Source organism: Gadus chalcogrammus, chromosome 14, assembly GCF_026213295.1.
Source record: "Gadus chalcogrammus isolate NIFS_2021 chromosome 14, NIFS_Gcha_1.0, whole genome shotgun sequence".
In the NCBI taxonomy this organism is placed as follows: domain Eukaryota; kingdom Metazoa; phylum Chordata; class Actinopteri; order Gadiformes; family Gadidae; genus Gadus; species Gadus chalcogrammus.
In genome coordinates, this window is record NC_079425.1 from 11,645,952 (window position 1) to 11,717,714 (window position 71,763).

The following is a 71,763-nucleotide window of genomic DNA, read 5'->3' on the forward strand; positions in this document are numbered from 1 at the left end:
ATTTCAAATTGCAGAAAAAATTGAGGTGGGAGAAAAAATCTAGATATGTTACTATAGGGATTACGTCAACGTAATCATCGTGGAAATATATTAATTTTGGCGGGATACAAAGGGAGCTGTGGTGTATTTGCCTATAGTTGATTCATGTTAACCCCATAGGTTAATATACACAAAGTATAGCAATATTAACAGAATCGCAATACATTTCCTATTGGCACTCTTGTAACTACACGAAATGTCACTATATTTAGAGAATCGCAATTCATTTCCTACTGGCACATATCTATCCTGATGTCCTGCTGTTTCCCGTCCTCACAAAATAGATGCGTCAGAATGGAAAGCAATTTGATGTTTGGACGCCGTCTGCATTTAAACCTAAACCCACCTCTACTAAAACCTCTCTACCTCACTTTCTTGGCATCAAATCTTAACCCTCATCAGATATTGTGCTATTGGCCCTATAGGGCTATAGGGCTGCCAGCTGATAATGCATTAGCTCAGTGTTTCTCAAACCATGGGTTGGGCCCGTGCTCCCTGGCCGGGGCTGCACTCCATAAATAATCACGTAAAAGGTTTGACCCATAAGAACACAGACCAATCACAGTTCACATCACGCTGAAAACCAGCAACTGATTGAAAACTGACGCCTATTGAAAACCCAACGTAATAATTCTGGGCCAGTACGTAATTATTACAGATGCAAACTCAGAGGTGAGTAAAAAATGTGTTTAATAAAGTAAACAGCTCCAAAAAAATAGAGAATTAAGATTAATTTGGCGATTAGAGTTCTGCTTATATTTCTCCTTATCATGTAACTCTCGGTGGGCCCCAGAGTCCAAGATTCAAGTCCTTTGGGCCCGGACATTTATTTCAGGTTAAAATTGAGCCATTTATGCTATCAGCTCTAGTCCTAGGGATCAAGCCACTCAGAGTGGGTACATACTCTGAGAATGAGGTCATTCACTCCTAAAAGCACGGCCCCACTCTACACTTCGATTACTGTAGCAGCTGCGGACATCCAGGTCTGTCTCTGAGCCGTGAGCATCTTTAGTTCACCCAAACCAACTCCTAGAAGTAGATTGGATAAATATGGGCCCAGAACATCTTATATATTTATAAACCAATGCTGTGTTGTCATTGATTATTCTATGACAACGGTTCACTTTTTAAAAACTGTATACCTCTGAGGAAGACGACGTCCATACAATAATCCCATTTTCGACATGGGGATGTATTGAAGCAAGTGATTGGAGGGTTGAACACAGGGTCACCACCATGGGTCCATCAGAGCGGTGTAATCCCTGGCGCTCCAGGGGCCGTACCATGTCATAGGTGTGAGGCTGTCACTCCTGTCTCTCTGAGTTGCCACCCGATAACAGCAATCCAAGCTGATTCATCCTCTATCTCTCCTGGAGAGAGTCCTGGAAGAACATTCCATAATAACTCTTGACAGAAAGAGGTACACACACACACACACACACACACACACACACACACACACACACACACACACACACACACACACACACACACACACACACACACAGACACACACAGGCAAAAAACGAAAGTACAGTCATTGAAAACTATAGTCATAGAAGCAATCACACACACACACACACACACACACACACACACACACACACACACACACACACACACACACACACACACACACACACACACACACACACACACACACACACACAGGCAAAAAACGAAAGTACAATCATTGAAAACTAGTCATAGAAGCGATCACACACAGACACATACACACACACACACACACACACACACACACACACACACACACACACACACACACACACACACACACACACACACACACACACACACACACACATGCATGATAACAAATGCATGTACTCACGCAATTCGAGCAAATGCAAAAATATGTGAGCTCAGTCCATGAATCATCTACCTACTCCCTATGAGTATGTATGTTTTTCTGTGTGTGTGTGTGTGTGTGTGTGTGTGTGTGTGTGTGTGTGTGTGTGTGTGTGTGTGTGTGTGGTGTGTGTGTGTGTGTGTGTGTGTGTGTGTGTGTGTGTGTGTGTGTGTGTGTGTGTGTGTGTGTGTGTGTGTATGTGTGTGTGTGTCTCTCTTCCGGTCCCTGTCATCTCTGCTAACTTTTTCCCATCTCCTTCATTTCCTCATCCGTTGTTTTCTTTCTCAACCAATCTTTTTCCTGTGCTGGTGTTTTCCTGTTCTGGTCCTATTCACTTTTTAGTGAATAAGACCAAAAAGTGTCAAAAGTGTGTACGATTTTAGCCTAGAGGTTGCATGGTGGTATTTAATACATTTAAAATGCACGTTTTAGATCAAATCCTAAAGGGTCAAAGTGTTGGTCAAATCCTAAGTGACATGAAGAGATTTGTGTCACAGCGCCCCCTTTCCATCACTTTGGGTTATTTCCTTTGAAATGCTTTCACAGGGACAACATACAGGGATATGCTCAAAATGTCATCATTATTTCAAAATAAACCTGCTTAATGACAAACACAATTATTAGCAAAGCAATTTAAATGGAATGGTCAATTAGGTTTTATGGCACAATGCTGTCATTGTTTGTGTTTTTACAGACCTGTATTCCATCATTAGTTTTTGATGACCAACCGAACATATACTATATTTATATAATCAATATATTATATATATTTATATATATTTATTCATATAACTGTATTATACTATCAATGAATTATAAATTGCAGATAATTCTTTATTTTCTTCATGCAGTAACATTTGTATGCACATTATCTGATTATATAAATCCCTTTGAGGTAAATATCAACAGTAAAAAGGGAAAAATAAATAAAATTTGAAGATTAAAAAAGATTACAGAACATAATAAATATTTTAAAATACTTTAAAATACAATTTTATATAAAACTTGAAACTTGAAATAAAAACAATCATGGATATCTGAATAGTATGTAACTTAGCTTTGTAAGGCAATGGGATTTACAGAGGCTGCCTATATTACCCTATACATTTATGTGCACACAGACAAATAAACACACACACACACACACACACACACACACACACACACACACACACACACACACACACACACACACACACACACACACACACACACACACACACACACACACACACACACACACAGGGGGAGGGGGGGGGGGGGTGGTTCTCAGAGTCCGGCTCGGCTGTAGCTTCCTGTTGCGGTTCTCCTCCTGGGTGTGAGGGTCATGGCGAGGTAGTGGGGGTTCTGCTCGCTCTCCACGGGCTGCTGGGACAGGTTGTTGGTCTGGGGCATGTTGGCCAGCGTCAGACCCTCGTGGGGGGACAGCGAGTAGCAGGACAGCAGCGTCACCAGGATGGACTTCATCATCACCATGGCGATGTGCTTGCCCACGCAGGAGCGCGGTCCCGAGCCAAACGGCTGGAAGTAGCGGCTTGGGACCTGGACAGGGGCAGGGGACCAAGACGGAGGCGGGGTTAAAGTGAGGGGGCGGAGGGGAGGGACGGAGCTGAAGTCAAGTTTGAGAGGATGGAGAGGAGTCACGGAGCTGAATGAGTTTAAGGATTGAGGAGAGTGACGAAGGTGAAGTTAAGTTAGACAGAATGGAGAAGAGAGACAGTGGTTGAAGTTGAGTTAGAGAGAATGGAGAAGAGTGACGAAGGTGGAGTTTAGTTACACAGAATGGAGAAGAGAGACAGAGTGACGGAGGTGAAGTTAAGTTAGACAGAATGGAGAAGGGAGAAAGAGGTTGAAGTTGAGTTAGAGAGAATGGAAAATAGTGACGAAGGTGAAGTTCAGTTAGGGAGTGAAGAAGAATGACTGAGGTCACTGCAGCTTTCTTTGTAACTAAAGTCACACAGGGTTTTTTAAACAATAAGGCAAGCACATGAAGACTATCTTAAACGTTGCAGAGGATGACATAGTGTTATGTACGACATACTAATAGCAGCAGGAGTAGCCGTTGAGGCAGTTGTCCAATGAGGTACAGCCATACTGCTGTACAGTGTGCTACTAATATAAATGTCTCCTTACGCTTTTCTCAAAGTTGTCCAGGCTGAATTCGTTGGGTTTGGGGTAGAACTCGGTGCGGTGCATGCGTCCCACGTTCAGGATGACGTTGGTGCCCTTGGGAACCCTGTATCCGTCGATGACATCGTCGGACAAGGCCCTGCGCATGGTGAAGTCCACCACGGGGTGGAAGCGTAAGGATTCGTTGATGAAGTTCTCCATGACACAGAGCTGGGGCAGATCTTCGTTCCGGAGCTTCCCTTCGCCTTTGGAGAGATCAAGAATAACAGGAACCGCCGCACGTGTTAACTTATGCTGGTGTGTAATGGTTAGGGTAGACGTGTTGTTGAAAGGTTCTGGCTTCAAATCCCAATGTCCGCAGTCTACCCGTAAGCATCCTTGATGCTCTGACCTCTACCTGCTCCTTTACAACGTTTTTCTAAATTCACTGTGAAAGTGTTTGCAAAGAAGTTGAACGAAATGCTATAAGTGTTTTTGCGAGTAGCAATCCAATTGACAACTCTTCTTTTAAATGCATACATAGTCACTCCAAAAAAAGTTCTGTGCTTCAGAACATGATCTGCACCTATATCTGTACCCAGTCTGGGACCGCTGACCCGAAGTTCTTTACCTATGACAGAGTCTATCTCTGTGAGGATCCTCAGCTCCACCTCTGGGTGCTGTTTGAGCAGCAGCAGCATGAAGAGCAGACTGACGGACAGGGTGTCTGGGGCGGCGATCACCATCTCCAGCACACACTGCCTGACGTGGTCGGCTGACAACTCCCCATGACCCTGTGGGAAGACACACACACACACAGCCACACACACACACACACAGACACACACACACACACACACACACACACACACACACACACACACACACACACACACACACACACACACACACACACACACACACACACACATGTTATTTTAAACAGATTATCTTTGTGGTTGGAGCAGGAAACAACAACATGCATTATGCTGACCATTTGTCAATGGCTGAAGGAGGAGGAAACAAGTCAAGGATTAAATCTAACCTCATGTGGTCCCGGATGGCGACCACTTAAAGAGAGTGTGTGGTTTGAGCGTTGTTGTCGGTTACCTGTGCAAATATGAGGTCCGCCGTGAAGTTGATGCGGTCCAGTTTATCGGCCTCCTGCAGTTCTCTCCTCTTCAGATCGATCAGAACCTCTATGGCGTTCTGCAGCTCCTGACTGCCAAGGCGCACGGCGACGTCCACATGCAAAGACATGAAGCTTCAAATTAACACATAAACCATAACAGTATAGTATATGGAAATAAGGCAAAGTAACATGGGCTGAGACAGAAGGTTGTTTCTGCTTTGATAAAGGAACCCACGCTGCGTCCTTCTGCCTCCGGTGAATCCAGTCCAGCTTGAAGTAAAGGTCTGGTTTAATGAGTACAGTCTGCCATGTGTCAAAGTACTTCAGGATCTTTGCGAGCAGATCTTTCTCTGAGGGGGAACATAGAGAGATTAGATACACGCAAGAAAGCTTCACTTTTTCCACAATGCAAACACTATAGAGCTTTCTTGTTGCGTCTGTCTACGCCACTATCAATTGTTAATAGAAACAAACCCGAAAGCGGCCCAAAACAATGGGGCAAGAATACAAACAAGGACGAGGTAGAAGCCGCAGACCGTAAACATACCATCGACTGGCACTCCCAGGAAGAGGGTGTTGGAGACGTCCACCACGATGCCGCGCAGCACACTCAGCACGTCCACCTGGCGCAGGTCTTCCCCGGGTCCGCTGCTGGGGTGGTCCGCCCTCAAGCTGTCCAGGTGGGACTGGGTGGAGGCGGTGCACACGTCCACCGTCTGCAGCACCCCCGGACCGGTCAGAGCTATGACACACGCACCGACGTTAGCAGGGCGGGAGTAAGGACGAAGTCGCACGCACGAGAACCGTGAAACCGACCTCGAGTTTGTTTCTTTGTCGTTCGCCGTTATCAGTTAATAAGCCGCTATAGGGCATGCGGTGAAGGAATGTCATGCAAGGAAACAGTGAGTGCACCTCTGGCGAAGTAGCTGCGTGTCTTCTTCCACAGGGCCACGTCGTTGTTGAAGATGATGCCGCACCCGTCCATCCCCAGGCAGCCCAGGCCCTGCTTGCTCCCGAAGCGCGAGGTGTACTGGGCGCTCCTCAGCACGTGACGCACTGTAGAGGAGCTGAGCGGACAACACCGTCAAACACAAGTCAAGTACACTCATTCTAATTCTGATTCTAATGAATACACTTTCTTTGTCTCATCACTTTTTTTTTTAACAAAAATACCAATAAATGCATCTAAGAAGATACATGAAAACAAAATAAATCGATGGTAGAGACCTGCTGAGGATGAGCGTCTCCTCCCCGTTGATCCATACGCGGGCCATGCTGCCGTACTTGTTGTTGTAGTAGTTACTGGCTGTCCCGATGCCCGTCCAGATGAAGCGCAGGTAGGACAGCAGCGGCCCCACGCCCAGACAGTAGTAGGGGCCTGTCAAAAGACCCAACCGCCAAGAATGAAAGATATGCAAAAGACCCAACATAAATAGAATATTAAACAGCTATTATTGCAGAGGGGTTTTTCCCATGCATGAGTATTGAGGGATGCATGAAAAATAACACAAAAAGAGCAAACACTGTCTTCCACACGGATCCCCAGGCGAAAGACAGCGTAGCCCAGCCGTGAAGGAGCTGCATGGAAGAGACAGATGCTGGGACACTGACCTGGCACGGTGGCCCTCTCTCTGTGGGTCCACGCCACGAGAAGCAGCAGCAGCAGCAGAAGCAGTTCTCTGCTGGCCACCCAGACAACCTCCGCTACTGTGTCCGCCGTGGCGTTCCGCGGCCCGAGGTCCACCATCAGCACGTCGAGACGCACCGGAGCGACGGTCCACTCGCAGACGGAAAATAGATCCATTCCAGCGGATTCGGTTGACGGTTTGCCTACAGTGTGCCCTGTGTCTCTCACCAGGGGCCCTTGGCTCTTTATAGGCGCTGGGGGCCGCCGGCCAGCCAGGTCAGGGTAATGCAAAAGTCATAACAAAGAGGGAACATCTTCAAAACAATTTCCCCACGACCTTGACGGTTGGGATGTTTGCCAGTGGCCCTGAGCAAATAGGAGGCTTTTGCACCGGGCCCGGGTACATGCTGTAACACAGTCCTCAGACTAACAGCAGGCTCCGTATCAAAGGGGGCCTCTGGGGTCCGCGGTGAAAAGAGACAGCTCTCCCTGTACTCCTTTCAGAGCATCAAAGGGACTGCAGAGGCCGTGTGGACCGTTCTGATCCCCCCCAGCCCCCCACCCCCCCAGCCCCCCCTCGACCTTGAGGGAGAGAGCACCTGCGCTTGTGTCTCTGGAGGCCCCAGTCAGAGCAGAGAGAGGAGACACGCACCACTATTGTAACACGATTGTCTGCCTCACAGAGGGGTGATTTACATTCTCTACCGAGGGGCCGGCGGAGTACACCCAGACTGCTGGGTCCTATGTGTTCCTGGGGCCTTGGAAACATGCGTTCAAAAAATGCTATTTCTACATTTACTGAGCTGTTAGTTATAGGAATCAATCAATCAATCAATCAATCAATCAATCAATCAATCAATCAATCAATCAATCAATCAATCAATCAATCAATCAATCAATCAATCAATCAATCAATCAATCAATCAATCAATCAATCAATCAATCAATCGCTCCATCCATCCATCAGGTGTATTTGTCCATGCCATTGGAAGGACACACACATGTTATATGTAGATAGATCATCACATTCAAAATATGTTTTGGATATTCTTTGAAGCTTTCTCTTTTCTCTGAGGTCTAATTAGAATGATCCAGCGTTTTTTTTTAAGGTCTTTAGTCAGAGGTGGTCGGTGGTGATGAAGGAGAATGCAGAGCTGCTCGACTTCCCCTGACCAACAGAGGGTGAAGTGGAGCAGGAGCTGGAAGGGCTCGCACGCTGACAGTTATACTGCCTACCAGCTGGGCAGTTCATGTCCACTAGGACCCCTTTTAGAAATACAAAAAAGTGAGAATGAGAAATGAGAAAATTCATCAATATGTACAAATCTCAATGATTGCATTCGTACACGCAGAACACCATATTTTATTCTATTCTATTCTATTTAATTTAATATATGTTAACTACTTCAGCCACATTTTTAAATTGGATACTTTCATTCAAAAGACCCCACAAAGCAGAGAAATCCTTGGTTTTCCAGATATTGAGTTAAAACACCCCTTTATATTTCCAATGTGAGATCTTAGATGGAACACTAGTAAGGGGATCTCAGGGTACAAACACCATGAAGGTATTCATTATGCTTGGATAATTCATCCTCCTTGCAAACAGTCACGTCATACATTAATAAATACATACATAAATAAATCCTGCACCATTAGTCAATACATTCCTCAGTCCCTCACTCCCCTCATCTGACTTGAGAGTCATTCCCAAATCAGCCATTCCATCAACAGTGTCTCCACGTCGGCCACAAAGCCCTTGTTGTGGTGGGACAGGGTTTCCTTTGGACCATTAACGTCTGCACAGAAAGGGGTCTGTGAATTCACTCAGACGCCCACACTCCTGGCCGTGGAATGTGCAGCGTTCAAACAGCTGTCTGTGCACCCAAGCCCCCTTTCCCCCCTGATAACACAACGCCCCAATGAGGAGCCGGGACCCGGCCCATCGCTGGATGAATGTATGGACTCAAGGACCACATAATGACTCCAATTGAATGAAGGAGGGGGAGGAAGAGCGGGGACCTTTTCGGGGTCTTGCATTGTTCCGACCAAAACTATCTGAGGTTTCCATGAAAGATAGATGTTAATGTAACCTTGTGTCAACTGGGCCGTCTTGCATGTTGTCAACCCTCTCAGTCTTTTCTTCCTTCCCTATAAAAAAAAAGCACGAGGCTTCGTACAGGGCCCTCAAGGGAGAAGACTGATCTCTTGTTCCACTATCTTATGGATCCTCACACCAGACAGAGGGCCATGGAAATAAGGATCTCCGTAGGGCAGGCAGTAAAGGACATGACATTAGGCAGCAGAAGGGGAGCCTGTAGGATTGCGGGAAGTAAATCCACTGATCCTTCTGCCACCTGAACAACGGTGTGAACTTCCAGCTTGCGTGTCTGACATTTACCACAGAACAGATATATTACTTGTCTATGAAGGATGATGGAAGGGTGCTGACAGCTGTAGAATAAAGAAAAGGGGGTAAATTCATGGCTGTGCGAAGTCGAGGACACACACACACACACACACACACACACACACACACACACACACACACACACACACACACACACACACACACACACACACACACACACACACACACACACACATATATATATATATATACATATATATATATTCCATCCTTATAAATCCTAACTCTGTTCAACATGGCTCTCTTCACCTAGCATGATTGAAGACCTGTTTCCATGCTGGTTGGCGTGTGTGTGTGTGTGTGTGTGTGTGTGTGTGTGTGTGTGTGTGTGTGTGTGTGTGTGTGTGTGTGTGTGTGTGTGTGTGTGTGTGTGTGTGTGTGTGTGTGTGTGTGTGTGGTGGGAGAGGTTAACAGGACATAATGAGCTGTTTGCCAAAGACAGAGATAAGTGTTAAGTTTGAAGATATGGCGTCTCAGCAGACACAGCACACCATCCCTTCAGGTCCCGTATGGCCTAGACCTGCTGCTGGACAGACGGCAGTCCCAGCCCTCTCAAAACACAATCTGGGCTGTTTTGACCTGCATCCGCCTGCTGAGGCTAATAAATGCTCACGAGAAGGAACACAGCAGCTCGGTAGGGATTGAATGTGGAGCCACAGCCACGGTGGTTCAGCACATTGAGTTTTAAAAACTAGAAGGTAGTCGTCAAGAAATCACAAAATGACTAAAACCAAGAGAAGCACCTTATAGTGCTATAGTTATAATGACAACAAAAACGATACTAATACTACTACTACTAATAATAACAATAATAACAATACAATATACTAGTGGTAATAATTCATTATCATTCAAAAAAGGATACTAATAATAATAATATTTATGATGTAATTCTAATAAAATAAGAAACCTAAAATACAATAATAGTTATTATAGTAATAATCATATTATAACAATTAGAATAATGTAGAATAATTAATAATCTAGAGCACAGACTTTGGTGTGTGACGATTATGTGAACTGTATGATCTTGGTGGGTAGTGATCATGTCTACTGTATGATCTTGGTGGGTAGTGATCATGTCTACTGTATGATCTTGGTGGGTAGTGATCATGTCTACTGTATGATCTTGGTGGGTAGAGATCATGTCTACTGTATGATCTTGGTGGGTAGTGATCATGCCTACTGTATGATATTGGTATGTAGTGTGTATGTCTTCTGTATGATATTGGTGTGTAGTATGTTTGTCTACTATATGTATACATGTAGTACAGGACTAGCAGATGTCTGGATTTGACCTACAGCCTTGGGGCTGGGACAAGAAAGCTTTCATCCTTGTGTATTTGTTTATGTGTGTTTGTGTGTGTGTGTGTGTGTGTGTGTTTGTGTGTGTGTGTGTGTGTGTGTATGTGTGTTTGCGTGTGTGTGTGTGTGGGTGTGTGTGTGTGTGTGTGTGTGTGTGTGTGTGTGTGTGTGTGTGTGTGTGTGTGTGTGTGTGTGTGTGTGTGTGTGTGTGTGTGTGTGTGTGTGTGTGTGCGCGTGTGTGTGTGGACGTGTGTGTGTGTGTGTGTGTGTGCGTGCGTGTGTGTGTGTGTTGTCATATTTGTATAATGTGTGCTCAAAAAATCAATAATCAGAATGGTGGCTGGTTTTGTTTCTGATGTGATGTCTTTGTTATTGGTGAATAAAGTGCTATTCAATTATATCCTACATAATGTAAACTATATGTAAGCTACAGGAAAGAAGAAAGTAAAGAAAAGAGAGACGATTTTTTGTAATGGTCTGTAATTTTTTTGTTGACTTGGTAACTGTTGGTGTTACTGGTGGCTATGGGATAGGGAGGAAGTGTGTGTGTGTGTGTGTGTGTGTGTGTGTGTGTGTGTGTGTGTGTGTGTGTGTGTGTGTGTGTGTGTGTGTGTGTGTGTGTGTGTGTGTGTGTGTTGTATATTTGAAGTGTGTGTTAATGTTGTGTCTGTGTGTGTGTGTGTGTGAGTATGTGTGTCAAAGTGTGTGTGTGTGTGTTTGTTTGTGTGTGTGTGTGTGTGCGTATGCACGTGTATGTGTGTGTGTGTGTGTGTGCGTATGCACGTGTATGTGTGTGCCTGTAGTCTATTGCCTGGGGGCTGGTGAGGGCAGGACACAGGGCTTGATGGCGATGGAGGAGAGAGTGGTGCAGACAGGATAAGATGAACCCTGAAGAAGACACTAACGCGTACTGAGGACGCCCGCTTATGTAATGACTTGCCTTTTGTTTGGCAGTTGTGATAAAATTGTTTTCCAATTATAACAAAAAATAGATTCAAAGTATTGTGCATATTCCCATATTCAATAAATATGTTATGACTTGCATATTATCGCAACCCATTGATAATCTTTGTGTTTGGTAAAAATCAAAGTCAAAATTCATCATATAAGTCATGAACATTAGGAGAGCCTATACTATTGATGATATTAGAATTACATTCATCAACATCATTTATTGAGGATATCTTCTTGCATCTATCAGAAGCAACGTTTCAAAACATTGTAACATGAACAATATACATAAAAACATTTGCGTTCTTATGCGTGAGCGATGTCTGCGTGCGTGTGGGTCTGTTTGTGTGTCCCTGTGTGCGTGTGTTGTCAGCTTGCCCACGGCGTGGCACTAAAATGGGCTGTGCTGAATTTAAATCAGGTGACTGAACAGACCGGGGTTTCATTCTGAGACAAGCCCAGAGTATTGTGTAATGCCCACTCCCACAACACTGACCCCCGTGCACACACATACATGATCCCAGATACACACAACCCTCTTCTCCAGCTGCATAACAACATGTACCCGGATCCTCTCCTGCCTCCACAAACGCCACTGCGGTCGCTCCAGTTTGATTCACATCTGAGTTCACATTGGGACTGAGGTGCAGCAACACCTGATTCAAGCTGAATATTTTTTTTTCCAACTGTATCAAAATAAGATCAGCTTGAGATTTATTTTATTATCCAGTGAGAGAGTTCTACCAGAAGATTCCGGGCCGGGACTTTGGGCTCGCTGCTCCGTTGGACCGTAAGTTCTGTCTGGGAGCTGAGCACGAGGCTGTCCAGCCACCGGTGAATGCAGAAGACGGACGTCACCATGTGGATCCCCACCCCCAGCATGACCGTCCCGCAGCGCGTGGTGCTGTACGCCGCGGCGGGCCTGGCGCTGGTCAACACCCTGGGCTTCCTGGTGCTGTTGGTGCAGCTGAACCAGCAAGGGGTCCGCCTGGATCGGACGGAGAGCCGGCTGGCGCTGGTGGAGCAGAGCTCCGTGGTGGAGTTCCTCCAGGAGGTGCCCAGGAGAGGTGCGTCGCTGCAGGGGGCACCGACGCGGGGGGAGCAAGCCCAGTACTCCAGGAACAAGAGGAGTCAGGAGGGGGAGAAGGAGGAGATGATGGAGACGACGGAACCCACCCAGGACGACACACTGGACCTCGGCCATCAACAGCACCACCACCACAGTCAGGAAGAGCTGCTGGTCCAGGAAGCAGGGGAGGACTTTGGGAGGAAGGTGATGAGCGAGGGCAAGGGCAAGCACAAGCAGCGTCACCATGGACACCACAAGGTGGAGGTTCAGGATGACATGATGATGATGATGACCTACTCCATGGTCCCGGTGAGAAAGCCCTTTACCCCTCTCTGTGTTCATGAAGTCATGCCACCTTTGAATGTGTCCCTCTGTCCTCTATACGATTACAACATTATACCGGTGTTGGATTCAGCGATCAATAGTAGCGTAAATGCGTGTGCAAAATGACATGGTGGCATTAATTGTATTTTATTTGCCCCCCCATCTAGATCAAACTGCTCATTGATATTTGCAACAGCACTAAGGGAGTATGCATAGCAGGTATGTCTTTAACCTAATAATTATTGAATTAATATTGCTGCATTTCTGTTGTTGTTGCTGTTGTTGTTGTGGTGGTTGTTGTTAATGTTATGATGATCACCATTGTTCATTAAGTTATTAACAGCTGCTGTTTTTTCTTATTCCTTCTTGAATTCTTATCCAATGACGTCACATTTATTTTTCAATTGCAGGACCGCCAGGGCCTCCAGGTACGCAACACACACATTGACCTAAACCCTTCAATTAAAGTGTCTAAATGTACCCAACCCCCTGTGTCCTCGGTGTACTCGATGACCCACATGCCTGGCTCCCTGCCCTGGGTGACGCTCTCTTTGTGTGGGTGTGCAGGGCTGCCCGGTCGGGACGGGCTGCCGGGCCACAATGGGACTGATGGCATCCCAGGCCTGAATGGAGTGCCCGGGGCCGACGGGAAACGTGGCAAAAGAGGTACAGCGGGAGTCGAGGTCTGCGTCTGTTGTTATCAGAGCCTGCAGGCGCCCACAGGATGCCAGAGAGATGGGTTTGGTGCAAAGGAAATCGTCCAGTGGTGGAGTGTAACCTAAGGGGTTAAATATGGCACACCAACACATAGACACATGCACACACGCAGCGCATTGTATGCGCACACGAATGCAGTCACACACGTGAACTTGTAATTACACACACACGCACAAACACACACACACACACACACACACACACACACACAAACACACACAAAACCATGACCATTTCCTCCAAAAGGTTGTCATTGTTCCAGACACATGAGTCAGAATGATGAGAAGTCTAAGAATCCAAAGGTTTTCCACCGTGGGTGCCTCCCTGCTCATGAAACATGAGTGAGCTGGAAGCTGGGGATTCTAGGCTAATGTTATTCATGGCTGTGGTTTTTGGGCGGTCGCTGAATGGGACCGGAAGAGGCTTTCTCCGCCGCATTCTCCCACTTGACTGCTGCCCAGAATGAACCTGAAAGACGGACAGCATGAATCACCATGCGGGCATTCAATCGGGACATTCACTTAGTGCTCTCAAACGGCCTCAAGTCTATTGCATTTACTGTATTTCACACCGATTCTGTCCTCACACGACAGGTGACCCAGGTGAAGCAGGCCCACCAGGGGATGCAGGCCCGCCAGGTGATGCAGGCCCGCCAGGTGATGCAGGCCCGCCAGGTGAAGCCGGGGCACCGGGTGAAGGAGGAGAGCCGGGACTGCAGGGCTCCCCTGGAGAGAAGGCCGCAGCCTCCAATGAAGTAATGCTCGAAGGCAAGTAGGAAGAAGGAAGATAAGACACTTCTTGGAAACCACAATGGTCTCTGATAATTGAATAGCAATGTTAAAGGTAGTCAAAGTGTAACTGAGAACTAAGTCTGGTCTTCCTTCATCTCCACTAGGTCCCCAAGGGCCCCCCGGTCCTCCGGGGGCCCCGGGACCCATGGGGCCCCCAGGTCCTGCCGGCCCCCAGGGGCCCCCCAGAACCAAGAGTCAGCGACCCCATCAGCACGCTTCACAGACCATGGGTGAGAACCCTGTGGTGAACCCTGAGATGTTGTTTTTTGGATTTTTAATGATCCCGGTCACTCACCGGTCACCCGATCACATCCATGTCTGCTTTCAGATCCACTGCATGCCGTGCCCAACGACGAGAACGCGCACAGAAAATTGAGTGAGACGCCAGCTCCAAAGAAGGGTATACCTCCTAGCTGTTGCATGTGAATGTTGGCTATGGGGAGGCGTTGCGAGCCGAAGGGCCCTGACTGATATCAGCGACTGACTGTGTTGGCTTTCTCTCCTCAGAGTGCCTGATCAAATCACTGATCAACCCCAGGAACGTGATCAAGATGACGAAAACGTTCGGCACGTGGATGAAAGACACGGCCCGGCCCAACGACGAGCGCATTTGGGTGGCCGAACACTTCTCAGGTAGGAGGACTTCACTGGACCGATGAGCGAGATGATGTCATAATCATGTTGTGTTTAAGACACTTTATGTGTTGATAACATGACATAAATCGAATTCCTTGTGTGTGGAGAAGGGAAGAATGATGACAGATCCATAGCTTGATCCATAACTTATTTTCATTCAAATGAATTACGACAATTCATTAACGTATATTATGACAATATATTATCCATGAGTTTATTTTATTTCTGTACCTGTGACAAAACCGATCCTTCTGCACTGGAGACTGGATGTTTCCACTGCAATGAATTCCAATCCATGTGTGTTGTCTCACAAGGCCGCGTGGTAATGGAGTATAAAACCAGCGGATCCTTCCAGAACCACAGCAGTGAGGTGATTGATTTGAAGAAGTTCTACCAGGGCTGCGGCCACATGGTCCACAACGGATCCTTGTATTTTCACATCGCCGGGACCTCAAACATCGGCAGGTAAGTCATTCCCTTCATCCGACGATGACGACAATCAAGGATGCTCTACACGCTCATTTCTGCGAGCCTCTGAATAGAGAACCTGCAGAACGTAAACGTTTACATTATCTCCACAGATTCGACCTGTTGACCAAGAAGCCAACAGGTCACCTGTCCATTAACAACGCCATGCACCACAGCCTCTCCTACCTGCTGGCCAACTCCAAGACCTACTTCAAAGTGGCGGTGGACGAGAACGGCATGTGGCTGATCTTCGCGTCGAGCGTGGACGAGAGCATCATGGTGGCTCAGCTGGACCAGAAGACCTTCTCTGTCACGTCCTACATCAACACCACCTACCCGCGCACCAAGGCCGGCAACGCCTTCATCACCTGCGGCGTCCTCTACGTCACCGACACCAAGGACACCAGGGTCAGCTTCGCCTTCGACCTGCTGAAGGGGAAGCCGGTCAACGTGACCTTTGACCTGAGGTCTCCCGGGGGCGTGCTGGCCATGCTCTCCTACAGCCCCAAAGAACGCCTCCTGTACGCGTGGGACCACAGCCACGTGCGGCTCTACGTGGTTCACTTCCTGTCTGACGACTGAGTATGTCTATGTATAATGTATGTATTTATATCGTATATACACCGCGCACAAACAGGTACTCGAACAACGATGATCACGTGTTCTTTACATGGGACGTAAGCATGTTTTTAAAAGCTTTGGCTGACTACTGCCATATCTTTTAATTGTTGTCCTATTTTGTAGGCGTCATCCGTAAGACTTAAGTATACGAGAGCTCAAATGTATGTTTTTACTAAGGTTTGCAAAACAAATAAGTTGTATAATATGGTTCGATTTTAATATTAGTTGATTGGCAATCCAAGCATTCATTCCGTATTTATTTATTGTGGTTCATTGTTAAACTGAACATTTGTGCTGTATTTATTCCCTGCTCTTGCGTTGGATAAGAAACCATGAACCACATAATATTGTGAAAGCGGTTTGTTGTCATTTATGAGAATTACAACTTACTTCCTGGTTTCAATGTAGTTTCTTGTGCACGATTTTTCCTCATCTATAAATTGCATGTGAATCAAATAGAATAGAACGTAATTCCAGAACCTTCCAATACTTTGGTTCAGACAAAATGTCCCCAGCCTTGCAGTGATGACCACAAGTAGTGACAGCAAACCAAAAGACCAAAGCAGCATAAAAATCAACCCGATGAAATCAAAATAATTTATTAACCTTACAAAGGCAGCAGTCTGACAACGGCGGTTCTCCCACAAGCCTCCAGACTCAAGTGCTCTGGGGTCTCCCTACGTTGTTGGCCTCATACTTGCATTAGGTGTAGCCTACACACATCCACACATACAGACACACACACACACACACACACACACACATGCATACATCATACAAAACCACACGCAACAGCACACACTATTTGGACCACTATTGAAACACATAGATGCATACAGTACACATGGCGGGCGATGGTGGGAGAGAAACACAAATCCTTTTAATAAATACCACACATACACTTAACAAAAGGTACATCTATTCCAGCTGGTATGTTCAAAATAAAGAAAACATTTTTATGTTTGTACAAGCTGTTGTGGTACTTCATATATATATATTTATTTATATTTATATACTTTATATTAAAACTATTTCAAACTTCTCACTACTCTGCCAAATAAAGCCAGACATTCATTTGTATACAACAGTAGTTTCTTCTTTGTTAGCCTATCCGTCTGAAATAAAGGTTTGTTTTTTATAGTGTCTCAAGAGTTGAGTGCAAATATTTATTTGTGATGAGTGGAAGAGTTTAAAACAACTAGTGAGAAAACACACACTTACGTACAGTATACCATGTTGCACTATCTCCCTGTTTGATGCAGTAACACTCCTTACATTCCTAACATAAAAGGCAATAAGTTAACATAAATAGTTGTTTTTTTTACAAGGGAATCGCCAAACAACCAAACAAACAAACAAACACAAACATAAATTACTAAATTAAAAACAAACAAGAAATTATATTTAAAAAACAACAACATCTTGTGCAAAACCAGAAAGTGAACCTTTTGTGTTTCTGCTCACAGGGGGGCAGGACTTTGGGGAAGGGGCGGGAGTTAGAGTTGTATTGGGGGGGCTGACCAGACAAATGAGACACTTAAACCACAGTCACAGAAGTTCAAACACGTCGTCACCCTAACAGGGACGAGGGCAGGCAGGCAGGCAGGCTGGGAAAGTGAGGAAGGAGAGGGGGGGGCGGGCGTGTACAGATGGCGGACACTGGAACGTGGGGTGAGTGGGTGTGGGTTTGATTGGGGGGTAGGGGGCACACACACACAGAGGAAACAAGAGACCCCCAGAAAAATGTGTCTGGAGCCTTCCAGACCAGGGCAGGTCTGAGACGGTGTGAGCGGGCAGCCAGTGGAAACACACAGGGCACGACCAGAGCAAACACAGAGTCCCCCCCTCCCTTCCACCTGGACATGGAGGAGGGGGGCAGTGAGGTTAAAAAGCATTGAAACTAAACTTTGGGTTCCAACAACTTGATTCACAACTCTAATAAACCACTTGACTTCATCACAAACCACAGTGCTGGGTAAAAGTAGATGCGAAGAGAAATGTCAGCATGTGGGCACAAAATGACGACAGTTACACACCTTTTTTTGAAAGTTTTTGCTTGAGCACTTTTACAGAGCACTACCAAGAGACCTGTGATTGCACCGCGGAACGACAACAGGACATGCATAGCTTCCCCACGGACGCACTCTACGACTAGAGATTCTGGAATTAAATGACTGTAAATCTAGCGTGTTAAAAAATCAAGTATGGCCGACCGTTTGCGTGTCGCTTCTCTGCGCTCTTGGTTGTTCGGGAGAAAAACAAAATTGATACACATATTTAAACGCTGAAGCGTTCTTCCCTTTAAGGACGTGACGCCATGATCGTCTTTTTTTTTTTTTGTCAACAGCAAACCTGCGGAACAGCGCGCGGGAACAACAGAAAAATAATCACCGAAAGCGGAGCCCTCTCTAGAGCTCCTTATTCCTTTCCTGTCCTGACAACACACACACACACACGCACGCACACACGCACGCACACGCACCAGTAACATCCATTCGAATCACTGTTACACAAGCCGTCGTGATTACTCCCTCTCTCTCTCTACCACTCCGTCTCTCTCTCTCTCTCTCTGTGTGCGAGGCCTGCAGCAAGGTGTGTGTGTGGGGTGGCGGCGGTGTGAGTGGGGAGCAGCTAGTGGGGGGTGGGGGAGGAGGGGGGGGCTGCAGAGCTACAGGCCGTCGTAGATGCTGCCGGGGAGGTTGTAGCGGTCGGGCAGCACGCGCATCTTCAGCGTGCCGTCGGCGCCGCAGGTGAAGATGCGGTTGCTCGGCCGCGTCTCCACCTGCATGACCCCGGCGCCGATGTTGCGGAAGATGGACTGCTTGGCGTGCTCGGTGCTGAAGGAGTGCATGAGCCCGTGGCCCGCCATCTTCCAAACCTGGGGGAGACACATGGGGAGAGAGATGGGGAGTAGGGGGCTGAGGGTTAGATCAAGAAGGCCTGGGAAGAAGGACTAAGGACTAAGTCTGTAGCTAGCCGGCATGGCGCTATGGATCCCCAGCCCAAACACACGATACCCCTGGAATACATTGAGAGTTTATTCCCCCCCCACCCCTCCTCACCTTCATGTTGCCCTCGGCGGAGCCGGTGACGAAAAAGTCCTCGGAGGCGTCCAGGGCCAGGGCCTTGATGGCCGAGTCGTGCGCCTGGAAGGTGTGCAGCAGCTGCCGCTGGCGGATGTCGAACACGCACACAAAGCCCTTGCGACCGCCCGTGATCAGCAGCTGGTGCTTGGACGCGTACTGCAGCACCGTGGCGCCGTTCTCGTGGCACGGGAAGGCTGGCCGACGGGACGATGGATAAAGAAATTGGAATTCAATAAATACGTCTTTATATTGGGATGTGCGTTGATGTTGTATTGATGTGTATTAATTCTACCGACACGTATTCATATTGTGGTATGTAATATAGGATGATATGTTTGCATTGTAATACGCATTCATGTTTTGATCCAAGTTCACATCGTGCTATATATTAAATCAATCAATAAAAATCCCCCCAAAAAAGAGGGATAGGCACACAGGCACACACGTCACAGCAGGTGGAGTCGCTCCCAGCCCAAAGGGGCTAGGTTCGAGTCCCTCACGCCTTCTCTGCAGCGTACCTGCGGGCATGACACCCTGCCCCTACCTACTGCTCAACAACAGGAGGTGGGACCTCCTGTTGTACAAACACAAAGGGGCGACGAGGCTTCCCTTACCGTGGACCATGGAGTTGCTGGGAGAAACCAGAGTGTCCCACAGGCACACGTTCCTGTGGGGACCAAGACACGCGTTAAATACATTAGCGTTAATGCCCGGATTTAGTTTGGCTACATGCTTTAGGTGTGGACGGTGGGCGTGGTTGCTGACTTGTTGTCGTTGGACTGGCCGGCCGTGGCGATGAGGCTTGAGGAGGTGATGAAGGCAAAGTCACCGCAGGCCTTCGTGTGGCACTGCCAACTCTGGGGTAAGGAGAGGAAAAACAGAAGGATTCGATGGGAGAACACCTTACACGGGGCTGATCTGTATTACCAGATGCGTGTACTCACCAGGTAGGGCTTGGGGTTGGAGGAAGTCTGGTTGACTTGCCAGAGACTGAGGTAGCCCTCTCCGTCTGCGACGCCACACTGCAGGAGACACACCGCAAGGATCGCCGTTTACAACTTGGTTGACGAAACACAGGCGGTGGATGTGGCAAGGAGGTCTGTGTGTGTACTCATGTTTGTGTGCATGCACACAAATATGAGTGCACACAGACGTGGCCACCTATACATACATAAACTGAACATGCCAAGTGATGATTTCGCATGAGACTAAAATGACGAACAGAATCACCCCAATGTATTGAATCATGTGGATGATATGAACATTGCAGGGGGTTGGACATCCTTAGACCTCCACAGTGTAAACTAAACTCAGAGCGTGACATAATGTGTGAAGAGCCCCAGGGGGCCTCACCTTGTTGCCCTGGGAGTTGAAGTAGAGGCGGGTGACCCTGGCGTTGCCCGCCTGCCTGAAGCAAATGAGCTGCTGGGGTCTGTTCCACTCAAACATCCTCACGCTGCCGTCCTGAGCGCCCGTCATGTCTGAGCGCGCACACACACACACACACACACACACACACACACACACACACACACACACACACACACACACACACACACACACACACACACACACACACACACACACACACACACACACACACACACACGATAATAGTTGTTGATTTCATTTGCAAAACAAAACTTTGAAACAAAGCTACAAATCAATGAATAAAAGTGAACACGTAAATAAAATGCATGACAATAACAGTCAATACAGATCATTCTAACATTACTAATGACATACGAGTCACTTACAATACTGATAAATGGGGTGTGAGGTCATTCGTTTCACGTTGTTCAAGTTCCTCTTCATGATCTGTGAAAGGAAACAGCGGGAACGTTAGGAAGACTGGACAGTCTGGCCTTGATGTTAACCTCCGCAGTACTCAAGCTTGTTCTGCATGCACGTGTAGATCAGAACATTTGACCCTAAATGAGGTGACTGCATTTATTTGATTTGCAGATTTTGTGCCGACTGCTATTCCATTTCTGTGGGTATTGTTCACTCGTTTTAATAATTACACCCATCGAGTGTCAAACATCGACAACCAAAACTATATATATATATATATATATATACATATACACACACACACTGCGTCCCTGGCTGAGCATGACGCAGATCTGTACCTTGGAGGAGTGGGGACACTCTAAACACACCAGCAGGGACGCTATCAGACTCAGCACGCAGGCTGTTTAGTCCCCACAGATCAGTTGGGCCAGACTCACTGATAACCAGTGATACAGACCATAATATAACACACACACACACACACACACACACACACACACACACACACACACACACACACACACACACACACACACACACACACACACACACACACACACACACACACACACACACACACACAAACAAACAAACAGAGAGAGAAGAAGAAGAAAGGGAGAGAAAAATGCCTACACCTTAAAAGCTGTGTGTTCAGCGTTTTGTTTTTAGGAATTATAATTCACTCTTACAGTAGATCAGGAAGGAAGTAGAAGGGATCAAACCATCTAGAATGCGTCACATATCAAACAGTGGACCAACATAACACAGGGGCCAGAAGGGTTAACAAAGAGACGGCCAGTACAGTGAACTCAGAAATCGTCCCCCTGCTGGCAACTACATGCCACTACGCACACACAACACCGTTGGCGGCTACTCTGTGCCGGACGGTGTATGCGTTTATTCTCTTACCACGCTGGCCCCCATGCTGGTCTGCCCGCTGCCCAGCCAGGGCATGGAGGCGGACACGGCAATCTGTTGGGGGGCAAAGGGGGAGCTGCTGGCCTGGGCGATGTTGGTGTGAGACGAGCGGTAGTCCACATCGTCGGAGCTGTGTTGTAGTGAAACAAACCAGTTCTGTTTACAGTGTAAATGGAGCATGGATGTCATGGATTTCACTTTTTAGCTGCAAAGAATTGCATACATTTATGTAAGGTTATGAGAATAATTGATAGATAGATAGATAGATAGATAGATAGATAGATAGATAGATAGATAGATAGATAGATAGATAGATAGATAGATAGATAGATAGATAGATAGATAGATAGATAGATAGATAGATAGATAAATACTTTAATAATCCCAGAGGGAAATTATTTTTGTCACGAACTCCAGATATACATAGACAAATAAATAAATAAATATTAAGAATGCACTTTAGTGTGGTTATTTTTTTAAGCTAAAATGTAAATTTAGGCAGAGTTGTGTTGTCATAGCCGCCAATACCAATATTATTGGCTATTTTTTCTAAGAGAGGCCTTAAAATGACAGCATATCCCAAGCAATGGCCCTTGAGCCCCGTGGGCCTGACCTGCGGGACTCTTTGTCAAAGTCCTCTCCTATCCAAGTGAATGGCTGGGCAGCCACCAGCGTGGACACATCCACCTCCTGGACGTCATGCGTGGACGCCAGCACGATCTCATTGGAGTTGGCCTGTCAAAGGACAATACCAAGGTATGGTTGATCCAATGTCATCGATCATCACAGCCTTTGATTTAAGCTGCCTGCTTCCGCTAACGAATACAAAACAACGTGAAAATCTGCTAGGACCTTCAGTCTTTGTGGATCTGGAAGTGCCAGGGTACTGAACCCGTACCTTGTTGATGGCAAAGGCCATGATGATATCGGACTCCTTGTGGATGATTTTAGCTTTGCCCCCTGGGTAGCCCAGATCAGCCTCCACCTGGTTACAAAAAAGGTATCAAAACAAAGAGAAACAGGATGGTTACTTTGATGGATTCAATTCAGATGGATGTAACTGGTCTGCCGCACACGGTGATCATGCAGGTTAGTGGGCTGGTGTGGAACAGCGTGTCCAGGGAGTGTCCTGGCCCGAAGGGGAGATTAAAGTGCTTCCCCCAACAGAATCATCCCCCAAAATGGACAGTGGAGAAAAAGGAGGGAAAACGGAGACAGAGGGCCAAATGTGAGTCGGTTAGAACGGAAACACAGAAATGGGGAAGGAGAGGCCATGGCAAGGCCATATTTATACAGGTCAGCTGAGGTTACGGAGACTTTCCCGGGCAGAAAGTGAAGGCAAGGGAACCCTCAAAGCATCTAGGTAGAGAGTAGACCTCTGCCAGAAAAGACAGAGGGAGGGATGGAGATAGCGCCAACGTTAGGCCATGCTGGAAAGTCATCATCCAATGCTAGGGGTTGGAGGAAAAGCTGAACCTGGATCTGGAACAGAAGAACTTCTTCCATTGCCTTAAATTACCTGGTTTTATTCACGCATGTGACTGTGTGATAGTGATACCCAACCCTTCCACTCACCAAAATAAGACGGACCAGAAGACAAGACGATTGGGTGTATACGACAGACAGATTGATTGGCTGATTGACAAGAGAGAGGCCCGGAGCTTGAGAGGGGAGCGATACTACCTTATGAGGACTGCTAGCTCCTGCAAGGCACTTTTTGCTTAGATGGTCCAAGTGGTTTTCTACACACTGCACAACATAACACACACACACACACCAAAAGCAAAATGGACGCCGCAACATAAAACGCACAAACCCACACACAAAGCACAGCATAGCACAACAAACATGCACAAACACACAGTTACACAAACAAACTGACAAATGAGTATAAAGTATATAGTATGTATACTGTATAGTATTTACACAGCCTTTGAATAAAAAAAACAAAAAAACGCAATGTTTGTGTCAACCAAACAACCAACATGAGTTCACAAGTCATGAGGAAGGAATCAATGCATAGATAACGACATAATAAAAGGTGAGCATTCAGACTGAACCAATGTCTTAGATACGGAAAACATCTCTGATTGTACACATTTCACTAAACTGTGGTGGAGTTGTTGATGTCTGAGGAAGTGATAGCAATAGCCATAACAATACCAGATATAAATGCCGTATCTTAAAATAAATATCGATCGAGAGAAAGTTATCAAGATAATATCAAACATTTTGGCTGCATAGATCCCTCATAACAAAACCATAAAAAATGAAAAAGAAATGAATAAAAAATACTAAACTGGTGATTGTTTTTGACTTCACAATTGAAATGTCTCAATCGTTTAAAATGATATAATGAGTTAACCAGATATTGTTCTCTGCACACCGAAGCAACAGACCTCAACGTGGGAAGTGAGGAGTTTCGCACATCAATTCAGGCATCCAAAAAATGAAAATCAAAAAAATAAATCTAACTATTCGTTGGATTTATTTTTTTGATTTTCAACCAATTATAAAGAAGTATTAGAGTCTTAACATAAAATGAATAGAGAGATGTGGAAACTGCTCTGACCTCACACTGCCTCCTCTTCTTGGTGAAGATATAACGAATCAAAGTCTCCTGGAGGACTTCCTGTTTCACCAGGAAGTGCCAGAGGCGCCGGACCGGGAAGGACGAAGTATTCTTAGTTCTGAAAAGAAATAATTGAATGATTAAAAAATCGTATTTAAATATACTAACTAATTTAAGATCGGCTAGGCATATTATTTCGGAAGTCTTTTTGGTTATATCTGTTGAAATTCTCCTCACATCATGACCGCAATCAATAAATAAAATGCTCAGACTATGAAATTAAATGAATCTTGTATCTGTGGCTGTCACCAGCCTGTAATAAGCCTGTCCAATTATTTTATTTGGCCCGAATGAAACGTTAAGATGGCCTTATTGCCTATCTACTGCACAAACTTGTGACTTCTATGAAATTACAGAATATGTAGGTTCCAAAGGGAGAATCTATTTATTTAGTGTAAAGGTTCAGATCAGGATGATCGCTGAAACTGAAAGAAAAATAATTATTTCACCTTGCAACTCATGATCTTAATGCCAACCTACCACTAAATATATTTTGAAAATGCATTATGCACAGTAGAGAGCAATTATTTCTGCCTTTCAAATAATTGAACATTGATTTTTGCTGTTGATAATTTAGCAACTGAAGAGAAATGTAATGGATTCACTGGATCAGATTATGAGGATTTACAATGTTGAAAAGTTGAAGCATTGACTTACACTCTACAGACAGCTATGACCACAAACTTATTTAGAGCTATAGGTTATGCAACTGGCCCTTATATTTGTGGAACTATTATTGAATGGTTTTGGGATTGCATAACTATATAATATACTGAACCATAATATACATGGCATATATTTTAAATACATAACTGCCAAAAGGGAAACAAATCTCTTTATAGTTTGGCTCAATTTTGTTATAATGTCTTTAAGTTGGGCATGCTAGAAGGTTGATTTAACTGCCACCCGACTTCAATCATTTCATGCGAACATTCAGCGTGCTTGAGGTTGTGGATTTTCCAGTAAAATAAGAAGTTATCTTTTTTGTTGGTGCTCCTACATTTTTAGGAGCCCTATACACACAAGTATGATGGGCCTTTCATATGTCTTTCGGGAGGCGTCCTCATAGAACCAGGGGTTTGGGCTAGGGGGAGGAATTGCTGTGGTGGCTAGGGTAGAGATTCACTACAGCAGCACCAAGCAACGGAGGTAAACAAACAGGGAGGATGCCAGCTGACAATAGGGTACTGCGATTGGACAAATACTTGGCAGTTCAACGCCAGTGCAGGCATGTGTCATTAAACATTTAACAGCTGTATATTAGAAGCACAAATTATAGGAAGGTTTTGAATACGGTTGCTCTTAGGTAAAAAAGAGTTAGTCTGGAGGGCTTGTGTGTAAAGGAACGTGTGCTCACTTGAAGGGAGTGTTATCTGGCTCCAGCATGGCCTTGTGTCGGAGAATGGCGGGCCCCCCTGCAGCACTGAGGTCAGTGGGGAAGGTGTTGATGTAGTTTGGAGGGGGGCCCTCAAACTTGTTCATCCTCTCCAGCAGCAGCTGCTCCCAGTTCTCCAACGTCTTGAGCATGGCGTTGCAGAGAGGGGATGTCACGGGCAGATCTGAAGGCGCACACCGACACACCGACACACCGACACACACACACACACACACACCGACAAACACAATATAATTTAATTTTCATGGATAAATCGAAACATTATTCTAAGGCAGTGATCAAGAAGTGAATTGTATAAAGGCATTGACAGTCATTTGTGTCTATAAAGACTCCTTAAGTTCATGCTCCCTTAAGTATTAGAATTGTTTGTGGCAGTATGTAATAGAAAGGAATTGTTTGTGCATGTGGTCAATGTATGTGTGTGTGTGTCTGTGTGTGCGTGCGAGTGTTCACGCACCTGTGAAGTCAAGGCCGGTGAGTGGGAGGAGGTTCTTGACGTTATGCAGCGACAGTTTGACCATGACCAGACGAATCAGAGACCAGCTACAAACAGACAGACGGGAGCAGGAGACAGACAGACGGACAGGTTGAAAGACAGATGGCCAGGGGATAGAGATCCTTCAATAACAACACGCCAACAGAGCAAAGTGTTGAGTGTGACCTGGGTCGTGGGCTCCTACCTATAGGAGTTGGGGTCCGAGTGTTCCGTCATCTGTGTGTCCGAGAGGAAGGCGTCATCATCGTCATCGTCGTCCTCTGCCGCGCTCTCGTCCGAGTCGTACAAAGCGCCGCTGTCCGCCAGAGGCAGGAATGGCTGGACAAAAAATTTGTATTAGTGCTGATTGTACAATCAAATGTATACCGGCATCGTTCAGGCGGCCCTGAGGTCACGAGGCAGACGGTTGGTGTTCTCCTGAGGGTAGCGTTCTCGCTACGTCCTCCGACAGCTCACCTTGGCCACGAAGAAGTCCCACATGCTGAGCTCGGGGGGGATGAACTTCTCCCTGTAGGTGGGCCTCTCCACGGGCACCGGGGGCGGGGTGGCCGGCGTCTCCTTGACGGGACGTCCCGGCACCAGCATCCGCATGTTGAACCTGCGCCTCTGTCTGTCCCCGTCCTCCACCTGGGGGGCCGGGACCGGCACCGCTGAGGGGAGGGGAGGGTTGTGGGGGGGGTTGGCGGGGTGCAGACGGGGGAGAGGTTTAAAGGTCTGTCAGGCGGCGGCGGGTTATGATAAGGGTACGTTCTTTCTGTCACACACAGCCAGTGCTGCTGTTCACATCGACTACAAACAAGAAGAGGCCAGGGGAGAGGAGCGGGTCAGCTTCATCCTCAAGCAGGAAACAGGTGAGGAAACGGATACGAGAGACGGCTTTGTTAATATGAGGCTAGCCTTGAGCTGGGTCTGATGTGCGGTGTTGGAATGGAACAGGTCTCATAACGAACCCTAACAGGTAGAGAGAAGGACTCGAGACGTATAAGGACACACACACACACACACACACACACACACACACACACACACACACACACACACACACACACACACACACACACACACACACACACACACACACACACACACACACACACACACACACAGAGAACCCGACACTGCATCCAGACAAGAAACAAACACAGAGCTGTGCACAAACCTGCACCTTTATCCTCGGGGGGTACCTCTGGCACCACTAGGATCCACCAGAACGAACCAGACAAGACACACACCAGACAGCACTATTAGACACGCACACACAGGGGCATTATGATATGGGAGTCAGTAGGCCGAGATAAATTACACATGACGCTATGAAACAAACAAAGACACATACATGGTCCACGCTGTTGGCCAAAATGCAAAATATCATGTGCATCAAGGCATGATAGGTGTAGTGGCGAACGATGTAATGTTTAAAAACTCAGCCAATGCTTGCAGACACTAGATACGTTACACATGTATGTGAATTACAATTGAAGTAGGTACACCGCTACATCTACACACCTGCATGGCTATCTTTGCATGCGTGTGTAAGTGTGCGCAACCACTGTGCTATCTGCACTTGAGAGGCTGCCCTAACATTTAAAGGCCTGATTTTTATCAGAAAATGCCTGGCATTTAAGAACCCCTACCCCCCCCCCACCCCCCCGCACCTCATGTTCTGCTCCGCTAGCAGCATTTCTCAAAAGGTCCTTAGCTTAGAAGAATTCATGAGCACCCTTCTAAGAGATACAGCCGCTTAATGCCAGCTTCTATCTGCTTCATTCACCAGCACTCTGTGTGTGAACACACGCGGGTGTATGAATGGTCTGGATAAAAATACATGCTACAAATCCAGCCCGTTAAAAGGCAGTTAGAATCACTCCACTTCCAGCGAGCAGTATTCAAATATACTTTTACCAATGGCTGCCAGTAGCACAGACGTATCGATCTGCTAAAAAGTGACCAAGGCCTTCACCACTGAAGGTATGCTGTTTACTGAAGGTCACCACTCATTATTGCTGTGATTCTGTTTAAGACTTACAGATACCAACTGTGGTCACTAACTGTAAGCGATGAACCGAGCTAAGCCCATCCCAAAACACAGAATCATCCAAGGGCTGGTAGTTGCAGCAACAGCAGCTCTGGTGTTTCTGAGTCGAGGCCTGTCATTCTGTACCTTCTCTGACCTCTGGGGGCAGCACAGCCCTGCTCTCTGAGCAGTCCAAGCTGGTGTTGGTCCTTGCTGGGAGGGAGGAGGAGGAGGAGGAGGAGGAGGAGCAGGGGAGGGAGGGGGGGGGGGACACCACCAGGTGAACAAACAAGACAAAACCACGTGGACATGCTACACACAGCAAAAACAGCAAACACAGACCCACCCGTAAAAGGCACACACACAGCCGCAAACACACAGGTGCGGACACGCGCGCACACTCGCACACACAAACGAACGCACAGCATTGATGGCTCATTATCGGTACATCGAACACAGATGCCTGCAATTCATCACAAATAGCTTCTTTTTTTTTGTCCTTCCATTGTCAGAATGGGGCAGCTGCATGAATAGATGGTTTCCGTAAAGCATCTGCAACAGTGCAAACCTCAACATATTGATATCTATATATGTATGGAAATAAAATACACATCATGCAGAGCAGTCCTGCAAACCCAGCAAGTCAACACTGTGCAGACCATCAAACCAACAGCACTGCAATCCACCAGCTCCGTTACTCACAGCTGGCCTTGGAGGCTGCCTCCCCAGCGCTAGGCCCCGGCCCCCTTGGTCTGGGGGGCGGGGGCCGCTTAGGGGGCAGGGCGACAGCAGGGGTTAGGCTGGGGCCACTCTGCTCGGGCCCTCCTGTCTCCTGAGGCTCCTCTGGCCCCGCCGCCTGAAAATCTTCCGGCACTGGGACACAGGGCACAGGGTATACTCACTACACACCAGGGGAACTGCATGTACGCACACACAGGCACTCTCCTTTACACACACACACACACACACACACACACACACGTCAGCGTAATGCGACGCAGGTCCAACCGGGAAAGAGCCTGGAAGAAACACTGGTCTATGTGAGCATGCAGACACACACACACACACACACACACACACACACACACACACACCTGGGGGAGGTTATAGAAATAAAAAATGTCTCCTCCTAGGATCAGAATGGGAGAGGGGGTGTTCAGACTGATTGCCAGGTGAAAGGAGGAGCAGGAGGAGGGGGGGGCAGGGGAATGGGAAGGGGACCCATGGGGATTGGACAACTCGTGGTCAGGAACACAAAAAGTGTGCGCGGCTGAGGTCCGAGGTCATGTCAGGGTACCAGACAGTTGTCCTAAACTGTGCACCACCACCAGTTCAGAACCCCGGAGGTCAATCCTCCTCTAGTGAGCAATCTGGTCAGCAGCTTTTAAAAAGGACAAGTGAAGTGCAAATGCCTAAGAACCACACCGAAGGGGGAGGAAAGAGTTGATGAAATAAAGAAGAGTCAATAAGGAGAGAGCTTAGGTTGGACAGTCGTACCTGGTGGCGCCTCAAGCCTCTTTGGCCTGATGAGGATTTTGGCCCCGCCCCCGAAGACGGCGGCCCACATGCGGTTGTTGAGCGGGTGTGCGGCGAGGCGGAAGAGCTCGTTGCCGTTGTGGGTGCCCAGGCCGTGGATGAGCAGGGCCAGGTACACGGCCACCACCGCCTCGCACAGCAGCACGTTGAGCTGGGGCTGGTCCTGCTCCCTGGCCGACGCCACCAGCGCGATCAGGGAGGACACGCCTGGGGAACGGACACACGCGGTGTGGGTTAATGGTTCTGGGGTTCAACCGCCAGCCAGACGGTTCTATCTGCAGGCGTCCTCCAGCAGGATGCCTTAAGCCCCAACGCCCTGCTCCTGGATGACCCGGATCTAAATTCACTGCAAATCTCTTAGGATGAGAACTGTATGCTTAATGACTTAATATTATGTAGTTAGATGCGTATGTGGACATTAGTTTGTAAATACTACTGCTGTCTAAACCCTACAATTCTTGAAGCCCACATGAAAGTGGTTTTGGTATTGTAGTCAATAAAAAAAAATACTGCAAGTGCAATCAAGTAATTTCCATCAAGCTAATGCTATCATGGATGTAATGCCCCAGTGTACATGCACACAACCACAGAGTACATTAAGGGCAACGCCAACGTCAACTTGATGAAAACATTTCCCCTGCTGAACATGGAGAGAGTCTGCCTCTGAAAGCACTGAATGCATTTTCGGAGCATAATCACGATGGCCTGATAAGCCTCTGTGTTTCCATTTCCTTCCCAGAGGCTGCGCTGCTCCCATTTTAGAATGCCATCTGCCCCTCCCAGTAAACACAGACTGAATGCTTCCCTCGCTGCCATTTCACAGTCCTCCTATGCAGTCTGGCTTTGATGCTCACACACCAAAGCCAGAATTCTTGCCTTATCTCTCTTGCTACGGAATACAATGTAGATAGGATGGATTTTAGTGTCAAATTTGTGTGTAATGACGTTATAGATAAACATTTGAACAGCAGTGGGAGCCGCTATTGCCATGTTTTGTGTGTTCTTGAGTCATTTACAAGTGGATGTCTCCCTTCAGCCTCTTCTGCTTTGCAACAATCGGACCATAATAGGAGGGCACACTTCTCACTGTAATGATCCCATGGCTTGAATTACTATTAACTTTACTTTACAAAGTTTACAGCCATTATAATGTCGGCCAACAGCATCCGATTAACTGAGTAGGGACCTCTGATTCATGGCCACCAATATTCAATCTAAAAAGTTTCAAATGCATACGGCTCTGTAAGTGAATACGCATTCAACAGCCATGAATGGTCATCGGGAACCAGCAGTGGAGTGTAGGTTGGGACAGTGAGTAGCAGAGCTGCGGGGTTTGGGGGGGCGGGGAGTGGATGTCGTTACCTGGCCACTGTGCGGGAAGAGAGCTGGGGGTGAGGTGCTCCTCGATGCTCTCTGTACGGAGTCTCCTTCGCTCACTGAGCAGTAGGCCCTGGTACACCATGCCGGTGAACTGGTTGGCCTCAGCCTGGCTGCTGCAACACAGCACACAGCAGGTGGAGCGGTGAGTCATCCCCAGCGCTTTACAGAAGGAGAGCTCTCCTCCGGGTCTCTCTGCCTTGTAGCGACGCAGAGAAATGAGCATGGTGGCACACGACTCTTGCCATGCGTCGGCTTCCCCTTTTTGCACAGACTATAAGCAAGCCTGGAGGTGGATTGTATTTTAGTTTGCTCAACCCATGTATGTCAAGTATTTCTGTTTGTATTCCGCGGCAGCTTGCTTCCATTTGACTGCACTGCAGAATGAGAGGCCAGCAGAGTGACTCACATGAGACTAAAACACGGCATCAAATGCAGGGCCATTACGAACAACAGCAAGTCATAAACAGAGACAAACCAGGAAGAGATAGGGATAGGGAGGGCAATAGAGAGAGAGAGAGAGCGTACCTGTAACTGTGGCTGTCACAGAGGGCTTGGTAGATGCATGCAGACAGAGATGCTGCCAGCGTGTGCAGAGCAATCACCTGAAACAGCACATTCTTTAAATTTCTACTCGAAAGAGGGCCTACATTGCAATGGCTAAGTTCGAGGATGCACTGCAGGACAATCAAATATCAGTAAAAATGTCCATTTCAAAATAAAATAAAATAAGAGAAAGAGAGCTAAAGAGCAAGAGGACGATAGGACGATAGAGAAGAGAGAGCGAGAGGGCCAGATAGCGAGAGAGGCAGAGAGTGAGAGGGCTGACCCGGTCGTCCCCGGCGCTGGGGTGTGGCGGGGTGTCCATGTGGGTGATGGTGTGGAGGATGTCGTGGATGTGGTTGCTGAGGTGGAGCACGGGGTTAGCGATGACCGTCTTGGTGGGGGCGATGCTGGCTGAAAGCAGGGGCAGCGTGGTGGGCAGAGGCAGCGGGGACTGCAGCTGTTTCACCGTTGTCTCCTGCAAGAAGGCATGTCACCGTCCATTACCCTCGACCACCCAGCCAGGTAACTGGCGGCCTTGGTTTGCATGTATACACTGCTAACAGTCAATACATTCAATTCAGGTTTTTGACTCATGATAGACACTACATAGATACTACATGATACTAATATAACTGTTCAAAGCAAATAATGAAAGATGGTGACGTCAATACAATGACTTCGTCTCCGGATACTTTCTTTGTGCATCCTATTGTGTATGAAATACTGGTATGATTATAGATTCACGTTCCATATTTGAGCAAGCATATAAGAGATAATTAAAGAGACAGAGATTGAGGGAGTGAGTGAGTGAGTGAGTGAGTGAGTGAGTGAGTGAGTGAGTGAGTGAGTGAGTGAGTGAGTGTGCGAGTGTGTGCCCTAACCTGCTGGCTCTCCTGCAGCAGGAAGATGAGCTCCATGCGTACGGAGGTGACGCCCCCGCCCTTGGCCCCGTGCAGGCTGCAGTAGGAGAGGAAGACGCGGAGCAGGGCCTGGTTCTTCCTCAGCCAGGCCTTGCGGCGCTCCGAGTGATGCTGCTTGGCCTGCAGCCGCCGCCGCTCCGTCTGTAGACGCTCATAGGCGCCCGCCTCCGTGCCGTCGGGGGCGTCGTCCGGGAGGTCCAGGGACGCGCTGCGCTCCCATTGCTCTGGCTCCTGCCTCTCCTCCTTCCCCTCCACCTGGAGACGGGACAACGGCAACCGCGGTGAGGGAAGGGTTCCAGGTGGGATGCGGCGCACGGGCTCTTCATTTGACCGAGGCGTTTATTTTGGAAGCGACGGTACGGACCTTGTAGTTGCAGATCTTGTGCATGGCGCCGATCTCCTTCTCCAGCCAGTTGTAGAGCTGGAAGCGGAGTTTGCCTCCGTCCACCTCGTAGCCCGTGGCCAGCGTGCGCAGCTCCGTCATCAGGATCTTCAGGCAGGCTCGGAACTTCAGCTGCTCCGCGATGACGTCCACCTCGGACTCCCCCTGAAAGGACGTAGAAAGACGGCTTAATCCCTGTCGGACCCTACATTCAGATCATATCAGGGCTTTGGCATTCCTGGAGGGAAATGAGGTATCAGTAGCAACAAAAAATGTATGAATATCAGATGCAGAATACAATAAACATACAGTATATATATAATACAATATTTTTCAACTGAACTATAATGTAATATACATAAACATTGATCATAAATGACAAGCATCAGAGTTGGAAATGTCTTTCTGTATATTGATCGCCATACCTGGGACTCCTCCTTCAGCGTCTGAGAGATAGGCTCCGCCTTGGTCTCTGCCTCTGGCTTCTTCATGGTGAGTCCTCCGTCCTCGTCATCATCATCATCATCTTCATCCTCATCCTTTTCCTTGCCCCAGTCCAGCTGCAGGCCGTCATCCTCGATCTGGACCAGAGGTTGGCTCCAGTCCAGGCCGCCTGCGCCGTCCCCCGCTCCCCAGGCTGGGGCGGGGGCGCTTGGGGCGGCCCAGTCCATCAGCGCTGCCTGGGTGCCGTTCTCTACAGGCTGGCTGGAGGAGTTCACATTGGCCACGGAGGAGCCGTCGCTGAGGGGCGCGGAGCCAGACTTCTTGGTCACCTTGGGAATCTTGGACAGAACCTCCAGGGCAAGGACAGGACACCCGACCTAAAAGGCAAAGGACAGGGCAGCAGGTCAAAATACACAAAAGACAAGATGACTTTGTGACATTTGCAATGTTGGATCTTCTTTTATGTCAAACAAAGAGCAAACTATATGTTACTGTTTGTTTTTTAGTTTTTTTCTGTGTTGGTTAGGGAGTTTAACTCCCAGCCGAGTTACAATCCGTCCATCAGTGTACTTGTAGGCATCCCTGAGTTAGATGCCTAACCCTACCTGCTAATTAATGAACTCAAATAACTGGATGAAAACCAAGCTCGCCCCCCCACTGGGCAGTGGCACCCCACCTTGAAGTGTGCGTTGGCCGTGGTGAAGAAGAGTTTGCGCTCGATGAGGTTGATCTCGTCCACGCTGCTCTTCTCCACGGTTGCGGCCACGCCCTCGGGGGAGGCGAAGTGGCGGCGGATGATGAGCGGGTGTGTCCTGAGGTAGTTGTAGAAGCTGAACACCACTGGGTTGCACGACTTCACCATCACGTCTGAGGAGGGCAGCGGAGGGGACAGAGCAGGGGAGAGGTGGTGGAGAACATGTTTAAACGTGGTCGGAAGGCCTGCTTTGAATCACTTCAACGTCGCAAAGGTGCCCGAGAAGATTTGTAAAAAAAACAACTAGATAAGCTATTTAAAAAAAATCCTGCTCCCCTTTAGACATATTTCAATTGAGCCATGACATAAATAATAATAAATAGTGCACAGACACACAAGGCAACTATTTAAACTTGTATCACCATGAAAGTGGACCAGCCGATGTAAAGAAGTGAATGCCACAATAACAACATAACTATTTTTTTTTTTTTTATTGTTTTATGTTCTTTATATCTTGTTAACTGCCAGTATTTTATGAGTAAACAGGGTTACCTTATCTCAGGGAAGGCTGACCAGCTGATGTGAATCGGGGACATATTGCCCATTTGTTTAAAGCAGTGATCACACTCTAGCCGTGCTGAAATAAAAATGCCATATCACTGGCCAGGGTTGAAACCCATTTAGCAGACATATGAATAACAGTGTCTCATCTCTGTTTGGATGTTCCAGTTGGTCCTGCTGTTTTAATGGGGACTATAAGCACTACAAGCACAACCAAAAGGTCTGCGGCCGGCCAACCTTGATTCTCCTCCTCCTCTTTGGGTATGCGCTCTAGAAGCGTGTCAAGGGCCCGCGTGTAGTCCTTCATGATCCAGAAGGCGATGCTGCGCAGGAAGGGGTCCGGGTGCAGCCGGGAGCAGTGGTAGCCGCCGCCGTCGCGGTTGCATCCCAGCACCTTCTCGTAGAGCAGGCCCTGGCAGGTGGAGGAGCTCTCGAAGTCGGCCTCGTACAGCCGGGCCACGATCATGGCCAGCTGCAGGTCATCCATCTTCTCCAGCAGCACCTGGAAGGGAAAGTGGGCGGTGGGAAATGTTTGTTGATTGCAAACATTATTCATTCAGTATTCAAAACCTTATCTGCGTGTTTTGACTGTGCCACACTTCAAGGAGAACCGTGCATGCTGTTTGCATGTGAGGTTTAGACTGTGTGTGTGTATGTATCTGTGTGTGTATGTATATCTCTCTCTCTGTGTGTGTGTGTATGTATCTCTCTCTCTCTTTCTGTGTGTGTGTGTATGTATCTCTCTCTCTCTCTCTCTGTCTGTGTGTCTGTGTGTCTGTGTGTGTGTGTGTGTGTGTGTGTGCGTGCGTGCGTGCGTGCGTGTGTGTGCACACAGACACCTCTATTGCGTCTTTGAGGGAACCAGCCAGGAGGAAGAAGGCAGCAGACTGCTCAAAGCGCTGCTTGCCCAGCAGAGAGAAGGCGTTCTTCAGGGCTGCCTTCCTCCAGCGGTCCTCCGTGAAGTTATTCTTGAAAAACTTAGTCATCTTCTCGTCGTGCTGCGACCTGAGGGGAGGAGAGGGGGGGGGGGGAAATAGTCTCATATTTCCATAGCACAGATGTTATATAAGGCTTTCTGCATGAAAGTGAACTCTACTGGAGGCTCAACGCATACCTGAACAAGCCCCAGAGGACAGCTTTCTTCTTCATGGCCAGATAGAACAGAGCAGCATCCAATGGGTCATTGTTTCTCTGGAAGGCGGCTTTACCCACCTGAATAGGACACACACACGCACACATATTATCCAACATGCCGACAGTTCTAAACCTGAAGGCATTGTTACACATTGGAATTTGAAAAAATAAATTTGTTTAGGGTTTGAGATCCAAAAAAGGCTTTTACTATTTGATGAGGAAAGGCTTAACTTTCTTTTAACTTTCGCTTAACTTTAGCGCGGTACTGTGGCAAAATAAAACCTTGTGTTCTAAAAAGGTACAACCCTTGTCCTCCTGTACCTTTTCGACCATCTTGCGCAGCGTGTTGATGTTGCGTATCCACCACCCCACGCCTACGGCCCGGAGCTCCGACCACTGAGGGTTTCCACGCTGCATGGCTGGGATCATGTTCAGCATCTCCTCCTCCGCCTCCGAGTGGAAGGCCCAGGCAAAGTGGCACGTGGACAGGCCTGCACCGGCCAGGGATGGACGGACGGACGCATGGGAAGTGGATGAGAGCGACGTAGAGTGGCATGTGAGCAGTCATGGTAAAGGATCCTGAGGTAAACCCCCCCCCCCCAACACTGGGGGTCTCGTTCTACACAACGACCCAGAGGAGAGTGGGTTAACCTTGAGATGTCAAACTCCAACGAGAGTGAACCAACCATGAATCAAGTATCACCAAGGGCTTTATATTTGGCTCATTAAACACTCCCAAGTGTATCAACAATCAGTGTTTTGGTTCACCCTCTGAAGGTTACGTTGCTCAGGGACCAGTGGGTCCAGTGTGGGTGCATCGGCAGCCGTTTACCCTGGTGGAGCAGCTGCATGCGGTAGAGCGGGGGCAGGGAGGTCAGCAGGCAGGTGTGCAGACGCATGGCCAGCAGGTAGCGCAGGCCGCACTCGTCCAGGGCCTCGCCCCCTGCAGGGCGGACAGAAGGCGGGACAGAAAGAGCAGCTCTCATCGTTGTCCATCATTGCAGTTTAGCTCTGAGCCAAGGGGAACCCAGGCAAGTCATATTAACAGTGGCATATCACAAAATCCTTCATTATTTGGTGGTACTGTCGTGTGTATGCTATACACTTGCTGCCCTTGAAACCTGCTTAGGTCCTACTCTGTGCTTACTTAGCACTGGAACAACCTGTTAATGTCTAGCAATCAAAAGACTAAATAAATAGGCAGGCTGTGTTTATATACACGTCCAAGAGCATCAGGATAAACACTGCCGTTTGTGGTGGTAAAAGCAACTGAAGCACACATAATCATGAGTACAAAAAACGTTGTGATTAGCTTTTTATTTCTGTAGCCTTAACATGTGATTTATTGCACAGTAGTCTTAGTTTGTGGGCATCTGATGGTCTGACCTAACCTGACATTGGTAGACCAATTCGCAAATGCGTATTAGTCTTCAGCCCCTCAGCTCGTTTTACATTTCTCAGGATTATGGTTGCATGCACTGCTTTAGTAAATTAAACTTTCACCAAATCCTGGAAGAAAGGCGGATTCATTTCACTTATCAGCAAAAGGTTTATGCGCAGTTGTTTGATCTTCTTTTAGGGAAAATACACTGTCTATTTCGTCTTATACTGTATCGCGGGATTCAGCAGACCATTCCACATCAGACACAGCCATCTTGGTCATCTAGGCATTGTATCAAACCCACCCTACATTAGATCTACACTGGCGATCTTCCCGACCCAAGCAAGGTCGGCTGGAAATCTGCCTGAATGAGAGGGGGGGTCAGACCATCTGCCAGAGCAAATACAACACGTCCCCCGACTAGGTCCGACGTCACACATATAGACGCGTGAAAGACCCCTCAAACCTTGATTCTATTTCAAAATGTTAATTCTAAATAGCCTTCATTATTTTGTCAACAATAGCTCGTAGAAGTCCCTCCATCCTGTCTGATTATGTGAAAATCTTCCTACAGCCAGTTTGTCGGTTGTAATGTCATCGTGCACATACTGACCGGTGTACTGTTGGTTAGCAGAGCTGGTGACCTCAGCGCTGGTTGTTGCCACTGTATCGGCCAGCGCCACCAGAAACATTTGCTCCAGTCTGGTGAGGCCAGGGAGACTGGAGTGCATGAGGTGGCTTGATAACACCTGGAGGGAGGGAGAGGGGAGAGAAAGAGCGAGAGAGAGCGAAAGGGAGGAAGTGACAGAGACGGAAAGAGGGAGAGAGAGAGAGAGAGACAGAGACAGATAGAGCGAGCGTGGGAGAGAGAGCGAGAGCGAGAGAGTGATTAAGTGAGAGAAAGAGAATGTGACAATGAAAGTGGGAGAATATTAATAACATGCTGACTAATCAGAAATAAGTACATATATTCATAGAGTCTTGACTCAAAAGTCATCTCAAATATCAGAAACTAAATGTGTATACTGTTTATAGAATGTGCTGCATGAGAACAGATTGTACCTGTGCGTGTTCAGGCCCAAAGTATGTAGGGCCATACTGAGAGAGATTAATGACCCGTGACTTCTTCTCCGGTTTCTCAGTTGCAAAGCTCACAAAGTCATCAGTGGTCACTGCCTGCACCTGTGCAACACAGAAGGGTGGGTGTCAGAAAACATAGGGATGCTTCTCCAACCTTTCCAAAAAAATACATTTTGAAAAGATTTGACCGGCCAAAAATAATCAGTAGTATAGTGCCTCCTTGATGAGCGATACCTCCTATCTAATTCCATTTTTGTTTGTTGAAAAGTCAAGGTTGAGTTAAAAAATGTTCTGTACTGATTTAGCTTTGGTTGAATATCCACAAATCAACATCATTTTTGTCTAAATATATATTTTCTGGTGGAGAACGGCATTCCCTTGACCTGCTCCCTACTCCTCCACCCCCACCTACCTGAAAGAGGTCTGTATACTGGTCCTCCCCGCTCTTCTGCGCCCCCTCCCCTTCTGGCGCCTTGCCCGCCTCCTCCCCTCCCTTGTAGGAGGTGTCCAGGTCGGCCGACAGCAGGGAGTAGAGGGGCAGCGGGGGCACCGAGTTGATCTCCGTGTAGTCCCTGCCCCCGTCGCGCCCCGCCACAATGGTGTCCTTGGCCGTGCTGCCCGTGACGCTGATGGTCCTGGACAGGTGCCTCCGGGCCCCGCCCTCCCCCGCCTCCACGTCCCGCACCACCGCAACCTCCCCGGCAATGCACTTCACCAGGTGCGAAAGAATGGCCTGGTGAGAGGTAAAACATGTTGGTAAGAATTTATAATCCATCATAATGATAACGCACCTACAAGGTAGGACTGTGTAGTGGCTAGTGTGCATATGAGATATTCTGGTTTTGATTCCTAATGTAGTCAGTCAACCTGTAAGCATCCCTGGGCAAGACGCCCCGTCCCCACCTGCTAAAGCACAAGTCCCCTAAGAAAAGCAATCGGCTGATTGACTCAAGCGTAAGTAGCACCATTGTAATCGCTGACCCTTGACCCTCCTCTCCAGCCCCGTGTGTCTGAGCGGCCGGGGCGGCCTCACCTTGGCGCGGCGGACCTTCCCCAGGTCCATGAGCTCCAGCAGCTGAGTGGGGTGGTACTGCGGCAGCGTGGGGGACAGCGAGTGGGCCGCCTCGAACAGGCCGCCCTCCTGCAGGCCGGCGGGGGCGCGCAGGGCCTCGTCCACCACCGTGCTGCTCTCGAACACGCTCTTGGACCGGGACCTGCCCTCCAGCCCGGCGGCGGAGGAGGCGGTGGCGCCGAGGCCGGCGATGTTGTCGGCGGACGACAGGCTGCCGTCGCCGGCCCCCGCGTCCCGGGGCTTGCGGTCCTGGCGCCACTGGGCGTACACGTGCATCTCGCAGTCCATGCCCACCACCAGGATGCCGTCCCTCACCCAGGACAGCGACACGGGCAGGGAGGGCGTGCCGTCCACCGACGACGCCAGGTCCACGGTGCGGAGCAGGATCCAGCGCGAGCGGATGCCCTGCTTGATGCTGCCCCCTAGGGGCAGGGTGATGACCGCCACGCCGTCCTTGCTGGCCGCCTGCTCGTTGACCATGCCCGAAATGCGGCCGTACATGAGGATGTTGGAGCCCACCCCAACCGTCAGGATGTGGGAGCCGTCCTCCTTGGACAGCCAGTCCAGGTGGACGTAGTGCTTGATGTTGGGCGAGTTGTGGTCCCTGCTCATGTACAGGTCCGACCTGCATCAGAGTTCAAAAGAAGGTCATCAAAGGGAAGATGCACAGGCGAGTACAGAGATGCGCACACACACACACACACACACACACACACACACACACACACACACACACACACACACACACACACACACACACACACACACACACACACACACACACACACACACACACACACACACACTCCTTACCGGCTGTAGATGAAGAGGTTGGAGTCCACGCTGACCCTGGGGTCCAGGGTTGAGGACAGCCGGGTGAAGTCGTCCAGGTGGATGGTCTGCTCCAGCACCCATTCCGACCCCCCGGTCGACTCACACTCGTAGATAGACACGTGCATGGAGAAGTCACCGCCAGATCCCATGGGCTAGAGGAGGGACTTCCATTAGACCAAATTATCTTGCAAGACAGAAAGTGGAAGTGTGAATTACGACTGCGTGTTTGGTATCATTATTTGGTATGACAAAGAAAACAATTTGGTACGACAAAAATAGAAAACAAAATAATAAAGACATTTGAATTTAGTTGCCCACTTAAATCGATTAACCACCACCCCCACTCTCTCACACTCTCTTATTCTCCCTAGAGCCTATCGCCGCCTACGCATCCATCTGCCAAAGCATGGATGGTGGGTGTGTGTGTGTGGGGGTCTACAGATCAGCATACACTTCCGGTTCCATCCTACTCCAAAAAAAACAAGCACAAAATGCCCCGCCCACCTGCACCTGCCGCGTCTGCTTGAAGGCCACGGCCAGCCGGCCCGTGTAGGAGCAGGCCACGGCCACGGGACGTCCCGCCACGCTCACGGCGCTGTTGCTGTCCTCCTCGTCGTTGAGCAGGGCCCATGGCGCCCAGCGGTAGGCCCGCGTGCCCTGCTCGGCCTCCTCGGAGCCCTCCACCGTGCAGTGCCAGAAGCGCACGCGGGAGTCGGAGCAGGTGGTGACGATCAGGTAGGGGGCCAGGCACACCGGGTAGATGGAGGAGGAGCTCAGGTGGCCTGAGTGTGGAGAAGAGGGAGGCACATGCACAGCGAGAGAGAGAGCGGGAGAGGGAGAGGGAGGAACAGATGGCCTGATCAGATCACATGCCAACGGCAACACAGCAGATAGGAAAAGTGTCACTTTTCAGGTGATTTGAACACCCACACTCGGAGACTAATGGCATTTTATCACTGCTGCACTGCCATGTAATGGAACCTGTGCTCTTGTTTTTATTCGATTTTTTTCCACTGCTGACTAACAAACTGTCGGACATGGAACCATCGGTTGTATTCGGTGAATACAGACACAAGCCTTTCCAACTTAATGGGATATGCATCAGTGATAACTTATGCATTAGGTTTGGACAGGGGGTCCCATGTTTTTGGTCACATTTTCCTTCACACCGGTTGCCACAGCAACTGTGGCTCACCCACGGCTGCAAAAGGTGTAGAATATAAACTGTGAAAATCTTGAGAACAGAATTAAGCAGCAGCAGAGATAACTTTTCACAGACCAGTCCTGCTTACACGTAGTCTGTTTTAAAGAGAAAACATGGCACAGTGGCCAATGTTGGTAAAACCCCCCCCCCAACAAATTCTGCTGGGGGGTCTTAGATTAGGCCCCCTGTATAACGTGCAGGATGTTCTGCTTGCTCAGTTCCGTTGACCTTGTTACAGGGTAACATGTGTAGCAAAATTTAAATATCATGTGCACTGCTTACACATGGTTTGTGGATGTTCTAAGCGCAAAACAGGCATTAACAAATGTAAGAGCTTAATCCAATGTTGGACTCAGATCAACTGCTGCCTGATGTCAGAGGGGTGTGTGGATGCCTACCAGCAGAGGGCGTGGCCCGAGTCACCTCCACGCCGTGAGGCAGGTCCAGCCTCTTGCTGTAGACCAGCTTGGAGCTGAGGATCAGCTTGCTGGCTGTCAGCAGGTTGGCCGTTGAGGCCGAGCGGGGCAGGGCGGTCATGGGGGAGGTCTCTGGGGAGGAGTCTGGATTCATGGCCTGTTGGGGGACCATCAGCTGGCTCTGGAAGCTGTAGTCTGGACTGGGCTCATCTGCTCACACCAGGGGATTGACGTGTTGGATATTTGCTCACAGCGCTTATATAATCATGTATGATTACAATGTTATTGTAATCATGTGTTCTAGATATATATTAACACATGCCATTTAATTAATAATTAATACAAATATAAAAAAAAAGGTCTGATACAAGATAGGTAAATACAATAACTGATGACACCGAACAATTATCAAACCAGTTTTCTTTAAACCAACACAACAAAACAGTATTGAAAACCATAGTGGAAACCAAAAGTCCAAAAATGGTTGTTTTTAGCCACACCAGCTGTTCAACTCACCCACGCAGGCCTGGACAGACTTGAGGTGCAGGTGCCACATCTGGAGGACAGAGTTTCTGTTGAGATCCTTCTCGATCACCACCAGGAAGAACTTCTCAGAAAATGGTGGAGGGTGGTAGTCTGAGGGAAGAGGAAGACATGATATTATATACTCATCCATTGATAATTACCCTAATTTTCAGACTATAAACCACGCCTTTTTTCCCATTTTTCGATTCTGCGGTTTATATACCGGTGCGGCTAATCTATGGATATTTACAGTTAACGGCCACTAGGGGACCTCCTAAATCTATTGATTTTACAGGCTACAGTCCACCAACTTTAACTCTATGGGCTCTATGACCGGTCCGCGCGCCCCCCCACCTTTAAGCGGCGGGCTCCAGTGCGGCTTATATATGTTCAGATCATTCAATTTAGCTGCTGCGGCTTATACTCCGGTGCGCCTTATAGTGCGGAAGATACGGTAATAATACCTCATAACTGCATATAGCTTAGACCTTTGCCTTTCCTACATCCTGGGTAAAGTGTTACCCAGTAATCAACTCTTTGCTTTCTAGTATATTTATCTGTGTATGTTTTGCGTTAGTATGTTTTACCTTTCTAGAATATTTTGCCGGGAACTGAATAATTTCAGTGCCCTGTCTGACTCTTTGATTTTCAATGCATCTGACAATTAAAGACTTGAACTTAAACGACTACGATGACGATAATGATGCTAATGCTATGGAGAGGAGGATTGGTTACCCTCAGCACAGGGGAAGGCAGGCGTGTGCTCCGCCGGGTCTTCCTGTGGCTTGTAACCCAGGATGAAGTCCTCCTGGAACACGTGTAGCAGCTGGGTGTTGGAGCCACACTGGTTGAAAGAATAACAAGTATCATGAGAGCTGCTTGCTACAAGCTCGAAGCCTGGGTTGGATGTGGGGGGGCTGGGAAGGGGGCGTGTGGCCTGCTGACCTGGTTGGTGATGACGTCCAGCTCTATTATACAGCCGGGCCTGGCAGTGGACTGCTGACTCACGATGTTAAACACTTCCCCCACAAGGTTCTACACAGAGATGGATGCACACACACGCAAACTCATTATTTTGGCAATAAGTTAGGAAAAACAATTGTGCTCAATCACTTAATTTCCAAAGATTCAAACTGCAAACCATTAAGCAATATATATACGCTCTCCATGCTGGAAAAACCCTGAACATTGCCACCATACAGTAGGTCAACATCTAATTGCAAAGCCTTGTGGGGACGTAGCCAATTTGACATAACATCTGTGATTTCAGGACAGAGCAAAAGAACAGTGTTCCCCTCTAGCATCCAATGTCGAGGCCAGAATTTGACATATTGACATGCAACGAGCAGGAACATCATGTACCCGTATTTAAGTAGGATTAGGGCCACCTGGAGAGACAAAGCTTATCACTGTGTGTGTGTGTGTGTGTGTGTGTGTGTGTGTGTGTGTGTGTGTGTGTGTGTGTGTGTGTGTGTGTGTGTGTGTGTGTGTGTGTGTGTGTGTGTGTGTGTGTGTGTGTGTGTGTGTGTATTCATGTGCACACTTACAGATGTTTCAGGGTCTGAGAGCTCATCCAGTAGTTTCCGGGCATCCACCACAGCCTGATAGAGACGGAGGTTTTTGCCATCTGATGCCACAAAGCAGGCGCTGGCACTGTTACAGTAGCTTCCTGGGGAACCGAATTAGCAGCCTTAATTACACAGGCATCAGCTGCCCCCAAACACAATAATTTGCATGAGCTCCTCTGGCGTAGCACTGCTCTTCCAAAAAAGTAACCGCAATAATATTTTCCTTAGCATCTGCGCCAATTCTATTTGAGTGAGGTGAGCAGCATTCTCACATGACCCTCGCAATGTTTTGCAAAGCCAGCATTTTGAGCAACGACACCACCTACTATCACATGAAAAAAAAAGAGATATATGCTTTTGAATTTACTGCAAACTTTAGAAGGTTGTGAAGGTGCTTCTGATGTGTACCGTTGAGTTTCTTAGAAAACACATTCACTTCTTAGTAGCACCTTTGTTACTTAGTAACACATTTGCGTGTTATTATGTGTAGTTATTCAGTATACCAAATTCTTAGGTCTCAGGTGATTCAAACTTCCCTGTAAAAATGAATGGCTCGAACATTTACGAAAAAAATAAAACAAAAACACAATTCGTAATGGGGTTAAACATCAGTTACATAAGATGGGCCTATAAGGTTTCGAAGCTTGTGTGCTTGTTTGCGTGTGCTTGTGTGTGTGAGCTGACCGAGCACAGAGCTGGGCACTAGTGTGGGCAGCCAGGCCACGTTGCTGAAGGCTGAGGTGTGCAGGGAGTTGATGCGCGCCAGCTCTGAGACGCCTCCTGTGCAGGACAGGGGCCCGATGTGGTCCACCCTCCAGAGGATGAGCTCGCTGTAGATGGCGTTGGGGTCGTGGAAAGTCCTCGTGGCTGCGTTGCGAAGCTGCTTCCTGAAAATGCAGTGGGAGGAAAACGGTAAACGAACGATAAGGACTTCCTTCTCCGGCAGCAGGGAAGTTCCGCTTTCCTAAAATGGTAACCTCTCAACTGTTCCCTTTCAAAGACACATTTCTCAATGGGTTGATGTTTTTTTTCCCCCGGTTTCCCTTTAAAATGTCATACTGTCTTCAAATTAAAGAAAGCCAGTTCAACAACAACAACAACAACAACAGACAAGGGCCATTTCATTGCATGCAAAAACGTGCTGTGCTTGCAGATAACCGTTTTCAGCAAGTTATATTTTGTTATTTTATTAGCTGGTTAGATTTCAAAAGCAAAAACTAGCAACATTTTGTATACAAAGTTATAACATTAGAAAACAGTTCCATTTGCCTTATGTGGAATGGGTGATAACAGCCACTATATATACATTGACTGATTGATGCACTACACAACGGCTCTCTGAGTTAAGTCCGATCCCGGTACCTGGAGCGGCCCTTGGGCAGGGGCAGGGCTAGCGGCTGCTCCCCCTCCAGGCTGCTGGGGGCAGAGGGAGGGGTGAGCAGGGCGTTGTGGTGCGAGGAGGTCAGCAGCAGCGGCAGCACCGTGTGGCACGCCTGGTCGTTCAGGTGGAAGCGGTGGCCGCAGTAGCGGAACTTGTGCGACACGGTCAGAACGTTGGAGAAGGCCGAGCGCTCAGCGAAGGTCACGCCCCACTGTGGAGAGAGGGCAAGGGTTAAGGGTCAAGGGACAAGACCAGGGTTGAATCTAAACGAGATCGAGGTCATCACTATCTCACAGCTGCTGCCTCCTATATTGCAGGAACTTCCATTGACCATCAGACCAAGAGATGCAACAATCTCGAAAAAATGAGGGTTGTCAAGCTCTGTTCGGTTGGTCAAAAGGCACTTGTTTGACCAAATTCTCATCGGTCGGCAATCACTGTTGTTAGGTGAAGCGAGAAAGTCTTGTTGTCATGTTGTATGCAAGGCTCCGTCAACTTTTATTTTGAAATCTCAATAGGTTTGAGTGTGAACATATCCGAATTAGCCCCTTGGCACGCATTGCAACACCATCCATATGGACCCATAATACTAAGCACAGGCAATCTTCCGATATTTGTATTATTAGTTATTAATAATAATAAGTCGAAGAATTGGTTGAATTTCAGTCTCCCAAGATTTCTTTGGTTTAGAACCAAATATCCTACTAAACATGAAGTTTAAGTCTTCCATAGAATTACAACGTGGTGGAACCTTGACTTCACATTCCCTCAGCAGAACCTTTCGTCACTCACTTGGTTTAGAGATCCATCAACGTGTTTGGAGACCATCATGACGGCGGGGCCAATCCCAGGACCAGGGGCCAGGAAGGGGCCCAGGGTGGGGGAGTCCAGGGCAGCCGAGGCTGAGTGGGAGATGTGCCGGGGCCTCCTCCCTGGGTCTCCCAGGCTGATGCAGTCCCCCTCGGGAAGGGTGCAGGAGTACATCAGGATGTTCTTACTTAGCGAGTTGGCGTCTCCTGTAGGGAAGGCTACCGGGATACGTGAGGAGAAGGACACCTGATAAAAATAAATAAACAGAGACGGACAGAGACAGAGAGAAAGAGAGAGTTCCTGTGTTAAATCAGAGGAGACTTGCCTAAGTCTGAGTCATACCTATTCAACTCTGCACACACGCAGTGCGAGCCTCAGAGGGCACGGTGCCTGCATCATGTAGTACGCGACGCGGGGGGGTGAGGGAGCTAGGGTGTGCTGTGCCCGGGGCCTTCTTCTCACCTGAACCTGTCGGAAGATGCCCTGGATGAACTCGTCCAGGTACTTGACGTGCCACACCAGGAAGGAGCCGTCCGACGGGTGGATGGTGAACAGCATGTCGGGGCTCCGGTTCCACTCCAGGGTCAGCGTCTCCATCTTCCTCTCCAGCAGCATGGAGGGCAGGGGCATGCTGGAGCCCGAGCCCGGGGACGAGGCTTTGTTGCTGCCCTGCTCGCCCAGCTCCCCCTCCTCGCCTTGCTCCGAGGACGCCTTGTCCGACATGTCGTCCAGGTCTAGGGCGAGAGCGGGACGGAGGACAGGCCGTCAAAACACTGTAGAAAACACTTCAGCATCATGATTAAATACAATATGTATAACGGCTAATGGTCTGTTTATGGATCCAATATCCCATGAGCAAGAGGGGATCAAATATCTGTGTAAATTAAGGTATCCGCTGGGTTGGTAATCAATCCTCTGCTGCTATGAAACTCCCATTCACATTTGCGTTGATTCAATGCAGATAGACTATGGGCCGTACCAAAGTCAAACTTCAAGGGAGAGCCGTCGGGCGCGTCTAGCGGGTCGTCGGTGGTCTGCTCCAGCTGCTGCTCTGAGAGCTTGCGCAGCTGCAGCATGAAGAGGTCCGTGGAGGAGGTGAAGCTCAGGTCTTTGTTGTTGAGCCAGTGGACCACAAAGCCCCCGCTGCCGCTGCCGTCGTCCGGGTTGAAGACCGCCGCGTCGGCCAGCACCGCCGGAAGGTCTGGTAGGTACAAAAGACCCACGTCGGGAAAGAATGGTGAAATACACAGGAAGTGGGAAAGGCAACGCAGAAACGTTCAGGCCATTTGATTTGAGCTTGGTTATACCTGTATTCAGATTTTTTGTCATTTTTAACTCTCAAATCAGAATTCACGATTCTACGGAAAAGGATTACCGGTACACATCAAAAAATTATTAAGTTCTGAATTTATTCTCAGAATTCAGAGAAAAAAGTCAGAACTACGGGTACCTGGTAGGACCAACCTCTGTGGGAGAGACACTTTGCTTTATGCAGTAGGAGGAAGAAGCAGAAGCCATTTCATTAATGGAAGATCTAAAGGTGAGTGAAACTTGCACAAAAACAACACATGTTCCAGTTTCATTCACCTTTTGGTCTTTCATTAACGAAATGGCTTCTTCTTTTTCCTCCTACTGCATAAAGCAAAGTGTCTCTCCCACAGAGTTTGGTCCTTACAGGTACCCGTAGATCTGACTTTAAAGTCAGAATTCTGACTTTAATCTCAGAATTCTGACTTTAATCTCAGAATTCTGATTTTAAAATCAGAATTCTGAGATTAAAGTCAGAACGATTTTTTTTTCTTATGTGTGGCCCTAATCCTCTTCCGTACGATTCAAATACTTTTTAAATGAAAAACAAAATAAATACACATATAATATAATATGTTATTATATTCACTTATTTATGCCTTTGCATATTTGCCAACTGCAAATTGCGACTGGTGTTACACAGTCTTGTTCGCATGACATTTTCTAAACAAATTACACATTTCTTGATTTGGAAAGCAATACAAACTCTGCCAGGAACATTTCATAGAGATTCAATTGATTGAAATGAGTTTCTAAGGTCAAGGCGTTACGTGTGACTAAGCCATTCTATTTAGATATTAGACCGCTCCCCGGGCAGAAAATCCATTTTACCCTTCAATCACAGGTGCGTAAAAAGCAAAACATCTCAATGGCGGACAAACTTAGGGAGGCACGGGATGTTTCTTTGGTTCTATAGTTCCAAAATCGTTCTCTGCTCTCTCTCTCTTTATAACTGGGGAATATGACCTTCGGCACCTGTAGCGACAGGGAGATGTCATGTGACCACAGTCTCCCCAAAAGCACCCACCTGTGTTGGGATTAATACTGGCCGAGATGTGGAAGTGACACAAGGCGTTGGCGTGGTGGGCGATGTGTCGGTGTGTGTGCGTGTCCGGAGCGCCCATCTGGGAGGGGAGCTCCGTGTGCGCCACAAGAGCGGAGGACCTCCGCCGCCCCCGACGCAAATGCTTCAGGTGGTGGATTGACTGCAGCGACAAAGGGAAAAAAGAGAGCAGGAGGATTGATGATTTAATATTTCAGCTTTGGGCTCGGAGTCTACACCATCATCCCTCCTCTACCTCTTGATGAAGGGAGCATGTCTGTAATGTTGCATGTTCATGTTCATGTTATCTCCGATGACCGCAACGGCGGTGGAATGCCAGTGGGTACTACACCGTACTGTACCTCCAGTGCATGCTGGATCTTGTCCTTGTTGCCAGGCTGGGTGGAGCTGAAGGTGTGCGTGTTTTCAGAGATCTGCCCCCCCAGCAGAGTGTCCTCTGGCAGGAGGGTCTCTGACCACAGCCGGCACACGCCATCCTCACAGGAAGACAGCAACACGTTGCACACCGATCCCCTTCAGAACAACGAGATCAAACATGAGCGAGGAGCAGGACACAGACGATGGCTGCAGTTCACTGCTGAAACATTACAATGAATTGGCTAGTTTGGGTTTGAGGATGGGTATGTGTGTGTATGAGTATGAGTGTACATGAATGTGTGTGCGCGAGTATGAGTGAGCGGGCGAACGAGTGTGGGTGTGTGAAAGGGGGCCCTTATCCATTGAATACCAAAAAAGGATTATGTTCCAGTTGGAGAGATATATCTGTTATGTCTGACCCTCTGACCCCCTGCCTATAGTGTCACACTCACACATGAACCAACCACCTGCTGAAACCAATATAAGTGGGTGCAGGGAGACCTCTTACTTAGGCATATACTTGCTGGTCTTCCTCCAGGACATGCCGGTGACGGAGCGGGGGTGGGCCAGGTAGACGAAGGAGAAGTGAACGGACGGACCCTTCTTGTCGGGCGGGTCCTGGGCCACCACTGCCGAGCGCCAGCCCGTGGAGGCGTACCACACCTTGAGCAGGCAGTCGTCCTAGACAAAAGCACATTCGCTTTCAATGGAGGATATTTGGCCATGTTGGATTGTAATCTGCATCTTTTATATTCTCTGTGTCCTATTGTTGTATATATTGTGCACTTTTAATATACCTTGCCCACGGTTGCAAAGTACTCTCCATCAGGGGACCACTTGGCGATGTGCACGGAAGCAGCAGTCCTATAGACACAGCGTGGAACAGAGTAAAAAATAGATCAATAAATAAAAAGGATATGTTCACATCTCTGTAGGGAAAACCGTCACTTCCCCTTTCATCTCCCCATTTTGAAACTCCCAAATTGTAGAGCATCATAGCCAACCCTGAACTGAAAACACTCATTAGTCACAGGACATAAACATTGGTTGGTGTGCATGTGTGTGTAGTTCCTTAATGGTTTGTGTTTTCTGGTGTGGTCGGGAATCTTTACACTTGCACTTCCCCATTCATGCTATGGTTCAGGTTTTGTGTAAGCTCTTGCCTAAGCACTGGACAGGTTCTCTTGTCCAAGATGCAAGTTTCCCATATTACGCAACATGTGGATTTCCCAGATTGTTGAAAAAATCGTAGGTTTGGAACAGAAACAACATTTGGTACAGATTATGATAAAAAAAGAGTTGCTGCCCATGTTTCTCTTTATAAGATTACTCATTGGCAAAGTGTGCATGATAACCAACATCATTCACATATAGGCGTTCAAAGATCCTACAACAATCCCAATCCAACTCCATCTTTTAATTTAAATCTGACCATTTTACTTTATGAAACCGTTGAGACTGCAGCGAGACTTCATTTGTCATTTGAAAAAAGAAGGCTTCACAGCTGTCAAAGGTCACCCATATGACAATAAACTCATCAGGAAGACCACAGCAGTCAATATACAACTGAAAGCATGTAATTACTGCTCAACTCAAATGATCAATGTTCCAAGCTAACTCAAGCTGACCTATTCATTACCAACCCTCTCCCCTAGAAAGCATTTACCCAAGCAAATCTGAAAACCAGCCAACACAAATGTTTAAAGGGCTCTTAAGCCTAGTATTCAGAAAACATGTACAGGATGTTTTGATTTCTAAATAAAATCTTCTATATTTGTGCTATTGTTGATTTAGCACACATTAACACACTCATGGAGCTCCAGCGTACTGTCACCCTGCCGCGGTCGCACTGGATGGGATCGTTTGAGGGCACTCCGCGCCACACAGCACTGTGTGGTTTAGGTATCATAGGCTCTTGCGGTACCTGAATGCTTCACCATTATGGATTCCTTTGGTCGTTTTAGTGACCAAGTCAGCCTGTAGCTTGTTCCTTTTTATTCACACTTCTCTGACCATCCCAGAACCTGGGATAGCAATTTGAGTCTAGAGAATTAGATCTGACGTCAGCCAATCAGTGGGATGTGCTTGAGCATGAGCACCAGCCTGATATTGAAGGAGCTAAAATGGCAGCTGCCCATCACTGCGATTGAGCTAGTTCAAAAGAGACATGGCAGTTACATTTAACCATATATTAAATCTAACTGCACGCTTGTGTAAAAGCAAGCATTACATTATTAGAATCATAATTTGAAAAGGTAATTAATCGGTCTCCCGCCCCCTTCTTCGTAGTATCATGGTTACTTATAACCTCTACCTCAACATGTTATATAGCATGGTGATATACAAGTATAGGAATTGTATCTGCAATTTTTTAAAATAGAAAAATAGTTCGTTTTTTGGAACCTTCCATCTGTACTATTCAACCTGCCCCACTTAAAGCAATGGCCCAGACATCAAGCACTCTGTTGTTTAACAAAGACGGAGACGGGGGAGAGAGAGAGAGGCAGGGGTCGGTGACCTACTTGCACTGCCAGATACACTTCCAGTCATTGAGGACAGGGTGGACCTTATCGTCGGTGGTCTGTCCGTCCTCCTCCTCGATCAAGGCGTCTGCCAGGGGCGGCGCCCACAGCTGCAGACGCTCCGCGGCTGCCAGGATGCGGTTCCCTGGAGGCATCATGGAGCTCAGGTTAAGGCTACTGGTGTGACTTCCACCACTGTGACTGTAACAGCACAGAAGACTACATGCTGTTCACAATGCACGCAATTAATGATGCACTTAGGGCTTTCAGCGACACACATACACACACACACACGCAGAAATACTTTCAAACGAAGCAAATACAGATTCCAAAAAAATAAGCATTGTGAGTTGGCGCTTTGTATGTGGAGCGGATTGGCAAGTTTGACATTTAGGAGAGTCTTGATGACAAGAAGCCAGCATCTACCTTGAGGGTCCCACGCAAGGTTGTAGGTGATAGCATCTAGGAGGAACTGTCCTGTCTTTTGCCACTGATAGTTTAGTTGCTGTTAGCCACAGGACAGGAGAGACGGAAGGAGAGCAAATCAGCAAACAGACACTCGTGTCAAACCGTGCTTGTGTGCTGTGTGTGATCGACCGAGAACTGGGGCGCAGGGTGTCAGTTACAAGCAGAAAACAAGGACCCTGGATGTTAGCAGGGCTGCCATTAGAGACGGTAGAAACGCACACACATTATCAATAAATACTTTGATTCATTGGTTATCTTTTCTGGTGTTGGAATCTGAAACATTGCAGCTTATAAGGGGTGGACGATAAATCATCGTTACTATTAATCATGATCAAATCTGCCGCGATAACGATGATACGTTTTTAAATACATTTAGCATTATTTTATTTATACATTTAACAGCATCAATCACTGACTTTGCGGATCACCCTATGTAAGTACAATGCGTTTAAGCAGAACACAATAGGCAACTTCAGTGCTTGATGACGTACATGTATGCATGCTCTGCCCCAAATCCCCATATGAAAATCCAGCACTCTGAGCGCTGTCAAGATCGGCAGAATTAGTGCCCATGACCGCAACGCAAATGTGGATATAGAAGCCATCACCAGTAGTAATGAAGTCGAAAAAGTTGAAAAGGGGTCGGACCACCCCTGGTTGTGTTTACTAGCACTGCAGTACCTTAATATAAGTTGCCTTTGATAACATAAAGGTGTGCAGTTGTATCGTATACGTTACAATTATTTATTATTTTTTATACCAACCCTCTCCAAAAGAATGAATGCCAGCTTTAAGTTATCAAACAGGTAAACAAACTTAAAAACATGGATGCATTAAGGAATGCAGACCCGCTTATCATAATCCCCCCAGCCGCTACACTACATTACTGTCTGTGCAGAGGTTGATGTCCACCTCTGAGAGAGGGTTAAGCTTCGAGGACACTTATCTAACTTAACGGTCTCTTTGGATCTGTGGAGCAGCGGTTTATATCCAAGATGGTTAAGCCGTATAATGCCATGGTGCTTGGCGCATGTCATATTCAACATAAACATTGTTGGATTAATGATTATTGGCAAGTAATATAATGAGTTTTAATGGTATTATATTCAGGCTTCAGTCAGAACCCAAAAATACCACAAACACACGCTACTTTAGCGATATCGTGATAATTGTCGTTTCTACTGATGTTGTATAGTGACATAGATTTTGCCATATAGTCCAGACCCAGGCTTCTAAAAGATTTGACTTATGAAGGTAGAAGCAACTGATAATGTAATTGGTGCCCGTAATGAATTGACAAACATGTGTTATCAATGTCTTAATCCAGTGTATGAAACATGCATTCACATACACTATTGTGCACGTACGCAAACGCACACACACACACACACACACACACACACACACACACACACACACACACACACACACACACACACACACACACACACACACACACACACACACACACACACACACACACACACACACACACACACACACAGCTTGTGCTCACCTTGTGGCGTTTGTTTGGGTTGGTAGCAATAGGTTCAAAGATGCAGACCGTGTTCCCGTAAGAGGCGGCAATCTAAAAATAAAAAGCTGCCTTCATCATCACTACATTACTCACTTCATCAGGGCATCTGCACAGTCACTGCCACAAAAGAGGGAGAGAGAAACAGGGAGAGACCGAGATGGATAGACCAGAGAGAGTGGGATAAGAAAGGCAGGATGCAGGAAAGGGTTGCTGAAAGAGTAGCCAGGAGACGAGTGCACTCAGCAATTGAAATTGTTGCATTTTTACTTCCCCTGGCTCAGCGCAATGGTTGATACTAATGAACACTAAGAGGAGTGGAATGCGTGTGTATTTGTGTTTGTGTTAGAGATGAGCCGATTGAATAATTGGCCCCTGTGACCCAGCTATAACCACGGGTTGAGGCGGTTGTGGATCACAATTTTATAATAGCAGGTTGGGAAGCGGACATGTTGTTATTTCCTCCCAAACGACGGTTCGAGTAGCGGCCTGGTGCAGCAACGGCAATATGCGGATTTGGGTGAGAAAATCCCTTGAACGCTCATCAGATTCTGTGATGAGCGATGAATGTTTGAGCGGTGTGTATGTTTGTGTATGTGTATGCGTGTGCGCGAGACTCACCCGGCCAAGCTGGTGGGAGCACTCCACACAGCCCACCTGTATGTTTCCATGTTGGGCCCCCGGGATTATCTGCACACACTCAAAATCACTGGCCAAGATGACAATGTCACAGCCCGAGCCGTAAGCCTGGAGGACAGATGAAAGAATAGCCATTAGATATTATGCAATAACAAAACCATTTCCCGTTCACTTTTAACTTCTGGAGCCAGTATTTCACATCACATTGTTGTCGTTTATGATGCATAAGCACCATCATTAATTGTCCAGCATGAATGAAAGAGCATACAGTATGCCGTTTCTTGTGTTCTAACCACTGAGTTGTATTACCCTTTTGACGGGTATGAATATTGAATGAGGTAAAAACTGGAATATCAGATGACAAGAATAAGACGCGGTGATAAAATGTCACTTGCTGGCACAGGTATACCGCTCAGGAATTCTGCTTCACCGAAAGGGATTGAAACACCAGGGTGTGTACTCACCACTGCCCTATTTATAACAAATGAATGATTGAGTGATTACTTTGCACATTCATCTCACACCAAAGCGTTTGGGGATGTCAGAGCCACCATTTCAATGACGGTAATAAACAACTTAAATATAGAGAGATAAGAGATAAACTACAGTTGAAAAAGAGAAAAGACGTCAAAGGTTTCTCACGTCTGTTGTTTTGAAATAAGAACAACATTGGTGTTCTTGTTTCACCAGAGCTAAGAGAAACTACAGTTGATGCTGAGCAAAGGTTCAAGGTCCAAGGTTTCTTAGCACTGAACAACATTATCGCTGCATGATTTTCTGAGGAATAATATTTGTGGCAATATTTGTTTTCTATAAGCCAATTCCAAATGTTAAATTATAAATATCCCTTAGAAAGAGTTTAAAAAAAGTGGATTTTCGTTATCATTAAAGAATAGAAAATAACTCCTTTATTGCCTTTAGTTGGTTCAAAAGGTGAGTACACGCTATTTAAATGACATTAATTGCCCTGACATTCATGATAAACCAAGAAAAGATGATCCTCATAGCGTTTGTGAGTTATTTGAACCCAGAATATGTTGTATGCTATAAAGAGATGGACAACATGATCTAAAATATAAGTTAACCACATAGAAAATACGGATGTATCCACTACATAAATACAGAACATGTATAACAATTTTGAAAGTCAGTTTATAAACTTAGTCCTGGAAAGAATCAGGAAAGGTGTGGTCTGAATCCCCGCCCCTCCCCTTGCTGTTTTTTGTTTTTCCCCAAAATCGGAAAACCCAGTATATGCTGCACCCCCTCACTATTGATCAGTTGTCATCTACTTGGCTACGTAGCCAGGAGGAAAGATACACGCATTAAAAGCAACTCAAATGAATAGAATTGAAATTGACTGAAATGATATTCCCCTTTCAAAATATCTTACTGGATCGAAAATGTTGATCTAATGGTTTGAACATGTTCTGTATAGACCCAAAGGTGTGTGCCGCCACTGTACACACATGTGTGGGACAAGGCAGGGGTACAGAAAGAGAGGGAGAAAGAAGCGAGGTAAGATGACACAGGGATAACAGATGACACACGAGTTGTGGCTTGGCAGTGGACATGCGCGGAACATGCCGTAACGGCACCAATAAAAAGGGTGCCAAGAAGCCACAGACAAGCTCCAGTTTTTCATTATTCAGGAGAACAGGAGGAGAGACTGGGAACCACCGGGTCACAGGCTGAGCACTGAGGACTCAAACAGACAGCTTGGCTCACAAGAACACAGAGCTGGAGTTCCGCAGTAGGTTTCTATTGGCTGCGCAAAGCTGCACAGTCACGACATCGTTTGGCTATGAAAGTGATTCAATAGATTCATTTCGATATCTTTAGCATGATGCGCTATGTCTACATTGTGAAAATAAATGTTACAGAATAATATGGAAGAATGACGCAGCTCTTTGTCGAGCTGATTTATAGCTACATTTCTGTGTCTGTAAACAAATAGGAACCATCAACATTGATTATAACTACTCTTTGAAATGAAGAAAAATGAAAAGGTGGAAGAGAAGGTGAGGGGGAAGATGGGAGGGATCCTTTATGGGATGGGAGGGATCCTTTATGGGATGGGATGGGAGCGACTGCTGCAGCAGTCGCTTCAGAACATTATGGCAGAAATTAAAAGCGGTCACCGTCACGCCGAGTCCAGGCCCGTGCTGAACACCAGGCAGTAAGGTTATTTGCAACCAATTGCAGCTTGAGACCAACAGCACCATAAATCAACACATATCTGCTTTGAACGGATAGATGGGCCCCAACTACCCAACAGCACATTGTCGCTCCCATTGACAGGAAACTGTATGTTGGCTGTATTTTTTTTGGCAGCCAGACAGAAAAAAACATGTCAACTCTTTTATTTTTGACTGGTAGGACTAGTGGCTGTAGCATGCTTGCATATTATAAGCTTGCATACTATAGCCTCCATAGCTACAGTAGCTGGTGGGGACCAGCTAGCTATGGAGGCTAGATGCAGATATTTACCAGTCACTCACAAATCCTACCGGTCACTTCTGAAAGCATCACTCAGAAGATGGGCTAATTTCTGGTCCTTCAAGACAAACAAATGTTTTAGTATGTATTGGAAGTTCATACCCATATTAAGAGAATTTTTAAAAATTGTATCATGTGAATGAAATATGAATCCATTCAATCGATTCACATAGGTCTGCTGTTAAATGACACATTTGTTTTTATAGTGAATACAAAAAAATGTCATGTCTTCATTAAAAGTTTTCAGGAATAAGAACTGTCACAATCAAAACACTTGGTTTTCTTTATCATCAAGGTTAGGTTCTGCTATTTTAGACCTTTTATCGACCCCACTTACTGGAGATTAAAATTTCCATGATCTTTGAATGTACAGAGGCTTGGAACCAAACCACTATTTAAACCACTATTTAAAGCCCATAGCCGTCCATCCTTCTTTCAAAAGTGTGCACAACACAGAAAAAAAAGGAAACACTTGATTAGACAACTGTCGTCACGTGTTGTGGATAGTGACAGCAGGAGAAAGAGGAATAGAGAGCCAGACTGCTTCGGTGTGCATTTCCATCAAATGTCATGAATCCCAGAGCTTAATGCAATCACGCAAGCATGTTCTGCTGCTACAGCTGCTACCAAGTGGAACATAGGCATTGTCCATCTGTTCTTATTTGCCTTTGACTTTTGCCTTTGATGAACTGTAGCGGCAAAATGAATGGGCCGGAAAAAAAAATCCAAAATAAGTTATTGTCCAGCTTTCAATGCAAACAAATGAGAAATTTTAGAAATTAGGTAAAAGGGAGGAAATTATTTCCACATGAAAAAGCTCCAAATGAACAAGAGGTTAAATTATTGAATTCAGTATGCTATGCTGACAATATGGACTTTCAAACACTGATAATCTGGCCGGTAGTTTTGGAAACCTTCTTCCACATCCCAATGATAAATTGGAAGTTTTACTGGTCAAACATGTGCAACAACAGCTTTATTGTTAAAAATGTGTGGTGCGGAAGTTTACCAATGTTTGGAGCCAGGTCATTTATTTAACCAAAGAAGAATTAGCTAGTTCCGAAAATGTTTTTTAAAGAAAACATACTGAGACATGTATCAACAACAGACCCTGAATTTCCTGTTTGGAACAAAAATGTTTTATCAAGTTTCCCCATATACTTGCTATTAGTTGGTTGGCTTCCGGATGAAGCCAACCAACTCACTATTTAATATATTGAACAAGATAATGGTGTCTACTCTACACTCTAGAATCGTGGCCTGTCTAAAATAGCGAACCAATCCTTTAACAATTAATTGGGTTAAATAAATATATCAAATACATAATGTTGATAATGCTTGCCCTTGTACTTCATATGAGTAGGATGTGTGGTTTGTAGTCAGAGGAGAGGACTTACACATCCAACCTATTTCAAATGTATTCATCAAACGTACACTATCATCATATTGACTCACTTGATATTTTACCACAAATAATTCATACCGTTGTTATGAATTGGACCAATTGACTTGTGTATTGACACCATCCTTGTACATCTAGTCCTCGTCTCTGTACTTTGGTCCAAGTGTTAATTTTACGGTTCCATATGACTGTTGTTCCCTAGCGTTCATTGAGCCTTGTTTAACGATAAAAATGAAATAGAGGCCCCGTGTGTTTAGGCAAGTCACTACTGTGTGTGTTCTGGTTTCAGTTTGTATAAGTTTGTGGGTATGAATCTGTGTGTGCGTATGTGAATGAATATTTGTGTGTGCGTGTGTGTGTGTGTGAATGAATGTATGTGAAAGTGTATGTGTGTGTCTGTCTGTGTGTGCCAGAGTCTGTAGCCCTAGGGCCCAGTGTGAGTGTAACAGTAGTGGACGTGGTGATCTAGAGTTCTTCAAACGCCCTCTCAAGACTCAAAGCAAATGCTGGGTATAGAGACCATGCCCTCGTGACACCATGCAAGGCCCCAAATCCTGCGGTGTTCTGTGTGTTTGTGCAGACGAGAGCCTTGGTTCATGTCCGGCTTGTGTGTATCGAGAGAGCAACAGCACAGGTCGGTCGAGGAAGCAGAGGCATATCTCCATCTCACTTCCATCACCACAGGACCAGAGAGTCCTCCCGCCAACCACAAAGAAGTAATACAGTCTATGGAAAGGAGATGCACGAGCCCCTCATGTTGTCTCGTTTGAAAAAAGAACAACAACAACAGCAAGACGGGATCTGGAAATCACTATACCTCAGTCGAAGCACATGTTTTAAGTAACAGCCCTGTAGCGTCTATGTAGCTTAGGACATAATGGAACAAGGCAGGTAGTGCTGCTTATTCTGTTGGAACTAGTTGAAAACAAGGTTGTTTTAGTTTATGGAAGGACACACCATTGTTTTGTTGTTTACGAAAACATCATTGTATTTCATGCGACAATTTTTAGTGCATTTGTGTAGGCCTATGTTGTATATTTCGGACACTGAGATTCCAGCTCTTCATTGGATTGAATTTGTTTTCTTTTTTAAACTACCGTGCTGCAAAATTGTTTGTCAGTACCAATCAAACAATGCAATAAGGGTGATTGATATAAATATACCCCCAAAAGAAAATGTCCCATCTAAAATTCCTCCCACGGGTCATGCTAGCTCATCTATCCATATATGGCTCTCTACGTCATGCCTTCACACAGCTGATGCATTAGATGACAGCCGAGCTAATGATCCATGGAGCGGACTGAAGAAAAATGTTAGCAAGTTTAGCTGGATGAATACAATGGGAAAGCAGTGCTATGACCAAATATCTGCGTTTCTTAAAACCGGTATTGTTAGCAGGGATGCAATCCTAGCTACGTTGTCGCCGCGCGTCCCTATCCGGCCAAATACGTTAGGACTGCGCAAAGGGATTCCCTTGCACTAGTAGTACGAGAAGAGATGTAGCTAAAGGTCATTTAAGTGGCTAAGTGGCTTGGAGCTAAATACATCTTAGGTTAATCATGCATCGTAAACAAATAGAGAATATGCATATTTTCTTGCCATTGTTTTATTATAGGTGTGAAAGCGAATGAGAAGACGTGACGTGTGGCCAAGACTGTCCATACAAACTCGTTGAGCTGATTGAATCTTTGGAAATTCCTCGGCCAGGGAAAATAAGTCCCAAACCATTACGCTAGCTAATACATTAGCTCCTGAGACAGCTTTTCCAGAGCCAGTGTAACAGTAACTGTTAGCTGGCTAGCTAGCAAGCTAACCAAGCAGCCTGCTAGTAGGAATAGGCTTTATCGAGTGCTGGCTGCCACTGCAAACATGATCGAAATAAACGCTCACCGTGAATGGGATGTCGTTGACGCTTCCCACGGAGTAGCAGCAGTCTCCTGGGTTCACAGCTCCCGTCAGCACCTGATGCAGATGCATTTTCCCTTTATTTTTACAACAGATGGATATTTAATTATTTACAGCGAGTCCACCCTCTCGTTTTCTCCATCTAGAAACCACTGAGGATCCCATCAATAACGTTGTCCTCGAACTGGCGGCGGTGTCTTCCAGCAGGAAGCGGATGATTTGCTTCGACCCAATTTGTATATTATGTATCAGCACGTTATCTTTGTGAATATCTAACATTCAGCTGTTTGTCATCTCTCGTTGTCAACAGCACCGCGAGGATTATTCCGTAGAGCCGAGGAGCAGGATCTCTGCAGCGAACCTGACATGCGCGCTCACTGTATTCTCGAGGCACGACTGCATGGCGATAGAACTGCACATTCTAGGACGTCTCGATTCATAGACAATTATAGACAGACAATATACGACATCGAATAGTTTATCTGTCCGAATGATAGCGCGAGAAATGTTATTATGAATGGTTGGAAATAATGCACGCAAAGTTATCCATTTTAAAACAATGATATAGTAGAGCTGTCTATTCTATTTATAAAATCTATGTTCACGACGCTAGTTTGTAGAGCGCGCAAGCCCAGAACAAGAAGGCGAGTTGTATTGATCTTGAACAGACGAGGTGTCCTGGTCATATAAGATTAAGCAGATATTCTGTCAAACAATATATTTATCTCCTCAAATATTTCAAATGATAAGACGATGTTCGCCGTAATCTTTTTAATTTTATTGTATGTTTTAACCTCTCAATTGAATACTATGGATTATATTTGAATGGCTGATTAATGAAATCGATTGATGTAAGATAATAATTATTTTGCCTCTACTAAAGAAAGGCCGTTATTGTAGAGGTGCTGCTTGGAATAAGTAGGGCTATTTGGGTTCAATGTCTTCTTGTTTGGCAAAAGGACATTTGACATGCTGACGTAAAGCCCAGGTTAACATAATATTCCATGCATTATAGTGTATCAAGCAGTCTATGCACAAAGAAGAAAATGCAGACAGTGAGTCATTGTTTTGAGTGAATCAGCGAGACGGAGGCTGTATCAGTCCTTTCACTGTGCTCCTCACCTTATCTCCTTTATTATACATATTCATTGCATCGTGTTTTTTATCAGATTGATGAGATCTAATGGAGTGGATTAAGAATTTAAACAATTTTCGTCCGACACTTTTAAATCATCCCCACCCCTAATGTTTGGTGTAATTTAGAATGAGGGGAGTAGGAGTGTTACCAAACACACACACACACACACACACACACACACACACACACACACACACACACACACACACACACACACACACACACACACACACACACACACACACACACACACACATTGTGAATGGGGCCCCTACAGACAAATGTATACCATCTGTTGTATCATATACCACATAGTATTTACTTAGTAAAAGCAGATATTATCTTTTTGTTGAAATAACCAGTTGATCTGTCTTTTACCGTTTTAACAGGAAATAATTTCCATCATTTCCAGAAAAAACATTGCAATTCACCAACGTATAGAGGTCCTGGAGCTGGTCATGCATCATCAGCCCTATTGGTTGCATCCTGGAAGTGACGGTGGAGCATGAAATGGCTTGCACTTTAGTTGATTAAGGACCGGTGCACCACAGGCCCCATCTATGCTGATAGAGAGAGATGTTGTAAAATGATGAAACCTTTTGTGATCATGTTGAGAGAGACGGAGCAAGAGAAATTGAGAGAACCTTGTCTCTGAGTCCAGGTTTGTAACTGATTTTATCCAGGAAACAGTATATGAAGATGAGATAAGATAGGGCACTTCATTTATCCGAGACAGGAAATTTGGGTGTCACTGCTGAAAGTGCAAACCAGAAAAATAAGAGGGAAAAATTGTAAAACATTAATAAATGTAAATAAATGAAAAGATTAGACGTTTATGTTTACATTCATTAAGTGACCTTGGCTACATATTAATGTTTGCTTGTGCACAGTGTGTGTGTACCTTGCAATGTGCATGGGTACAGAGGCAATACAGTAAGTAGCCGTTTGTATAGACTAACAAGTTGGCAATGAAGGATTTAAAGTCTCTCGCCAATGGTTGATATATCCTTGACCTAGAGAGTGGAAAATTAAATACATTATAGATTTATTTAAACATCTTTATTTTATGTAATAGCTGATGTGCATGTGTTTCAGCCTGTCTTAATGAAAGTTTAATGAAAGTACATTCTAAAGTAGAACATAAGACAGGAGACTCAAATATATAAATCCTACACAGGGAATGTGAAAGAACCAAAAAACTAATAGAGAAATAAAAAAAATAGAAGTACTGCAAATATCATGCCATTCAATCGATAAGTGGTTATTTGCATTGGTTTGTAAAACCAAATAATGTTTTTGTAAATTGATTGCATTTATATAGCGCTTTTCTAACCTATTGGCCACTCAAAGCGCTTTACAATATTGCCTAGTAGCATTATTATTTGTAATTGATCAGTTTTATTATTGAAACTCAAATCTTTAGATCATTATTTGTATTTCTGAATCCCCCAACACAGTTTATCCTCTTTCCTTTCTCGACAAGCAACACCTAACACCCACAACATCTAGTATGGAGTATGGAGTGCTCAAGTTCTAATAATACTCTGTGACACTGCAGACATTTCTTATTTCATTTGTTTGATTTAAGTTCATTTTGGGCAATCTACCTCAGTGCTGTATGCTTTACCAAGTGATTTTAGTATTTCCTGATCCACCCGGCCCCTAAATGATAAACAGTCATCCCTCACAATCTCACCAACCTCTGCTAATAGCTTGTCTTGCCATCAATACTGTAGATCAGATGCAAATATGTCCCCTATTTTTGTTGTTTAAGATTGTCATCCCTTGTTTTCTTTTTATCCATCTGCATGTATTTTTGCGTCACATGTTTCTTTACTAACAAACACCTAATTGATTATTATTATTATTATTATTATTTACTTATCAATTACTTTCTTGCTCTACAAACTGTGATCTGTTATTTCAAAGAAAATGTTGAAAAAAGATTAAGTGGTTTTCTTCACCACTACTTACTTCTGCTAACATTACTATTAACAATGTATCATAGCAAAGTTTTGTTCAAATGTATGGATCTTACTAACTAACAGGCATGAATGATCGTGTGCCTGGGTCACATTGCCAGCATCTATACGGGTCTCTCTTATAGTGAGTCAAATTAATGCTTAAACCTACATACATTACTTGAGAAACCTTTAGAAAGGATTGATGCTTAAATTGTGAAATAAGGTCTCTCCCTCTGTCCTCAATGAACTCAAAAAATAATAATTGAAACACTCCAGACAGTTCATTGACTGATTAATCAGTTTAATAGCGATTAAATTATGGCCCACGCTGGGAAACAGGGGCACACAAGACATTTATCACAGGCCATCAGAGACACGCAGCTACTTTAAACCCAGACCATACAGGGGGAGGGCTTTTAAATCAAGTGTCTTATGTGATATATTTAGTGTTTTTCTTTGCTGTTATCTCTAGAATATATTGAACTTGTGATTGAAGGTGGATTCAATGTATTATCTAAGTGTGTTATCACCAGACAAAGCTGAAATCACTCTTTGCGGCCCGTCTGCCTGTTGAATTTCATTATGGTGGTCTGCCTTACTCTCCCTCTAACCAACTGGTCATGTACCATCACACTCCATCCTCCAGCCTTCCCTCTCTCCGACAGCCTCTATCATACCCCCCTCCCCCCCCCCTCAGACACACAAATACACATACACACACACTGCTTTCAGAGATACAGAAGATTGATGATGGCTATAGTAAAGTGTCTTATTGAGGTCTCACACACTCTCCCTCCCTCCACTTTCTCATCAGTCTAGTGTCCTCCCCCCCCCCCCCCCCCCCCATCCAAACTAAGAGGGAGGGACCATCTAACTGTGGTTAAACTAGTCCATCAGTCTCCCCTACCATCCTGTCCAGCCATCCCGGGGCTGACAAATGAATCTCTCTCACCCTGCATTTGTCTCAGACGATGGACTGTCACTGCAGATGTGTTGTACAAAGTATAACTTAAACAGCTTAGGACTACTAGGTCTTCTTGCTTCTGCACGGTTTACTCAGAGACAAACACAGACACTTGGGGAATGTAATTGTGATCATATTTTTGCATGTGTCAGTGTGGGTGGTTTGTGCGCCAGTGTGAAGGGCTCTGCTCACTTGTTAATGTTCTCTACCTGATTACCCGGCAGCAGCCACTAATGCAGAATCATGCATGTTTTTTTAGGTGTGAGTTTTTACTATGCTTGAGTCTGGTTAAGCACTCTCAATGCTGAGAGAGAGACTACATATTTCTCTGATGTAACCTTGTAAACCCAGTAAAAGTACCAGACTGGTGGAATTGAACATACTTCTGATTGGCTTCTGAATTAGGAGATAAAAGACTTGATACACACACAAAACTCTACACATAAACGCGCACACTCAAATACACACCGTCACGAACACACACACAAAAGAGATGATCCACAAATACATTGAAACAAATCTTATAATCCCTGCTGAGTAGTTCTGAGTCATCTCTCTGAGATGTGTAGAGCTGCTGACAGATATATATATATATGCATGTGCCCTCAAATCCCTTGTTTTGCAGATTTATTTCATAAATCAATCTGTTGTGTAATGACTCATCCAGTGCATCTCTATACAATAAATAGTACAGCCATGATTACAACAAAGTGGGTAAAGTAGCCTTTGGAATGTAATTCAAACTAATGTTTAGCTACATGCCTGATAATCCATAGTGCTATTTTGTTCCAGTATGAATTCACAAGTAATTTGGTCTTAGTTGTCAGAGTATCATTTACATTTCATTTACAAGGAAATTAATATCAAAATATTATATTTTGCCGTACGTCTTTTTTGCCGTATGAATGCTGCTATTGGTCGTAATAATGTAATGTAATATAATAACCAGGAGGGGACACTGTTACTCCACTGATAGAAGTAAAGTTTTCGTGTGCGGTGTGACACAGAACAAATGTAATGCTGTGACTGAATGTTGGCCTACATCGGCAAGAAATCTTGTTGTTTTCTTCCAGCAACAAAGGGTAAAGTTTATTTGATGACGGACTCACCCTAGTGTCTATGTTTGTATCTCCCCATGTGTGTATGCATGTTAGTATATGAACATGCTTGCATATGTTTATGTGTGTGTGTGTGTGTGTGTGTGTGTGTGTGTGTGTGTGTGTGTGTGTGTGTGTGTGTGTGTGTGTGTGTGTGTGTGTGTGTGTGTGTGTGTGTGTGTGTGTGTGTGTGTGTGTGTCTGTGTCTGTGTCTGTGTGTGTGTGCACGTATGTTCGTCTAGTCTGCTTGCATGCGCATGTGGGCAGACGGGGGAACCACAGGCCCACTGAGGGCCTAGAGAGCAAGAGGAAATTATTGTTCCGCACAGGGCCACAGCTGCTGCTGGTTGGTTCTCCCCCCTCCATCCCCAGGCCCCGCTCACAGCAAGACACGTACCTCTGAGTGGTCTCAGTTACAATCAGCAGACCACAGGATGATATATATATATATATATATATATATATATATATATATATACAGCAAATATGCCTTCACTGAAATGAGGAAAACAGGAACTAGCTGAAATGGACTTTCAGCTAGTGTGTGGACTTTCAGCAAGTGTGTGTGAGTAAAAGAATAACACAAAAGCATTCAAGTATCTAAACTGACTGCATAGTTATGATTCCGAGAGCGTGGATGTGCCCTTATTCCTGGTCATAGTGGAACCCCAGCCTATGTGGCTTACGTGTTACAAGTCTCAACATGACAATGACCCAAACTAACCCCAGATAAATAGGTAGATTAAAATCTGTAGCTGGCTCAGGTAAAAAATAATCAGAAATGAAAATGCAAACAGTTGTGTAACTGCAATGGATTGCAGTTACACGTTGGGAATGCAATGCTTTGTTAAAAACAATGGATAAACAAACTCCAGCTGTTCGAGATGCACTTTTTTTCAGAGGGCAAATACACTCAGGTTATAAAAAGGGTTCTGTTTATTTTTAAATAGAGTAGAGGCTTGACAAACTCGATTGCCAAGAATAAAAGAAAGAATGCGCTTTTGAATAGAGCCTACTAAATTATAGACTTTCCACATGGTTTGGTCTCTTTGTGTTTTGGGCTGATCATTATTGTAACTTATCAGTATTGATAAGACGCCTCTGAAAGAGAGCATTCTTATGGAACCAAATGGTGTATATGGCTGAGTGTGTGTGTGTGTGTGTGTGTGTGTGTGTGTGTGTGTGTGTGTGTGTGTGTGTGTGTGTGTGTGTGTGTGTGTGTGTGTGTGTGTGTGTGTGTGTGTGCGTGCGTGCGTGCGGGTGTGTGTGTGTGTGTGTGTGTGTGTGTGTGTGTGTGTGTGTGTGTGTGTGTGTGTGTGTGTGTGTGTGTGTGTGTGTGTGTGTGCGTGTGTGTGTCTGTGTGCTTTAAAGACTTTGTAAATTTGATGAATACCGCAGTGGTTGTCAATCCTCCAGGTGGCACGCACGGATAGCTTATCTCAGGCGAGGGGACACAATGGCCCCTGTGAAGGATGGAAGAGCAAATCAAGAGAGTATAGACTAGAGTATACGGCCTGGCTGAATACTAAAACACACCTCATCAGCAGAATGGACAAAGTCTGAAGGGAACCAGCCCACTGAAAGACAAGAGCGAATCCATTGATTAGCTGACTGGGGAATTGAACAGCTACAACAGGGTTTGCTTGCTGATTTAATGCCTCTTTGTGCAAAACTCTATTATGTCTATTGAGAGTAAATGCGGTATTGCATCAACCCGTCTTTCCAGCAAAAAATTGTCGCTGTTCCTTCGCATTTATTCTCTTCTTATCTATCCTTGATCAACTATCCCAGGTGAGAAATATATAGGACAATAAATGACACATATGTACTGTCACGAAACCCGTTGAGAGTGTCTTATATTTTGTGAATGGGTTAGATGAAACAAAAAAGAATTTGCAACAACTCAAAAAAGATGGATGGGATATAGTACAGGAGACTCACTTTATCCACATTATCAGCTCATTATATAAATCCTAATGTTGCTATTCTTACAGGGCCCCACTTTGCATTTAAAGGGCATGAAGTGAATTCAGACAAAAAGGAAGATATTTATGGTGACAACAATATGGTGTCTCTGGTAAATGTTTATCATCATCCAGGGAAGGGTTCTGAATTGATTAAGAAAATAGTATAGTCTCTCAAAGTCATGGAATAACATGAGCAGTATGTGACTTCAATCTCCTAGAACCATTGAATTCAAGGCAACAAATAAACAGCTAGTGAAGCTTCTGCTTTTCGATATTACGCTTTGGTCTTTTATTATTCATTGTTTGTAAAAGTTCTACAAACTGACTTACAAAGGCAGGAGTTCAATAAAAAAAAGGTAACGTTTATGGATTCCAGCCCGTCATTAATAGATAACTAACATGTAAACAGCAGGGGGCAGCAAATACTTGCCTTACAAGTGCAGCAAATGTCCTGATGAATTGTATTAAATAACTCATCATTTTATTTATTTATTTATTAAGCATGATTTATAAATCTTACATGTTACAAATATAAATAATATGAAAATTCATCAACAAACAGCAACAACATCAACAACAACACTGCTGTGTAGATTATGTTGTGATAATACATTTAATTTGACACATTTTACGGTTTGCTTATTTGTCCTTTTAAATTTAATTTTGCATGATTATTGCATAAGGCATGCATGGACTTGTCTGAGGAATTATAAACCAAAGTGTAATGCCAAAATCTGTTGCCACTCTGTTGCCAAATACCGAATAACCAAATAAACACGAACATTTGGCAAACGACAAGGTAGGCCTATACAGCACTCTAGGCAAAGCTGATAATCAGAGGAAATATCAAGACTGTAGATCTAGATTGTTCTAACTGCCAAATTAGACTCGCCGGTAAGTGGTCACTGAAAAACAGCAGACTGCATGTGCTTTTTTCGCATGTGCATGCAAGTGTCATTGTGTGTGTGTCTACGTACGTAGTGTGTGTGTGTGTGTGTGTGTGTGTGTGTGTGTGTGTGTGTGTGTGTGTGTGTGTGTGTGTGTGTGTGTGTGTGTGTGTGTGTGTGTGTGTGTGTGTGTGTGTGTTAGTACGCTTATGACTCAATGAGGACCCAGATGGGCGTGTTAACAAGACCGAAGCTGCACAGGGTGGCCCTCTCGGAAGGCTGGCAGACGCTGGCTTGTCTCCTCAGACCAGGCCGCCGTGCTCACTCCTCCAGCGATCACCTCATTAAACCCCCCCCACCAACCCCTTTCCATTTCACTGTTCCTGGTCCCTGCGCGTCCTCATAACGGCATCCATTTGCCTTTTTAATGCAGCAAGCAGCATCTCCTGAACCTGCCGTCCCCCGCATGGAAGCCGGTCGCACCTGGCCTTATGCGAATGAGCAATGAGTAAGAGGAAACCACCAAGCATGCAGTTGCTGAGGGCACGCGGCGGCCATTATGGGGTAAAGCACTAGCAGTGTGCTTGATGAGGGAGAACAACGCTGCTGCGCCCCGGGACACTCCATTAAATCCCCCCGCTTTGTCTTTCTGTCTTCAAGCCATTGTGGTGTGCACAAATGGCACAAAGGGCAGACACGCATGCACACACACATACACACGCACCAACACCACATTTACACTGACATACACAAATGCACTGCATGGATCCCTGCAGGCACACTCATACACAGACATGCACATCCATACAGAGAGAGAGAGAGAGAGAGAGAGAGAGAGAGAGAGAGAGAGAGAGAGAGAGAGAGAGAGAGAGAGAGAGTGAGAGAGACAAAGCCTACATATTTCTCTGATGTAACCCTGGAAATGACCAAAGGCCATGTTTCTCAGCTGGTCATGTGAATGAACCTGTTACCATGGGCAACGTCGTCCCCAACGGTTCCCTCAGGGTAACCTCCAGCGTGGCTCCATCACATTCTCCTCTCCCCAGCCTCATTTCCTCCCCATCTCTCCGGCGCACTTTGGAAAATCCTTCCTAATCCTCAGGACAGGAGGAGAAACAGCCGTAACCCATTTAACAGGTTACAAGAGGTCGAGTCGGACAAAACTACTCAGATTTCACAGAGGGAGCAGCTCTGAAGGAGATTCTCCAGACCAGGGAGGGCGTTTCGCGCCGGTCTACACCTCTGGACTGTAAAGCACGCAGGGTAGGCAAAAAGAAAAATCAATATCGCTTCTGGCAAAAATGTAGCTTTTCAGAGAGGAGAACGGATTCCTTTCCATCGCTGAGGATATCGATTATGACTAAGTTGTTTGCAAACAGTGAAACACATGAAAATGTAGTCAGCCTTTCTTGATTAAGGCTTCATTATGGTGACATTATCATTTCTCAGCCGTGTGTTGGATTGAGAAAATGAGTTATGAAAGGAAATATGCGTGAGCTATTCAAAACACGTCCTCTCGCTCACAAATGCCCGGGCGGGTGCTGAGTAGCACCACCTTGATATTTTCGTCGTCTTCCCTGCTAATTAGCATGCAAATGGATTAATAAAAGTCTCCCAGCGCTACTTTGTCTTCACAGTTGAAATATGATTAAAAAAAAAGTCCTTAATGAGAATTTAGCGGTCTTATTGCATTTTATTGGACTCATCTTTCATTGAAAAACCTCTTATTAAAAACGTTTATTCTTTCCTCTTCATTCCTCATTTCTTTTAGAAATGGAATGGTGATGGTAATGAATTCCAAATATGCTGGTTGTCATCTCATTGGCTCATTACCAATACAGTGTCTGGTACTGGTTGAACTGTAATGGGTTGAGAAGAATGAAATGGGTTGCCATGGTAAAAAAAAATGCTAACTCACACCTTGATTGCAGACCACTACACTACACTGCCCTATGTTTTTTTCGTTCATCTTTGTTTGCCTCCAAAGAAAACAATATTTCAATCCTAGCTCTCCTGGTTACTTTAATTTAGTGCTGAGTTGTCTCTTTGTGTACTGGGAATGTGTTCCTTTTTCCCCTTCCTTCCTACATTAAACGACATTGGCCTGGGAGGTTGTCTTCAAATGATCCGGCAAATGTGTCTCCATAAAACCCCTGTCAAGGGTGTAACTCCAAAACATCGCTGCCAGTGCCACAATCCCCGGCTGTGACTAGAAGGATGTACATGGGACTCTGTTGAGCCCAGAAAGCACCCCCAACACTTTACCGGCATGTGACATTTCCCCCATCTTTCTATCATCCTATTAAAATAGCGTGGACAAAAACGTCATGTTTTTGACCATAGATACAGCCCAATTGTTGTCGTAGGGTGCCACTTTAGGAAAAAAGGACCACAATATCCACCAGTTATATTTTGACCACAATGTGAAGTTCACTCTCTTATGTCATAGCCTTGTGTCTATCATTTTTAATGATCAAATCAGTTGGCTTGTGTTTGATAAGATGTAGGACCTTCAGCGCCCCTGAGAGAGTGGCTTGTTTCTCCAAAAGGAGCAATGTTAAAGGATGCTGCTTAGCTTGATGCTAACAGGGTAGGATACAGCTGAGGAGACTGCTCATCTGATTCGGATCGTGCTTTGATTCAAACTTTCATTCAAACGGAATGAATATGCTAACATAGCATTAGTAAAAAGAAACGTTACTATCCTTGGGGTCTCTGACCAGGATGTGCAAGTAGAGAAAGATTTATTGAGAGATGGATAGATTGTTTCTACATATCTATGAAATCCAGTCTCCTCCATCTATTGCTGATCATCATCTCTTTGTTGCCTGCAGGAATAATATATGAGTACATTAAAATTCCATTACCATTTAAATCTATCTGGAGGTAAACAGCTGACAGGCGAAACTCACAAGATGAAGCAAAGCATCACCATGGCATATCCCATTGCTTATGCAGTGACACCCTCGATATGACGCGTCTACATTTGTGATTCTAACTGCATTTGGCATGCAGAGATGACTTTTTATGGACATCCATCCAATCTGGATGAAGGGGGAAAAGCAGCCTATCCACACAAGAACCACGCCGGTTGTGCGTTTTCAGTGTGTGTGCTATTCATCACCTGTGTTTATTGATATAATATTGCATGTGTGATTTATGTGTGTGTTGACTTTGTGTTGACTGTGTGCATGTGTGTGTGTGCGTCTGTACTGTTTCTGTTGCAGAAGATACAAGTTCAGGTTCATGCACTGATGGATTGATGTCATGTAGATTCTGATAAGGTGGAATAAAAAGGAGGAGCACATAAATGGACAGCAGTAGTGTGTATGTAATATTCTTCTGCCTTGCAATAATCCCCAATAAGTACCGAGATTTAACAAAATTACTTTGATTGGCTCACCCTGGGGTGCCAGAAATCGTGCAGTGAGTGTTTGAATGATGCATTACATTTTCTTTCTCATTTCTGCTCAAGCTGCATCTAATATGATCTATAGAGAAGATGAGTGCTGTCACGCATGATAAGTAGTGGGGCCAGAGCAATGGCCAACCCAAAATTCTGCATACGATTTTCATACTCAAAGCAAAAACAAACCAGGATGCAAGATCTGATCATTGGTCTGCAGTAGAACCAAAACAAAACCTTGAGTTATCATATCCATGCTTCTCTCTGGCTCTCTGTCTTTCAAGCTTCCTCCCCCTTTTTCTTTGCTCTCTTTTTCTCTTTCATATCCTGTCCCATTCCATTTTTATTTCCC

The 71,763-nt window shown here is 45.9% G+C and overlaps 3 protein-coding genes across 4 annotated transcripts; 1 reads left to right on the plus strand and 2 right to left on the minus strand.

The window, feature by feature from the left end:
- Positions 1–2,804: 2,804 nt before the first annotated feature.
- On the minus strand, positions 2,805–7,006 carry LOC130403573 (aromatase). The gene is made up of 9 exons (XM_056607990.1): positions 6,762–7,006; positions 6,378–6,528; positions 6,063–6,217; positions 5,698–5,892; positions 5,386–5,500; positions 5,129–5,240; positions 4,650–4,812; positions 4,043–4,284; positions 2,805–3,451 (listed from the first exon to the last, which is right to left on the minus strand). Exons 1-9 carry the CDS (start codon positions 6,952–6,954, stop codon positions 3,179–3,181), a joined length of 1,599 nt encoding a protein of 532 aa, XP_056463965.1. The 5' UTR covers positions 6,955–7,006; the 3' UTR covers positions 2,805–3,178.
- Positions 7,007–12,004: 4,998 nt separating this feature from the next.
- Positions 12,005–17,298, plus strand: gldn (gliomedin). Its single transcript, XM_056607398.1, has 10 exons — positions 12,005–12,842; positions 13,025–13,076; positions 13,268–13,285; positions 13,425–13,523; positions 14,168–14,341; positions 14,470–14,595; positions 14,694–14,765; positions 14,873–14,998; positions 15,316–15,466; positions 15,583–17,298. Exons 1-10 carry the CDS (start codon positions 12,303–12,305, stop codon positions 16,049–16,051), a joined length of 1,827 nt encoding a protein of 608 aa, XP_056463373.1. The 5' UTR covers positions 12,005–12,302; the 3' UTR covers positions 16,052–17,298.
- Positions 17,299–18,719: 1,421 nt separating this feature from the next.
- dmxl2 (Dmx-like 2) lies at positions 18,720–60,372 on the minus strand. Of its 2 annotated transcripts, XM_056607396.1 has the most exons (55): positions 59,974–60,372; positions 54,165–54,290; positions 53,526–53,597; positions 51,968–52,046; positions 51,542–51,686; positions 49,817–49,883; positions 49,528–49,700; positions 49,004–49,175; positions 48,627–48,804; positions 47,271–47,492; positions 46,754–47,025; positions 46,274–46,537; positions 45,463–45,692; positions 44,785–44,987; positions 44,080–44,201; positions 43,478–43,567; positions 43,268–43,376; positions 42,524–42,643; positions 41,990–42,217; positions 40,892–41,169; positions 40,367–40,539; positions 39,515–40,178; positions 38,894–39,214; positions 38,464–38,583; positions 38,015–38,150; positions 36,853–36,963; positions 36,342–36,511; positions 36,001–36,098; positions 35,726–35,891; positions 35,124–35,388; positions 34,308–34,498; positions 33,613–34,008; positions 33,170–33,352; positions 32,767–33,060; positions 32,169–32,360; positions 31,868–31,944; positions 31,325–31,455; positions 29,924–30,169; positions 29,129–29,299; positions 26,869–27,062; positions 26,597–26,730; positions 26,374–26,459; positions 25,878–26,079; positions 24,461–24,578; positions 23,572–23,637; positions 22,787–22,873; positions 22,502–22,623; positions 21,880–22,018; positions 20,934–20,994; positions 20,530–20,657; positions 20,121–20,198; positions 19,942–20,033; positions 19,791–19,843; positions 19,153–19,370; positions 18,720–18,968 (listed from the first exon to the last, which is right to left on the minus strand). In XM_056607396.1, the coding sequence occupies exons 1-55, from the start codon at positions 60,058–60,060 to the stop codon at positions 18,759–18,761; spliced, it is 9,330 nt and encodes a 3,109-aa protein (XP_056463371.1). In that variant the 5' UTR covers positions 60,061–60,372; the 3' UTR covers positions 18,720–18,758. The 2 variants fall into 2 exon arrangements, with proteins under 2 accessions (XP_056463371.1, XP_056463372.1); XM_056607397.1 differs by lacking the exon at positions 29,129–29,299.
- Between the last annotated feature and the right edge of the window lie 11,391 nt (positions 60,373–71,763).

Bases quoted from the DNA above. Each gene is read 5' to 3' on its own strand.
- dmxl2 (XM_056607396.1), bottom strand. From the start codon at position 60,060: ATGCATCTGCATCAGGTGCTGACGGGAGCTGTGAACCCAGGAGACTGC. The intron at 53,598-54,164 runs GTGAGTCTCGCG...TTTTATTTTTAG, and splicing joins GCTCCCACCAGCTTGGCCGG to ATTGCCGCCTCTTACGGGAA. The intron at 49,884-51,541 runs GTAGGTCACCGA...CTGTGTCTATAG, and splicing joins AAGTGTATCTGGCAGTGCAA to GACTGCTGCTTCCGTGCACA.
- LOC130403573 (XM_056607990.1), bottom strand. From the start codon at position 6,954: ATGGATCTATTTTCCGTCTGCGAGTGGACCGTCGCTCCGGTGCGTCTC. The intron at 6,529-6,761 runs GTCAGTGTCCCA...GTCTTTTGACAG, and splicing joins AGAGAGGGCCACCGTGCCAG to GCCCCTACTACTGTCTGGGC. The intron at 6,218-6,377 runs GTCTCTACCATC...TTGTCCGCTCAG, and splicing joins GAGACGCTCATCCTCAGCAG to CTCCTCTACAGTGCGTCACG.
- gldn (XM_056607398.1), top strand. From the start codon at position 12,303: ATGCAGAAGACGGACGTCACCATGTGGATCCCCACCCCCAGCATGACC. The intron at 14,596-14,693 runs GTGAGAACCCTG...GTCTGCTTTCAG, and splicing joins GCACGCTTCACAGACCATGG to ATCCACTGCATGCCGTGCCC. The intron at 14,766-14,872 runs GTATACCTCCTA...TTCTCTCCTCAG, and splicing joins GACGCCAGCTCCAAAGAAGG to AGTGCCTGATCAAATCACTG.